Source organism: Phragmites australis, chromosome 16 (genome assembly GCF_958298935.1).
Source record: "Phragmites australis chromosome 16, lpPhrAust1.1, whole genome shotgun sequence".
In the NCBI taxonomy this organism is placed as follows: Eukaryota; Viridiplantae; Streptophyta; class Magnoliopsida; order Poales; family Poaceae; genus Phragmites; species Phragmites australis.
In genome coordinates, this window is record NC_084936.1 from 7,100,056 (window position 1) to 7,170,012 (window position 69,957).

The 69,957-nt window shown below is 50.9% G+C and overlaps 3 protein-coding genes and 2 non-coding genes across 5 annotated transcripts; 1 reads left to right on the forward strand and 4 right to left on the reverse strand.

Moving 5' to 3' along the window:
* Window positions 1–15,029: 15,029 nt before the first annotated feature.
* On the reverse strand, window positions 15,030–15,147 carry LOC133896540 (U5 spliceosomal RNA). The gene has a single exon (XR_009905793.1). It is a non-coding gene; the product is annotated as a U5 spliceosomal RNA (small nuclear RNA).
* Window positions 15,148–17,926: 2,779 nt separating this feature from the next.
* On the reverse strand, window positions 17,927–18,044 carry LOC133896539 (U5 spliceosomal RNA). The gene has a single exon (XR_009905792.1). It is a non-coding gene; the product is annotated as a U5 spliceosomal RNA (small nuclear RNA).
* Window positions 18,045–18,510: 466 nt separating this feature from the next.
* LOC133896180 (AUGMIN subunit 2-like) lies at window positions 18,511–21,668 on the reverse strand. Its single transcript, XM_062336729.1, has 6 exons — window positions 21,445–21,668; window positions 20,695–20,805; window positions 19,827–19,931; window positions 19,571–19,639; window positions 19,328–19,441; window positions 18,511–19,069 (listed from the first exon to the last, which is right to left on the reverse strand). Exons 1-6 carry the CDS (start codon window positions 21,541–21,543, stop codon window positions 18,767–18,769), a joined length of 801 nt encoding a protein of 266 aa, XP_062192713.1. The 5' UTR covers window positions 21,544–21,668; the 3' UTR covers window positions 18,511–18,766.
* Window positions 21,669–31,673: 10,005 nt separating this feature from the next.
* LOC133895484 (protein CYSTEINE-RICH TRANSMEMBRANE MODULE 9-like) lies at window positions 31,674–32,444 on the forward strand. The gene is made up of 2 exons (XM_062335824.1): window positions 31,674–31,833; window positions 32,020–32,444. Exons 1-2 carry the CDS (start codon window positions 31,803–31,805, stop codon window positions 32,223–32,225), a joined length of 237 nt encoding a protein of 78 aa, XP_062191808.1. The 5' UTR covers window positions 31,674–31,802; the 3' UTR covers window positions 32,226–32,444.
* Window positions 32,445–33,173: 729 nt separating this feature from the next.
* Window positions 33,174–39,280, reverse strand: LOC133895483 (probable gamma-aminobutyrate transaminase 3, mitochondrial). Its single transcript, XM_062335822.1, has 19 exons — window positions 39,130–39,280; window positions 38,430–38,551; window positions 38,253–38,337; window positions 38,051–38,123; window positions 37,567–37,664; window positions 37,249–37,341; window positions 36,723–36,796; window positions 36,263–36,301; window positions 36,064–36,152; window positions 35,912–35,988; window positions 35,743–35,817; window positions 35,086–35,133; window positions 34,909–34,992; window positions 34,739–34,826; window positions 34,584–34,662; window positions 34,410–34,500; window positions 34,228–34,306; window positions 33,510–33,625; window positions 33,174–33,418 (listed from the first exon to the last, which is right to left on the reverse strand). The coding sequence occupies exons 1-19, from the start codon at window positions 39,172–39,174 to the stop codon at window positions 33,344–33,346; spliced, it is 1,530 nt and encodes a 509-aa protein (XP_062191806.1). The 5' UTR covers window positions 39,175–39,280; the 3' UTR covers window positions 33,174–33,343.
* Window positions 39,281–69,957: the final 30,677 nt, after the last annotated feature.

Consider the following 69,957-nt stretch of genomic DNA (forward strand, 5'->3'; position numbering starts at 1 on the left):
GGGACGAGTGGAGCTTTTCACCGCCATCCATGAGGCTAGCTACCAGCTGAAGACCTAAGCGGAGGATAGAGAAACAAGGACCCTCCGCTTCAGCAGCGTGAACTTCTATCTCCGATAGGAGTACCACAAAGCGTTCCCGTCGAAGGCCATCAATGAACGGTAATACACCGGGTGGTCGAAGGGGTGCTTCTACTACGATGTAAGTTCTGAGTCCCCATTCACTCTACCAACCGAGACATCCATTATGTCCAGACCCCAGCGGTGGACATTTCTGAGGCTCAGCTGCCCTCAAGGGTAGCGCTCCATCGAAGGGTCACCCGGAAGATGAGCATGCATGATCTCGCGGAGGAGTTCACGATGTTGTGCGTCAGGCCCCTTCGGGCGGATTGGGATCATGCCTTCAAGCAAGGTGAGGAGGGCGAGTTGAGCGCGTACTCCGGGCCCACTATCCACTCTGGAGAGTCCTCTTCGTTGTCTAGCTTTGAATCTATAGATGTGAGATGCCTCTTTATTTTAGGGAATTGTCTCATGTTGGACCAAGCCGCCGAAATCATGGAAAAATTCTTCGGTTAGCCCTCCGTTGCGGAGCCCGACCAACATATGGAGCTAGTGGGGAGCTGAGAGTGGCATAACTGCATCTGCTCCCACCTCGGACTGGCCGCTCCAGCCTGGCCAGACCCAGTGGAGTTTCATGTCACCAGAAGATCAGGGTGCCTGGCTGTTGGCACTGCAGCCTCCACGATTCTTGTGATCCCGCTCCGAACCTGAGCTCCAACCGGTCCCGTGGGCTCATGTGCGAGCTTGACGACTAAGTCATCCAAGGCCGCGTCGCATGGGACAAAGCGTCAGAGGCTTGCAGTGGATGTTGGGTCCGCAAACCACGCAGCCGACAAGGAGGCACAATCCGGTGGTGGTGACACAGGGAGGGCTCTGGCCCCTCCGAACCCGGCCGGCCATGTCCAGGTGGGAGGAGGGGGTGAGGCATTCCTCGATGACTATATGGCATGGGAATTTTCCAATCCCTTCAATGTTGATGATGTCACGGGCCCCGCTAATGTGATGACCGGTGGCACGGGTAAGGCAGAATCCTAATTCGCCCTCTATTTTTATTCCACTGCTCCGATGCTAGAGGATCCTAACTTTCATGTTTCTTCTAGTATTCAAAGGCCGCTGAAATGGTCCTGGCCCCAGCCCCCACTCCCGAGCTTCAGGCAACTTTGGAGAACCTGACGACCACCCCAGAGGTGCTCAGAACAACCACTCCAAAGGAGACGACTTTGACGCCTCGAGGCAGTGCGCTAGACCATGATCTGACCCTTGTGGCAGGCATAGGGGGAGCCGGACTCTCCGTGGCAGCCGCCTCTGCACTCTCAGGGAGGAGCTTAGGCTTTGAGGCCCTGACTCTAGACGATTTCTCTTTCCTCGCAAAGGCATTGAGTGCCTTTGCCTCGGCCTCGTCGCTCCCCAGGAGTTAAGAGATTGAATTATCACTTGCTTGGAGGCCCCTAGAGGAGGTGGGGCGAGCCTAGAAGCGGTGGCCTGGGAGTTAAGTTCTGGAGGTCGGTCTTTTTAGCTCCAAGCCTCGGGCTGCCATCTTATCGATCTTTCTCTGTGTTTTGCAGCAATTGCTACTAGCGAAGGTGTTGGACTGCTCGTAGCGCCAGACCCTTGCGACGGCCCAAGACACTGCTCGGCAGGAAGAGACGGGGCTTCAGCGAGCCCTGGAGGAGGCCACGAAGCGACCGGAATCGATGGAGGGTCGTCTGCAGGAAGAGATGACGCACCGTGAGTGTGGAGAGGCCGCAGCTCGAGAGGCTGCCGAAGCCCACTGGGTTACGACGGAGGCCATTGATAAGGCCAACACGGGTCTCGTGGCTACCAAAGGCGAAGCCCGGGACCTCCAAATCGCGGTGGTTGTGGCTCAACAAGAGCGGAGGGAGGCACATACTGCAGAGGATGCGCTGTGTGTGGAGCGCCAAGGGCTGGCCGAGCGTGCTACAAAGGTGACTCGTGCCATTGAAAGCGCCTTGGGCGGCCTCAAGGCTAAGGGCCCACCATTGCCCTTTGGCTCGGATGTCCTGGTCCTGGCACTCCATTGGCTCTAGTCCGCGGCAGGGGTGGTGACCAGTGATGCCGAGGCCTACACTAGCTCAAGCGTCGGTGTGGCCATGGTGCTCTAGCTAGCGCTTCTGCACTGAGCGGGGGTCCGCCAGTTCGACGCGTTAGAGCAGCCAGACCCAGGCTTCGTGGTTGAGGATGTCCAACCCGAGGCACCTTCAGTGCAGATTTGTGCTACCTTGGACGGCTTACACCGGGGAGTAAGGGCGAGGCACAACCGGCCTGCGACATTGAATTTCATAGCAAAATGCATGAAGTCGGGTGCCCAAGGGACTCCCCATTCGGGAGTTCAGGCTCTGTGTCTAGACACCTCCTTCGACGCACTACAGCCACCTAGACGGCCTCCTTGTTCGGACATTGCTTCGCAAGAACAGTCACCCTAAGTAGGCTTTATCTTTTGTTTCTCTTCTTTTTCTGCGGGGGGTCGGAGGCTTAGCATGTTAATTCTTCATGTATCTTGATTGCGCTCGCCGAACATATGGAGCTATGTCTCCTTCAAGCTTTTATCCGCTTATCTGTATATGGTGCTAGAATGTGCTTGCCATACGGCTAACTTTTGAGTAGGATTTGTGCATTCAAGTTTGACGACCTGAGGCAATGGGAACATTTCCAAGTGCTCGGCTGCGACTTCCAGAGGAGGGCCTAGGGTGCCCGATCCTCCAGGCCTGCACTATCTTCCTTGCGGCAGGAGCGCTTCATCCTTCCTCACAATTCCCAAGGACACAGGGACCCAGAGCTGTTCGCTCATATCTTGGTTAAGGTGGAGCCATAGGGTCCTCCCGCGTCTACTTCGAAGGCTAGCCCAAGTTCCATAGGGGTAGACGAGTGGTGGAGGGTCTTTGAGTCTACCGACCCGCGTGACTCTCAGCATTTTAATCTTCCATGGGGCCTCGACGGATTGGGGCTAGCAGATATCCTTGAGGACGTCATGGCTCGGATCAAGATGGAGGATGCGGAGGCTGCGGAGATGTCACCGTCGTCGTAGGAGCTGGATTTTATGGCCTTCGACTCCTTCGTTGTCAGTCTCCGCACTCCATGCGCCATCACTCCGTGCACCGCTATAGGCGTACGACGGGAGGCTTCGGTGAGCAGAGCCGTACCTCAGCATCCCGTCGCGCTTCAGGGAGGTGTGGTGGCTTAGCGCGCTTGTTAGGCCTAGATTGATTGTAAGGCATATTGCCAAGTACAATGTATGTACCCATCGTATAATAATAAGATTATTTATACTTTAGCTCTGCTGCCCATTCCTCCCTTTAACCTTGCTCGCATCAACGCTCTGGTTGCCTCCCATTTCCCGGCCCCCCCTCGCATGTTGTGGTCGTTAGCTGCCAGAGGGTGCAACTAGAGGTATGCTTAGGTGTCTTAGGTGTGACCAGGGCAGTAGGCCTCACATGAATGATTGAATATGTTTATACCTCGATGAGCCTTGACGCGACCGAGGCGGATGCCTTCGAGAGTTTGGGACCTCAACGCATGTGGCGAAGGGTTTGGACCTCGACGCTTGTGGTGGAGGGTTTAGACCTCGATGCATATGGTGGAGGGTTTGACCTCAACGCGACTGAGGCTAATGCCTTCGAGGCGTGGAGGGTCTTGGACCTCGACGCCTATGGTGGAGGGTTTAGACCTTGACGCATATGGTAGAGGGTTTGACCTTGATGTGACCGAGGTCGATGCCTTCGAGGTGCGAAGGGTTTTGTACCTCGACGCCTATGGTGGAGGGTTTTGACCTCGACGCCTATGGTGGAGGGTTTTGACCTCGACGCATATGGCAGAGAGTTTGACCTTGACACGACTAAGGCTGATGCCTTCGAGGTGTGGAGGTTTTTACCTCGACACGTGTGGTGGAGGGTTTGGACCTCGATGCATATGGAGGAGGGTTTGACCTCAACACAACCGAGGCCGACACCTTCAAGGTGCGGAGGTTTTGGACCTCGATGCCTGTGGCGGAGTGCTTGGACCTTAACGCATATGGTAGAGGGTTTGGACCTCGATGCATATGGCGGACGGTTTGACCTCGACGTGGTTGAGGCTGATGCCTTTGAGGTGCAGAGGGTTTTGCCCCTTGACACCTGTGATGGAGGGTTTGGACCTTGACGCATATGGCGGAGGGTTTGACCTCGATGCGACCGAGGCTTATGCCTTTGATGTGCGGTGGGTTTTGGACCTCGACGCCTATGGTGGAGGGTTTGGACCTCGACACATATGACGAAGGGTTTGGACCTCGACGCGACCAAGGCCGATGCCTTCGAGGTGCGGAGGTTTTGGACCTCGACACCTATGGTGGAGGGTTTGACCTCAACATGACTGAGGCTGATGCCTTCGAGATGCGAAAGGTTTTGGACCTCGATGCCTTTGGCAGAGTGTTTGGACCTCGACGCATATGGCAGAGGGTTTGGACCTCGACGCGATCGAGGCTGATGCCTTCGAGGTGCGGAGGGTTTTGGACCTTGTCGCATGTGGCGGAGGGTTTGTACCTCGACATGATTAGGGCATGTGGCCTTTTCAGTGGCAGAGGGTTTGTAGCTCGACGCAACCGAGGCTTACGGCTTGTGCGCCTTGAACCATGACAGTAGAGATCCTGTGTAGTAGTGAGATATTCTGCTATTTTTCCTGGCATAAGGATATGATGACGCAAAATAATTGCAGCACGACTGACACCAGTGAGATTTGCCCATCGTACTTGCCTCACGATGTGGTCGCTGTTATGTGGGCTGGCTTATCATGAGCCCCGCATGTCAGGGACCGCATCACGGGGTGAGGCTATGTTAGAGGAATCGCTTCCGCCTGACTCCTAGGGCCTTGTGCTTGCACGCGTCAAAAGCAATTTGAACAATAACTGTGACGGGACATGTGTGCAATAAACTAGGTCATGGTCGTAGGATGCAGGCACGTGTATGCGGGGTTGACTGAGGTATTGCCACACGCCCCAGAGTAGTAAATGAAAAAGCCACGGAACTCTCCCAATGTCTAGCCGAGCCGGTGGGCTTTATAACCAGAGGTTTACCTTGGTAGCCATCTAGTTTGAGTAAGAGAGTGATCCTCCTTCATTTGATCATGGCGTCTCCTTCCACTCCACGAGCGGTGATCCGATCGGGGCTGGGTCACCCTTGGCATCGGTGCAGACTCTGTCAGCAGTAGCGCCACCGCGGGAGGGCGCTCCCAAGGGCCCGTGGCCAGGATGTAATCTTGCTCGCCTCTTGGTGCTTCCGTCCTTGCAGAGGGGAGTGCCTCCCACCATTCCACCCCTCCAACCCGAGCGGTCTCTCCAGTCGAAATAATCGACATCTCTGACAATGAAGAGGAGGTTGATTGGGATCTCCTGGAGAAGGAAGCCGACTAGGAGGAGAAGGGGGAGGAGGGGGCCAAGGAAGAGTCCCCCAGTTTGCCTTCATCTTCTGATGGCAACGGTGGCTCAGGGACCGGCTACTACATCAGCCTCTAAGGCGAGACACGTCAGAAGCAGCTAGGTCACCCTTAGGGCCTCATAGTTTTTTTTTTTGAAAGCCAGGAACTCAGAGGGTTGACCTGCTTATGTAAGCATCCTCTAGATGCACAAACCACCATTGTGGTGATTTCTATGAATATTGTGACCATCTCCTTTTGATCATTTCTCTATGGAACACTTGTTTTCTATCGTGTGACGTACATATATCAGTTCCTTAGTGACATACCTTGATCGCTAATCTTAGCACGCCAACCTAGGCTTTTAGTATGCCAAGAAAAGGTCAAAATTAAATAGCGATGTTGAATTGGAGAGGGCAGCGATGGGGCGTACTTTGAGTCATGCCACGCACATTGCATGTCCTGGTTTTTTGGGTGGTGGGGGGTTCGAGCTTGAACGCGACCGAGGCCTGAGGCCTTCAAGGTCAAGGTAGCTAGGAAAGACTTGGGTAATAATGCGGCCAAGGGTTTAGCCCGGATACATTGCTACTTCCACATATCAGCTTCCTTCTTACATATATCAGGGGAGGTTTTCTACACACAGTATTTGCAGAGTGCCTCTGCATTCCAAGTGTGCTCGAGGGGGGGGGGCTTCTATTTTAGCCAAGCAATATGAACCAGGTCTGTTGGATTCAAGGATGAGGTAGGTGCCTTCCCATTAGTTCCACAGTTTGCCCAGAGCCAGCGTGTGCTAGAGGACCAAGTCTCCGGTGTGAAGGTTCGAGGTGCGACCTTGGGATTATACCATGCCTTGGTCTCAACGATGTAGCAGTCGAGGTTCTGGATAGCAGGAGCCTTGTTCCCTCGACGACATCGAGGGAGAGTTCCTTTTCTCCATTGGTCCCCAAGAGTTGTACCAGGAGGGAGCGTCCATTGATTTCTGTTGGAGTCATGGCCTCGTCACCAAACAAGAGGCGAAAGGGGGTGAAGCTCGTGGGACGCGTGACTGTGGTGTGGAGGGACCATAGGAACTTTGGTAGCTCCTCAACCCATAGGCCTTTAGCGAGGCCAACGAGGCATCAGTTAAGGCCCAAGAGGATGTTATCGTTTGTACGCTTAACGACCCTATTGGACTGCAGGTGGCGAACCGATGCGAAGCATAGTTTGATATCGAGTTCCGTACATAACTCCTAGAACGGGCCGGAGTCAAATTGTGTCCCGTTGTCGATAGCGAGTTGACGCGGAACGCTGAAGTGGCGTATGATGTTTTTTCATAAGAATTTTTTGGACTTTTTTTGATGTGATTGTCGTGAAGGGTTCAGCCTTGGTCGATTTCGAGAAGTATTCCAGGGCTACCACGACATATCGCAGGTTTCCCATGGCACTGGGGAATGGGTCGATCAAGTCCATTCCCCAACATGCTAGGGGCTAGACGGGAGCGATTAGCTACAAAGGAGTTCCTCTGCATCTGTCATGATAGTAGGCCAGTATAGCCCCTGGCAGAGTGCCTTACCGGCGATAGCTTGAGGTGCGAGGTGGCTGCCGCAGAGGCCTTCGTGGATTTGACGAAGGAGGTCGGCCCCCTGCTACCTGGCAACACAGAGGAGGAGAGGGTGTAGACTCCAGCCTTGTAGAGGGCTCCATCGATCAAGAGATATCCCCTAGCACGTTGCCTAGTGCGGCGAAGCTCGACGGGGTCGTTGGGCTCCTCTATTTCATTTAGGAAAGAGAGGAGTGTGACCCTCTAGTCTGGGGGTGTAATGAGGAGGACGGTGGCAGTAGCCTCGTCGGGGGTACCCACCGCTGAGTTATGGAGGACATTGAAGAAGGCCCCCTCTGGAAGGGCTCTGCTCCCAGCAGCAGTTTTTGCTAGGGAATTAGCCTCTTGGTTATCCGTGCGTAGTATGCTTCGCATTGAGATGTCACGGAAGGATACATCGGCTTTGCGTATGGCTTCGAGGTACATCACCATGTCCGGATGCCGATCCTAGAAGCTCTTGTCAACATGCACGACGACAATCTAAGAGTCTATCTTGATGGAGAGCATGGCGGCTCCTAAGGCCCATGTCTTCCAGAGGCCCAAGAGGACGGCTTCGTATTCGGCAATATTGTTAGTTGTCTTGAATTCCAAGCGAACAGCAAACGTAGCCCGCTGGTGGGTCGGGGAGATGAGGACTGCTCCGACCCCCGTGCCGGTCGACCCATACGCCTCGTTGGTGTATATCGTCCATATATCTTGGGGAGGGGTTGCTAGAGGCCCTGCGTTAGGGGGAGTCTATTCGGCGAAGAAGTCAGCCAGGATATGTGACTTGATGGCCGTCCGAGCCATAAACTTCAACGTGAAGGGTACTAATTCTACAGCCCACTTACATGTACGTCTCGTAACCTCGCAATTATGGAACATGTCACCGAACAGGGGAGATGGTTTCCCCCTCCCCTTGTAAAACAAGTACGAGGTTGGTATTGTGATGTCATGGGCGAGGAAGTAATGTAAGAGCTTGCATGAGGCATCAGGAGTGCATACGCCATCTTCTTGAGCTCGATGTCGCGTATTTTGGCCCCAGCTAGGGCCTCTGAAATATAGTAGACTGCCCTTTGCCCCAAGCGGCCCTCACTCTCCTCCTTCCGTACTTACAGCGGAGGCAGAGGCGGATAAGTATAAGAGGGGCCATTCATCAGGAAGGGGTATAACCAGTGTCTTGAGGTCGGAGAGGTGAGCCTTGAGGGCCTCGAAGGCGGCCTGGCACTCCACCATCCATCTGAAAGGTTCGAAGCCTCACAATGTTTTGAAGATTGGAAGGTTGTGCTCGGCGGACATGGCGAGAAAACAGCTGAGGGCTGCGAGGCAGCCGGCCAGGCACTAGACCCCCTTCGCATCAGTGAGGGGTGACATTTCCGTGATGGCATGGATTTTACTAGGGTTTGCCTTGATGCCTCTCCTGTAGACTAGGTACCCTAGCAGTCTGCTAGCTTTGGCGCCAAATACACACTTCTCTGGGTTGAGTCACATGACTGCAGCCCAGTGGATGTCAAATGTTTCTTGAAGGTCAGCAATGTGGTCAGCCTCGAGCTTTCTTTTCATGACGATGTCGCCCATGTAGGCCTCCATGTTGCGGACTAATTGTTGCTCCGGGATTTTGTGCACCAGGCGAGAGAAGGTGGCTCCGGCATTTCAGAGACCAAAAAGGCATCTGAACGTAGCAATACACCTCGTAAGGGGTAACGAAGCTAGTCTTGCCCTCGTACTCTGCAGTCATCCACACCTAGTGGTATCCGGAGTATGCATCTAGAAAGCTCAGCAACTCGTAGCCAGCAATGGAGTCCACAAGCTGGTTGATGCGAGGGAGTGGATACTCGTGGGCAGGCTTTGTTGAGTGTTGTGAAGTCGATGCACATGCGCTACTTCCTATTGGGCTTCTTGACTAGGACGGGGTTTGACAACACTTGGAGTGGATGACCTCGCGGATGACGTCGGCTTTTAGCAGTTTTCGAACTACCTCCTTAGCGGCCTCCGCCCATTTAGAGGATAGCTTACGGAGCCCCTGGAGCATAGGCTTGGCATGCGGGTCGACCCAGAGGGCGTGCTCGATAATGCAGCGGTCGACATCAGGAAGGTCCTGCGGAGACCATACGAAGACATCGATGTTGTCCAGTAAGATGGTTAGAAGCCAAGCTTCCTGCTCCGAAGCGAGGTCCGCCCCGATCTGAAAAGTTCGGTTGGGATAGCCCGAACCCTATAGAACTTGCCTGACGTCCCCCTCTAGCCACGGCTTCAGGGCACCTTGGTGCCCGAGGTATGTTCGGACGGCGGGGTCTTTGAGGGGTGTTTGATGAATATTTTTTTTATAAAAAACGAGATTGGAATAACGTGCAGGACAATATTTAGTCGACGCATGTTAATTCAAATCCGCTGACATAATTCACTGTGGCAGATCGATCCCATGGCGTACGAACCCCACATCCTCAAATGTTTCTAGAACGTCCTGAATAAATTGGATACGATTCCCTGAAGAGATCACTAATATTCAATGGTGTCTTAAGTCGAACTCGCAGTTGAAGATATGGCTTCTAGAAGGGTAAATAAAAAAGAAACGGAAAAAACAAGTCACTCAAGCTCACATCGTAACGTCGACAAGCAATACGTGATTATGCGATACTCAGGCTAATCCATGGTGCACTCTGAATTGAATACGTACACCACGAGACTGATATAAAGCCTGGTTGCTGTAACTGCTGGCCCACATGGCATTGTCCTTGCTCAAATCTGTAGGTATATATCAGGCAGTCGTATGCCTCTTGGCTGGATTGTTTTACAGTCTGGTTACTACAGATAAAGCCATGCACGTTGCTGGAGATAGAGCCCAGATCGGTTTAAACATGCAAACGCAGCCCCCAACCAACGCCATCTTCGTCAAGCCACCATCGCCAACGATGATGTCGTACATGAAAACCATGATTTATGGTGAGGAGGGGTCATTGAGATAAAAACAACAATACATGCATGCGCGGTGATGGGATCTACAAATCACCAGAGTCATGTAATTATTAAAAGGATGAGATCCCACTGCCATCCATGTCATACAATTCGGTATTTTTGCCGGTGTAAAGATACAATTTGGCCTCATGCATATGCGTGGGAGCGATATTTCCTATAAAGCAAGCATTATCTATGTGAGAGTATGAGATCCCACTGCCATCCATGTCATACAATCTGGTATTTTTGCCGATGTAAAGATACAGTTTGGTCTCGTCCATACGCGCTGGAGCGATATTTCCTACAAAGCAAGCATCATCTATGTGAGAGTGCTAGCCGCAAGGCTAAGGCATGCAGATTCAAAATATATACATCAACATCATGGCCGGGTGTCAAGGCGATCAAGTAGTCCTAAAACACCATCATCTATACAAGCGTCCGTGACCAAGAGGCCAGACAACACTATGGCTAAATGCCGATAAGGCTGCAGCCACCCTCATTGTTTCACACGTTTATGACCGACTAGACGAAATTATGGCCAAGTGCCGATGAGGCAAGGTCACTATACCAACACGTTCAAAATAGACAGGAACGGATACACCATTGCTGGGCACCAACGAGGCAAAAGCAACCATACATCCATGTCCGATGATGGAGGCATACATTAAAAATCATACCCTTCATCACGACACCCGCTCCATATACCAACATGATGATAGTATACGGTGACCGGGTTTTCGGCGAAACAAAAGACACTCGTACCACATTTGCAAACACTGATTATTGAATCTGCACCAACCACTATGCCTATGGCGAGAGATACGAATTCAAAGACGACGACCCTAGCGCAGCTTAATTGGAGGTTTTCTGCAGGCTTGCTCTACAAATGTAATTAACCGGACGCGCCTAACTAGGCTCTAGGAATCAGCGAACTACGCAATTTCTCCAGTCAGATAATCTCCATAAGCATCGACACAAAAGACAAGATAGGCAAACTGTTGTGGACTCATGTACTTTGTATATTCAAAAAGAATTAATGAAATACATGTTCCGCACATATGTGTGTTCCTTGTCTATATACTTTTTTTGTTTCCACAATCAAGGGGATCCTTGGCTATATTATGAACATGGCGGCTGCTGAGCGGGGTAGGGTGCCCGTACTCGATGTGCCTAGCTAGGTCTTGATCACCATGGACCGAGATCAGTCCCTGAGGACCAAGTATCTTCATGCAGAGGTAGTTGTAATGGGAAATTGCACCGAACTTTTTTAGAGTCCCCCGGCCTAGGATGACATAGTACGCATAGGGCACATTCACATCGTCAAATGTGATTCGAAGTTCTCCACCGAAGGTGATTTGAAGTTCTATCTAGCCCATGGCATCCAGGGGGCCCGTTAAACCCTTGAAGGGGCCTCCGGGCCGGAGTGAGCCAGTCTCACGGGATGTGGAGCTGGTCTAAGGCATGCACAAAGAGAAGATCGGTGGAGCTTCCTCCATCAACCAGTGCCCTCCAGACTTCGACGTCGGTAATGTTGACTGTGACGACAAGGGCATCGGTGTGGGGGAATTTTATCCCATCAACGTTGTCGAGGGTGAAAGCTAGTCATGGGAGCTTCGGCCCATTCGTGGTCTTGATAATGAACACGGGTTGCCCCGACATGGTTGACATCACGCATGTAGTCCCTCCTTTGCTGCTTCGAGGAGCCCCCAAAGGCTCCCCCTCCCGTTATGGGCAAGACTGCGTTTCTAATTCGGTCCCCTCCTTCGACGTGCTACACCATGAGTGGCAGAGGCGAAGGGGGCAAGGCCAGCTGAGGAGGGTTTGGCAAGGCTGGTGACCCACCTGGCGGCTCATTGCAGGCCTACAACCTCCAACCCACTCGTCTCCGGGCCTATCTCCTGCCGCGCGCACTGCCTGCCGCTCGAGGTATTCCCCTTGGAATGTTACGAGGGTTCGGCAGTCCTCCATGTTGTGGGATCACCGAGGCTCCCACGACTACATCCCCTAGCCCGGGGCGGGTGCGAAGCCCCTCGCATGCGGTCAATATTGTGGATGCCATATCATGGGCACTGTCGGGGCATGCACCCTTCGAAGCCCTCAACCTCCTTGGAGCCCTTTTTCGTTGGGGTAAATGGAGGATCCTGGGAGGACACTACTTGCGAAGTTGACATCGCACTGAGGGGTCCGAGATAGCCTCCATGGTATCGTGGTGGAGTCGTTCCTCCTCGACTCGAGCACATTCCTTGAACTTGCACATGAGGGCATTCACTGTGCGCATCGGGCGCCGGTGCAACTGATCGAAGAGTGTTATGGAGGCCAGGTCCTGGGTCACCACATCTATGACCGACGACTCCAATGTGACCTTCATCTGGGCCTTAGTCTGGGCGAACCTCTGGAAGTAATCCTAGAGGGTTTCGTCCAGTTGCTGCATGATAACGAGTAGGCTGCCTGAGGTCACCGGCTCGACAAAGGTCCCTTGAAAATTGTTGCAGAAGGCGTCCTGGACCTAGGACCAGGCGTAAATGGACATGACTCCAATGCCCAAAACCACCGGAGGGCTACTCCCTCTAAGGCGAGGGGGAAGCACTTGGCTATGGTGGTCTGCCCACCTCCGTTGGCCTCAATAGCGAGAGCATACGACCGAACAAACTCTTATGTGTCCAAATCACCCCTAGACTTAGGAAGTTTGGGGGTCCGAAACCCATCTGGGAAGGGCACGACCTGCAGGCCCTCCTATAGGGGTGAATCAAAGTCCAGGAGCAGAGCTTCGCGCTGACGGACCCAGGGCTCAGTCACGTGTGGAGTGTCTGGGGGTGGCGCTCGGGAGCGATAAGGGGCACAGGCGATGCCCTCGTAGGCCCTCGGAGCCCGGAGCTCTACGGTGTTGGCCATCATGGTGGTGACCTCAGCTACGACTGCGGTCTGATGCGCAGCCTAAAGGGCGACCTGCAGCTCTTCCAGTTGGGCCTAAAGGGCCACCACATGTGCCTGCTGGTAAGTGGTGGCAGCTTGTACAGCTGCGGCCTCAGCCGTAGCCCCTTGAGGTGCCGTGATATTATCTCCATGCTGTTGTTGCAGGACCTCTGAGACGGTAGGGTCCGTAGTGTTAACCACAGTAGGGACTGTGGCCACAAAGCGATGGCTGAGGCGCCCTCATTCCGCCCGAGCATGGACTCATCGTCGCCCCCGGTTGGGGTGTCAGCATCGGCGTAGTGCGCGTTTGGCTGTAGCTACCGTGTGGACTTTTGCACAGGTGTGGCCATGGAGCCAGCCACTCGAGCCGCCGCCTAGGTGGTCTTTTTCTTCTGTGCCATCCAACCTCTCCTAGTGCTTCTACGTTCCCCACAGACAACGCTAACGGTTGGTGAAAGAAACTTGTCTTCCATGAACAAGGTGTGGTGTGAATCAATCTCACTAGAGCGACTCAAGCTTGGAGAAGTAGTTGAGAGGAAAAGGATGCCTACGATAGTTCTCAGAAATTTTCGTCCATGGTATCGTGTGCCCATGGTCAGTATTTATATTGCCTTCCTATACTTATGGTTACAGACCTGCCCCTACCAGCGGTAGAGATACGAGCTACTACTTGTACAACCGGGTTACAGGACCAGTTCAATAATACATCGCCCAGGCCAGAGGCCAAAATATCGACATGATGACATCACCCAACCGTGGTAGTCAGTGTGGCGATGAGGGGCCACTGTGCTTGGTCGGCCGCCAAATACAATGCCAGTCTTGTCCGACATGTCAGGGCGGTTGCCACTTAACTGGCATTAAATGCTAATCACATCGTAGCAGATACCACGTGGTCGGTGGGCCTGGCCCTGATGGTCTTATTGGGGGCCCTCGTCCATCCCTAAGCCTTCGGAGGTCCATGGCGGCAAACTATTGTGCAAAGCTATCATCGTGGCCCTGCTCCGATTGTCGCTGCTCATCGTCGTGCCACCGATAAGAGCTATCACTACCTGATTCCTCGCTCTAACATCGTCCTCATGAGGCCACGAAGCCGGCCATGCAACTTTTTGCTGTCGCGACGCACCATGGAAGCCTGCCCACGGCGACCTCCACTGCTTCGGTTGTTCAGGCCACCGTCACCCTACCGTCTCGACACCGCTACATTCGATTCGTTAGCTCCACGAGCTCCGACATCATCCACTGATGGCGTAGTCATCAGCCCCTTCATCTGCGCTAGTCCCGAGCGAGTTGTCTTCATGAGCCCCTTGCTATTGCTTGATCTAGGCGCCGCCTACCGGCGAGCTCCCAGATTGCCTCCCTCAACTATTGCGACGAGCTTCAAGCTCGTGCCTCGCATGGAGGGTGTTCTTGATGCTGCAGTGGCCTTCGACGTCATCAAAATCATTTAACTCTTTGGCTTAGTTAGCAAGTTGAGTTGTCACTACGTAAGACGAAACCACCATCAAAATTAGTTAAGGAGGTAAATTAAACTGGTTTGAATATTTGGAGGAGGTGGAATATTTGGTTTTGCAGTTCGGATGGACAAATAGACTCGAGCAATAGTTGAGAGAGGCAATATGGACTTTTCCCTTTTAGAATTCTACCTTGTTTTCCCCTCAAAGATGTCCAAATCAAAGTTACTCGTCACCCATCAATAATTGATGCAATTTGGGAAAATAAAACTTAAACATAAAGATGGCATAAATCGCAAAAATTTTATATGCATAGTACATATCTTGAGATTTTTTTTTTTGACATTTCCTTTTGATGAGTTCAGTTGTGAAATACGTCAGGTTTAATGATTCCTTATTTCTGATCCTTGATTACTGTGATATGTGTCAGCACACAAAAGTTGAGTTTTGCCAGAAACTATCCACCGTAGTAAGAACACTTATAGATAATTTCCAACGCCATCAAAGGTCATAGGTGATGATTTCTCGTTTCAGCCTAACAAGCCAACTGGAGATTTTGTAAGTGATAGGACATCAACGTACACACCGAAACGAGAGGCAAGAAACCTATTTATTTTTCACCTAGTAGGTTATATTTTCACAAAACTGATAAATTACCCTCCTCGTAAGACTTTGAATTATGTATTGTTGGGATCCTCCTATTAAAAGAGACCCCTCCAAAAATATAGGTATGCTGCTTGATGTGGCGAGCACACGGTATTCTTTAGTAAAAGGCGAAAGAATAGTTCGCTTTGTGCTCACCACGCAGCTCCACGCTCCAACAAGGAACCATGTCCGTCATTATAGTGCTCTTAGTCGCTATGCAGTGTGCAAAGAGGGAGCAGTACGGGACTAACCACTGCTAAAAAGCCTATTCTCCCTCTCTGCTGCTGTGCAAACCAAATCAGGCCGCGCCAGGAGTAATCGCACAATCGCGAGAGCTCGTTCTTCTCTAACGGAGATCAGAGAATTTTCGGACGCTCAACAGTAACTGACGGAGGCAGTTCAGACTCAGTTTCAGATTGGATTTTGCGCTGTGGAATTGATGCAGCTTTTCGTGTGCTTGTCTTCTCCTTTTATTCACCAAAACATAGATCGTGCTTGACCACGTCGGAACGATTCTCGTGGCGTCCCACGAGGTCCGATCGTTTCGTAGCGGACATGCAGTGGCTCGCGCAATTCGTGACCAGAGCTCAAACGCGGTAACTGAAAACAGAATTGACCGACCTGACTAAAAAACTAACTGCAAACCTGACCAACTCGCTAACTGACTCGACTAAGTAAACGACTAAACCTACGACACAGTAGCTGATTACACAACAGCTAAGACTACTTGATTGGCTAATAACTTGCTCAGTGCACGCAGTTAACTGTGAGCGAGAAGATGGTGCTCCTGACTATTTTGGTTGGATTGCCAAACAGAGAAGAGAGCCGGCATAGGAATCACTTGTGTGGATGCTCTATGCTGAAGATGCATCATATCATACATGTATGTATGGCAAGTCCACTCGGTGGTCCATGCATGTATGGCAAGTCTTACCAAAAAGACGTGAAAGGCCAAACCCTCCTCTAAAAGCCATTGCTATTTGCTAAGTAGAGTAGAGTACAGTATAGCTTGTCCAAACTTGAGCAGAGCTACACGTACAGATACTGATTCATATATGGAAAGCACACACAGGACAGTAGGGAGTAGTTTTGTACGTAGCCCGTCGGGCTTATTCTTCTATTTAATACAATAGGCGCCGGGCAGTTCTCCTGCCGGTTTCCTTTAAATAAATGACTGTAGGGAGTAGTGTTTGTACTGTACTGGTACTGCGTATCCGACCAAAACATACCACTTAGGATATCTTTGCGCTTGTACCACGGAATTCCTTTCCTGGATATTACAGTCTTACTGAGCTGCCTCCATCAATTACGTCGAATTAATAGAGTTACTAGTAAATAATTTCAGCTTCAATACATTGACTATCCCTTATAGTTTGTGCTGATTTTTCCTTTAGAATCACTTGTAACTTGTCAGAGGAAGATCCCGAGGTGGCGCTGGACGAAAAACCCGTGGAGGGAGGACCGGCCGCCCGCCGGTCAGAGGAAGCGGCGGAGGAAAGCGGGATCGGCCACGAGGCAACGCCACCGCTTGCACGCGATGACGCAGCGGAAGAGCGACACCATGTCCGCAGGGGTGGATCTAGCCCAATACCAAGGGGGTGTTCGGCCTCTTGCTATTGGACCAAATTCATAGTTTATGGGCTAAAATGATGTATTTTTTTCTGGATTTTTTATTTTTTTTTTCTCTGTGCTTTCTGGGCTTGTGAGCTAAAATGATGTATTTTTTTTTTCTGAATTTTCCTCTACTTCCTCTGAGCTTCCTGGGCTGGGCCCGTGCTGCAGCCCCTCAGCACGGGCCCTGGATCCGCCCCTGCATGTCCGGCACCCGCGCGAGGATCCCAGCAACGACGTCCTCCGGGAGGGCCAGGGCACATTCCGCCTCCCCCACCGCATCCATTTCTGACGTCTCACCACAAGATTCCTGGTATCCCCCACTGCCAGGTCAAGCTGCAAATGACGTCAAGAATGCAGCAGAGTCACCATCAGCGGACGGCGTTGGAGGGGCTCAGGATGGCCGGCAGCGAAAATGCGGCGGAGACTGGGAGGGAAATGGGGTTTTGCGGCAGGGGAGGGTGCAAAATGAAGGAGGCGGCCCAATCTGTATTTTATGGGCCGGGCCGGATTTAAGAATTCTACCTTTTTCCCCTCAAAGATGTCCAAATCAAATTTACTCGTCACCCATCAGTAATTGATGCAATTTTGGAAGATAAAACTTAAACATAAAGATGACATAAATCACAGAAATACGAGTGATGCTATACTTCAGTCATATGAAAATAACATGTATTTATCAAACGACTTTCTTAGCTATATTTCTTCCTCCTCCAACCATCACTCTACCTCTCTCTCTTCCTCGTCATATCTTCCCCCACCCCACCCGCCTCTACCTCCACCCACAGCCTCGCCCGCGTCGTAGCTCGTGTGCTCGTCCCTGTCTACCACCCTCCTCCACCTGTCTCCACTAATGCTCTTGCTGTCGAATCCGCCCACTGCGCTAACCTGGCATCCTTGCCTCCTCGCTCTGGTATTGGCCCACCGGCCATCTTTCGCCGCTAGCAACGCCTCACCCCCACCGGTGTCCTTGCCTCCCCACCCCGGTATTAGCCTACCGGACATCCTCCGCCACCCGATATTGGCCCACCAGCCATCCTCCGCTAGCCGCCTCACCCCTTCCTCCCTCACCCGATATTGGCCCACCAGCCATCCTCCGCTAGCCACCTCACCCCTTCCTCCCTCGACCTCTTCTAAGCTTAGCAACAAAAGAAGCCCCCATTCCCCCATCGATAGCCGCGTATTTCAAGCATATAAAATTTAAGAGACATAAAAAATATTTATATTACATGTCTTAGATTTTGCAAGAATCCTATTTTTCACCTAGTGGGTTATTTTCCACAAAACTAACAAAGTATCATCCTCATAAGACTTTGAATTATGTATTGTTGGGATCCTCCTATTAAAAAAGACCCCTCCAAAAATATAAGTATGCTGCTTGATGTGGCGAGCACACGGTATTCTTTAGTAAAAGGCGAAAGAATAGTTCGCTTTGTGCTCACCACGCAGCTCCACTCCCCAACAAGGAACCATGTCCGTCATTATAGTGCTCTTAGTCGCTATGCAGTGTGCAAAGAGGGAGCAGTACGGGACTAACCACTGCTAAAAAGCCTATTCTCCCTCTCTGCTGCTGTGCAACCCAAATCAGGCCGCGCCAGGAGTTATTGGGCCTAAACATGCATGCCATCTGTATCCCTCTGAGTTCTTTTCTCGCCCATAATCAAACCTGCACCAGGTCATCAGTGTTGTTTGAAAACGAAAAAAGAGTAATTTTTCTTTTGCCTAAAGATGCCCATATCAAATTTATTCTAGCGGCCCTCAAAATTGATGCAGTTTGGCACCAAACGACTTCAACAAACTGATGCTTAGGGACTCTCCGACGGAAAATAACATAAATTACAGAAATTTTGTTATGCATAGTACATATTATGGGTTCTTTTTGTGACAATTCTTCCAGAGATGAACTCAGTTGTCAGATATGGCAAGTGAAACTACTTGTTTCTGATCCTTGAGACTGCGAGTGTATCATTACAATAACATGGAATTTTGCCGGAAAATACCGACTTTAGTTAGGAACTTACAGATCATTTCTAACATCATTTCTCGCTTAAGTGGAACATGCCAAATGGATTCAAGTGATCAGACCGAAAGCGCAAATAATCAAAGACAACTGGACAAGATGGAATCCTATATATATAACACCGGAACACAAGTTTGAAGGGTGATCTGTGACCTAGGGGTCCCTCTTGATGGAGGACGGCCATGACAACCTCCTCTGGTTGATGCCATCGACTCCATCGCTCTCAGGGTTGCTGTCATCCACCTGCTTCCAGGTATCGAGCATCGAGCCGTCTCTCCACTGAGGCTGCGGCGTCAAGTACTTCGAATTGTCGCTGGAGCCGCCTGGTGTCACTGACAAAGAGGAATGGCCGACACGCAGTTTCTGAAGAGTTGAAAAGGACTCCCTCATCGCAGACATGGCCTCAAAGAAGCGGGTGCAGGAAGCAAGTGCAGCAGGTATTGGTCGTAGTATTTCCTTCATGGAAATAAAATAGATATTGAGCTGATCACTAACGACAAAGAGAACACAACAAGAAATTTGAGTTATCATAAGGCTAATCTCGGAATGCACAACAAAGTGCAGTGTTATCCTGAAATGAATGCATGATAGATCATTTTTCATCTCTAAACCTGAGACTGATAGCATGAATATTTTATCCAAGTGGAAGGTATTTCAAAGGATGAATTTGCTATAACTAACTTAATTGATTAGAAGAGATATTTTTCAACTGACCCCCCAGACAGCAGGTGACTCTCTAAAGTTTTGGCTCCACTGGAAATCATCGACTGATGCTGTCAATGCCCCATAGTCACTTGCTGCTTTCAGAAGTAGCTCAGAGAATTGTTTCTGGGAGAAAACAGCAGTGAGCAAGAAAACCACATCTTATTAATGATATCTCTTAAGGTGCAAGCCAAAATTCTCATGGATGGCTTGTTTGCTATAAAAATCACAAGTTGAAAACATTAAAAAAATTACCTGGTACTCAGCTTCAACAGGGATGCAATCAAGGGAGTATGGTTGTTGCAGCCGAGCAATAATGCGATCCTGATAGAAAAGGGCTGGTATTTCAGATGTTTACTTGTTTAGATCTTGTACAATTTGGCTAATGTACATATAGGATATAGCAGTGCAGACGCAATGTAATTCACATATTTGATCTGAAAAACTGGTAATCTCAACTCTCCTGAGAGGAAGAAAACAAGAAAAAGTGCCAAATTCTGACTTCCATTACCTTATTCTGAATAACATCTTTCAAAATAGTAGTGATTCTGGCCAAAGATTCGCACTTCTTTTCCATCTCACTAACATGAGTCAAATGAGCAATGTTTTTATCATCCTGTGGAAATCGAAACTCCATCAATATGGTTAATGATGATACCATAGATCCAAAGGACAAGCTCAGAAAAAGAAGAGAATATGCTATGAATATGCCAGTACTAAGAAATGGCATACAGCAAGCTAGCAAATTTTATGAGTCTTAACATAAATTGTGCGCCATCACTTCTTTTCTTGTTCTGAATCCACATATTAATAGGGCACAAAGATAGTCTTGAGTTTCATACATCATCCAGTTAAAGTCAAAAGCATAAGTCTTAAGATCTTATGGGGAGGTGGGCATTTTTCTCATTCTTCAATAATCACGACTTAGTTCTAGTAAGTGTGAATACCTACCAAATCTATTGTGAGATATAAAATTAGTTTGACACATAAAAGTGAAAAGGACTCATTTAGAACGTGTTATATGCTTTGATCATAAAAACATGCTCATCCTAATAGTCAAAATTTAGATATATGGTATGAATAAATGTATCTTGCTCCAATTTAGTGCAAAGTCTCATCTCTGTCTATAATATTCTTTCATGAGCAGTCAAATGCAAAGTAAAACTTTACAAACAAACAAAAAATCATAATCTGGCAGACACAAGAGAATTAAAAGGGTGTTCAGTATGTCACAGCTGACTGATGAAAGAAGGAAGAAATGATGTAATGTGAAATCAATACCATGCTGTAACAGTAAATGAAAAATTTATGAATGTGTTGGCATGGTGTGGAATTGCTGTAATCACACAAAGCCCAATAACTGGATATCAATCTATCACCTTTCTGCCTTGTAGCTCCACTTGCAAGTTGGCAATGTTCCTCTGCACGACAGTCAGCTCCCTCAAAACCCTCACCAAATCATCACTCTTGTCCGTGCTACTCTGATCCTCCTGCAATGAGAAAGCCAAGGCAAGGAACACTGAAGACTTCCGAAACAAACCTTTTGAAAAATTACACAGTACCTAGTAAAACCCAAAAGGCCATTTGGTCACCACCTCACCGTTGCAATTAGAACAGTATTCACATAAAACACTAAATTTCATGGAACTAAGCGAAGACAACCAAAACTGATATAGCATGACATCGGCACAGCTATCTAAGCACACAATCTTCTATTGTATTCGCATTTTGTTCCAGCCTCGAGAGAGCAGGATTTCATAAGATCAAGAATCCTGTGGTAACGAAATCGTAGAGCATATCCCACAAGTGCTCCCCGGAAGATCACCCAAGCACTCGCTGACCCATATGCTAAACCCACCCAAACACTGGGAACCGCACTGTTCAGGCCTCAATTTCGTCACCAAAGCTACGCTCCAAACCTAAATTTCGCAATCCTGCCACGCTTACGTCGAGCCGGGAGCCACGGCTTCCGCCGAACCAAACCGTACAATTTACACTTTACAATCAACTGGGATTTGATAGGAAGATCGGATCTGGTGGAAGCGCGGGGCGAACGAAGGAAACCGGGTGGGCGGCAGGATCAGGCGGGGAAACAGATCGACGAGGCGCGGTGAGGGGGTCCGACCGACCTGCGGGGGAGGGGCGGGGAAGCCAAGGTCAGCGGCGATGGCGAGCGCCTCCGCCATGCCGCCCAGCCGCTTGCCAGGCTTCTGCTGCGCCGCCGCCATGGCCGGCGCCGAGGTCGAGGGGGACGGATGGGGAGGAGTGGTGGGAGTGGGAGGGGGAGGGTGAGTTGGGGCGAGTCTCGCTTTCGCCTCGACGGTCGAGTTGTCTTGCTCTCCAATTTTTGAACCTCCAAATGCAGCTACCTGCGCTGCTCTATGTATTCCTTTTTTTTCCTCCTATTTTTTTCTTTGAATTTTTCTTTTCTATGTATAAAGTGATAAAAGATAAATTACTAGATTGCTATAATCTATAAGTTAATTGCACAATCTACGTGTTTATTTCAGATAGTAGATTATGATCATAACCCACAATCTGTAAGTTAAAATAAATAAACTCTAAATTACACTGTGCAGGTAACACCACACTCACACATCTATAAGTATGTCACTATCCTATTAATAAATCGCTAAAAGCACTTACATTGTAAACCGATATTTAGATTCTTCCATACTAATGGTCGTGAGTTGACGTGCTTCTATACTTTGATCGAGAAATCTAGTCGCTTGTGTTGTCATAAATACAGAGTGATCGCACACAAGATCCAGTAGTCGGACCCAACAGAGACGGCCCTGCCAATGGCTGTCACGGTGCAGCCGGGGCTGCCGGTCCAGCGACCGACGACCATGGGGGTGTTGCCCGCGAGGAGGGCCGCCAAGACCGCAGCGATGAAGGCGTAAAGCACGGCGTCCGCGCCCTACTGTCTCGGCCTTGGCCTCCATGGAACGCGACCGCGGCAGACTCTTCGCTGCTAGCAGCTCTGCTTCGTTGACCTCCGCTGTATCCTCGGACTCCAGCAGCCCTATGCGCGCTCTGCAGCTGCCGCCGTCAACTCTCGAAGCAGCGACCCACGCGGCGGACACCTCATTGTTGCTGCTTTGGACTCCATGTCGCATGGAAGCCGCTTGGCCACCCATGGGCACGGCGTCACGGGACTCCGACGCCGGCTTCCTCTCCGACTCCGGCTGCGACACGGGCGGCGGGGAGTGCGTGGGCGGGGCATGTGTGCGGCAGGAGGTGGTGGCGACAGGAGCTGGAACTGCGTGTCCTCCTCCCGCCACCGCACGTCGCCCTCTCCCTCCTCCTCGATGATGGCACCTCACCGGAGTGCCCCTTCCTGATGGGCACCTAGACATGGACGCGCCATTGCCACCCTCGCCAAATGGTGAGATCTCCCATGTGTGTTGAATGCAATCTCTGTGGGAAGCTGAGGAAGGAAGAGGACTCTATGCCTGATGAGGGCACTTCTGGCATGGTCCATTAGGATGAACCAAGAGTACCGATCTGCTTCTGCTTCTTTTAGCGGGTAAGACTTTGCTACTTTCCTTGTTCTGCTGCTTTATTTGCCTGTTGATGTTTGTACTGTTTAATGTTTACGGGATTTGCTATATTCACATCCCAAGTTATACTTCTGAAGTAAGCATAAAAATAACGGTGCTCTATCATTTGATTTGATATCTTATACAGTTCAAGATAATGATGTTCAGTCTGCGCATTTGCCGAAATATACGTGATCGTATTTACCGAAATAGACGATATATCGTCGTATTTACAATTTTAGCATTTGTATTCGGCACTTCATTTACCGAAAATTAATTTTCGGTACACCGTACTCTGAAAATATCATATTCGACACACGGTATACCGAATATATCGCTGTAGCACCGTATTCGACACAATGTGTCAAAAATGGCTACAGCGCGCATGAACAGTAACTTTAGCGCATTTGAATTTCGCTTTTCCTCTTCTTCAAAATGGTGATCTTCTGTTACTCCAAAAATTTTAAAACTTCTTTTACGTGTTCCATAATCCATGTGCAACCCATTTTAATTGGATTCACCGAAAAATACTTTGTATATTTTAAACTAAAATTCTCAAAAAGGCTAATTTTATAACTTGTAACAATTGTTAGTGTCTCAAATAAATTCTAAAAATCTAGGAAAATTCATTAATATTCTTCTTATATGATGGAATAATTTTTAAAATTATTCCGAGCCCTAGGTTATATGATAAAAAAAATGAGTTCCTTTATAATACTTTATTTATATGCATTTTTGTCATTTGTTATATAAATGGAGCATTACAAAGGAACTCATGTTTTCATTATATAACCTAGGGTTGAGAATAATTTTAGAAATTAGTCCATCACATAATAAAAATATTAGTGAATTTTTCTAGATTTTTAACAATTTATTTGAGACACTAACAATTGTTACAATTTATAAAAGTAGTTTTTTAAAATTTTAGTTTAAAATATAAAAAGGATTTTTCGGTGAATCCAATTAAAAGTAGCCTTTTTCGAGAATTTTAGTTTCATCGGCAGTGTCAAATATTTGCGGTTGAGAGCTTTGAGCACCTTCCTCCTGCAGCCGCCGCAGCAGTTGGCAGTCGTCACCTTCAGCTCAACTCTCTGCACGCCAGCGCAAAGCTGCAACCACAAGCAAATTGATCAGGAAATGCAGAGTCAGATAGATTTTGCTCTGTAGCACGAGGCCTTCTTCTTCCTTGTCCGATGGATCACAGAGACCAGAGTCAGCCTCGCATATGGATGACTGTTCTCCTTGTGAGACTTGCTATGTGAGACTGTTCTCCTTGTCTTGTTATCCTCTGTGGAAATGCTCTCGGACGGGCATCCGAGGACGCGTTCCCATCGGATGCTTCACTTGCCCTGCATTGAGGTGTATCCGGAGCCAACTCCATCGCCATGGGACTGCATTGAGGTGTCCTGCGGTCGCCTAGGGACCCTTGCCCGGCCAGTTCTGGGCTCACGGTGGTGAGGCGTCGAGCAAACTGGCTCCTCCTTTCCTCCCTCCTGCCTCTCTCCCCTTCTCCACCAAAGAGGGACATCTTCGCTGCAAGTGGCACACGCAATGAGCGGATCCGGCCTCTCTCTCTCTCTCTCTCTCTCTCTCTCTCTCTCTCTCTCTCTCTCTCTCTCTCTCTCTCTCTCATGGGGAGCTGCTCTAGCAGATCCGGCTGATGAGCACACGACGACCACGCGGGGTGTCTTCGTGCTTTGCTCCGGTGAGCTTCGGCCTGGGCACACACCGGCGAGCTCCAGTATGAGTCTACGTGACCTCTATTTGTGCAGCTCAATGGTTACAAGATGAGGGCATCAGGAGAGAAGAAAAGCAAGCTTTCTGTAGGAAAAAAATGTGACATGTTGCATTAGGTGATTCAATTTGTTGCAGTAGATGATTTAGGATGTTGCATGCTTTTAGTTTTACTGTTCACTACCGGAAACCGCTAGTTTGCCGAGTGTTTGTATATTTGCCGAGTGCATTTTCTCGCGCACTCGGCAAACCATCCAATACGCCGAGTGCCGAACGAAAACACTCGGCAAACAAGTAGACACTCGGCAAACCCAGTGAAAAGCACTCGACAAAAAAAAAACACTCGGTAAACTCGAGAAAACACACTCGGCAAAGTCGGGCACTCGGCAAACACCGCGCCATATGTCCCTTCGGACGGAATCTGACGGCGCGTCCCTCCTTTACCGAGTGTCGTCTAACGGACACTCGGCAAAAATTTCTTATTTCATTATTTTAGAACACGAAAATGTTTTAATTTGTTTTTCTCTTTTATTTTCTTTATTTTCTTTTGTTCTCTTTTCTTTTCTTTCCCCCTCTCTTTCCATGTTAAAATTTGGTATTTTTCTGAGTCCGTTTGCTATTTTTAATTCATTAAGTGTATTTCTAGGCTTTTAATGGATATAAGTCAAATTTGTACTGCAAGTGCATGAAATAATGGAAAAAAAATGGGTAGAAAAATCATATTCATGTTTTTGAGTCTATTTTTAGGTCTTACCCAAGAAATGAAAAGAAATTTGAAACATCTGGGTGGCAACACTTGACCACCAACATGTAGCTTATTGGTTTTTTAATTCTAAAAAAAGCAAACGAAGTCTGAAAAACATGAGACTTACCATGGTGTCATGATATGATACGTAGAGGCTATGGTAAAAATTTGAGAAGGTTTTGCAAAAGTTGTCACGTACGATGCTTAGAAACCGAAGCATCTCCGATGAAGGATCGTGGTTTCGAGAGGGAATGGATCAGGTTTGAAGCCGAAGTGACGGTTGAATCGTCGTTTGACCTTAAAACTTTTTCTAAACTCATCATACAACATAGCATATTCCATGTTAAAATTTGGTATTTTTCTGGTTCCGTTTCCTATTTTTAATTCATTAAGTGCATTTCTAGGCTTTTAATGGATATAAGTCAAATTTGTACTGCAAGTGCATGAAATAATGGAAAACAATAGGTAGAAAAATCATATTCATATTGTTGAGTCTATTTTTAGGCCTTACCCAAGAAATGAAAAGAAATTTGAAATATCTGGGTGGCAACACTCGACCACCAACATGTAGCTTATTGGTTTTTTAATTCTAAAAAAAGCAAACGAAGTCTGAAAAACATGAGACTTGCCATGTGTCATGATATAATACGTAGAGGCTGTGGTAAAAATTTGAGAAGGTTTCGCAAAAGTTGTCACGTATGATGCTTAGAAACCGAAGCATCTCTGAGGAAAAATCGTGATTTCGAGAGGGAACGGATCAAGTTTGAAGCCGAAGTGACGGTTGAATCGTCGTTTGACTTTGAAACTTTTTTTAAACTCAACATACAATATAGCATATTCGATGTTAAAATTTGGCATTTTTCTAGGTTCGTTTGCTATTTTTAATTTATTAAGTGCATTTCTAGGCTTTTAATGGATATAAGTCAAATTTGTACTGCAAGTGCATGAAATAATAGGAAAAAATGGGTAAAACAAATCTTATTCATGTTGTTGAGTCTATTTTTAGGTCTTACCCAAGAAATGAAAAGAAATTTGAAACATCTGGGTGGGTTTTTAATTTTAAAAAAATCAGTTGTTTGCCGAGTGTCCTCTATTTGACACTCGGCAAACATGGTGTTTTCAGCGGCGCGCGCGGTGAAACACTCTCGCGCTAAACTTTTCCCTCGCACAGGCAAAACACATCCCCACTCCAAAATTCCCCACGCATCCCGCGCCCGACCGCCCCTCCCCAATCCCTAGTCCCCCGCCGCCAAACCGGAGCCCGTTGCCGCCAATCCGGAGCCCGCCGCTGTCGCGTCTCCTCCTCCGCACGACCATGCTCCACCACGGCGCCGGCCCGTCCCACACTCGAGGCCTGCCGCCCGGCTCCGCCGTCCCTGCCGCCCGCTGTAGCCGCACTGGCCGCCGCCGGCAGGCCGCCCCTCTGCACCTCCGCCACCGCCGGACCCTTCTACCTCCGCTGGGCTGCACCACATCCTCGACGCTGGCGCCGTCGCTCTTGCCCACTGGAGCTCACGGCCCCTACACAGTCGGCCGCCGCCCCTCACGTGCCAAGCTCGGGCGGGCAGCGGCGGGCGCGGCCGTGCGGGCTACGGCTGCGGCGCGTGCCGTGCTTGGTCGAGCGGAGGGCCGGAGCTGTGCCTGGTCGCGTCAGCGGAAGACGCCAGCCATCGGCAAGCCGCAGCCTCTCAGCACGCCAGCAGCTCGGCGCCTCGGCCAGCACGTCGGCGGAAGACACTCGGGCGACCAGCAGGCAGTAGCACGCCAGCTGCAGACCTCTCAGGTGGTGTCCTCCTCCGGGGTGGGCGCACTCGGCCGCGCCTTCTGGCGCACCACCCTTGGCTACTTCGTCTGCTACGATCCGCTGGCGGCCACCGCGGATTTGGTCCCCGCGCCCCAGGAGGTGATGCAGTGGCCGTACTGGGAGCTCGGCGAGATGGAGGGGTTCCTCTGCGTCACGTTCATGGACGAGCTCGTCAACCAGGTGGTGGTGATCCGTCTTCACTTGGAGCACCGCGCCGGCGAGATCTCGTGGACTACTCTGGCAGGCCATTTTGAAGGCGGCTGTCTAAGGAACCGCGACGGGGTGATTCTGCTACGCTCGCAGGGCCCCGCTGAGGTGCTGGTGTGGGATCCTATGGCCGAGCTCGTCGTCGCCATGGACCTCGAAGGACGCACCACTCGCACCATCGGGCCCCTCTCCGGCCTTCAGTACTATGCGGATTTCATCCCTTACGTGAGCTCATCCACTGGGATCTTCGGGTAAAATTATGGCTTCCTGCTTTCTTCTCTTATGTTCGATCATACTGCTTGAGTTGCATTCCTAATTAATACATCTGTTGTGTTATATGCGTTAAATGGCGTCTACAATATGCTTGATCAGTTGATATATAGAAGATCTAGATGCGTGCACAACTGCAGACTAGTTTTGAAAATAGTATGGCATTTTCAGATGTATTGTTTGGTGAATAGAATTGTCTGAATATGTTAGTTTTGCCGGCTGGTTTGATATGGCCGCGCTTCTGAATATTACTGTTAGATAGAAAATTCCAGTCAATGCAAATGAAAGTACGAAACATGCATACTTTTTCTCATGATAGCTGCGTCTCATGAGTAACTACTTAATGCGATATATGTAAAATTTGATGACATTCTGCTTGTTAATAATGTGGTGTACTGTTGCGCACCTGACTACTTGTGACTTGTCGTTAACTGAATCATGTTTCTGCTGGTGTCATTGTTCATTTTTGAATGTTAGGTATGTTGATGTGGATATTGCTGTTGAGCAAAACTGAATGATTTGGTCTCTATTTGACCTTCTGTATTCTGCTAGTTTGGTTTTGTCCATCTGATGTAGGCTAGTGCTGTTGATTTTCATATGCTTATCCGAAATTTGTCTTAATTTTCAATTCGCAAGTAATGATCACCTGATAAGATTTAGAGTGTGAGAACCATGAATAGTCCCTTTTACATGTTCAGTTCTGGTCCTTTTAGAAGGCTGTTAGACCAGTTTCATGCTATGCTAAAAGGAACAGAGCATTGAAATTTAATGTTTTATTAGTTAACCTATTCAGATTTCTTTCAATAAACCTGTGTCTGTAGTGGACCAGTCAAGCTTCACTTGTAGTTGTGCTTTTCATGAAACCGGTTCATCCATGAATTGCAATAGCCGCTTTTGCTGAATGTTAATGAGTTTTGAGCTATCAGAGTTCAGATCTTAGGCTGTACGGGTTGGTGCAGAGCGGCTCTGCATTAGGTGATGTAACTACCAGGTCTCAGAGTTCGTGGAAAAGCCGTACTGTGACAAATTGTGACTTTGCACCATGGATTCAAATATGATTTTAATTTGCGTTGGTGTTAAGTTTGTTCAGAGTACAATTAAATTCTGTCCAGCACTGCAGTCCTAGCAAATTATCGTCTATCTTGATCTAACAAGAGCACGCATTGCTTATGTTCTTTTTCCCTTCCAGCGATGATGAAGCGAATGCTGAATGTACTATTGCAGTGATAAGATTGCTCCTGTGGTGGTTTTTTTTTCCTCTTTTTTTTAATGGTTTGCCGAGTGTATTTTAAGGGCACTCGGTAAACCCTCCACTTTTTGCCGAGTGTATTCCCTCGACACTCGGCAAACCGGCCGTTACGGCCCTGCTACCGTTTAGGCGCTTTTTTTTGCCGAGTGTCGGATTTCACTCTCGGCAAAATAGTTTGCCGAGTGCGCGATAGAAAACACTCGGCAAAAAATTGTTTGCCGGCACGTTGTACGCCGACTGCTGTTTGCCGAGTGTTACACTCGGCAAACCATTTGCCGAGTGTTTTTAAGCCTTCGCCGTGTGCGCTGGGCACACGGCAAAGTCACGAAATCCGGTAGTGGTTGTTGCTTTTTGTTTCATTCTAGGATGTTGAATTTGGATGGTTTAAGATGCTGATTTCAATTCTTGCAGCATGCAAGTTAATTTGTTGCAATGGTTCTTTGTGTGATGTTGCAGTGATTTCATTGGATGTTCCAACAATAAGTTGAATTAGATGCAATTGCTTACTCTGGATGTTGCAATAGCCTTGTTTGCATGTTGCAGAAGTAGAGTTAGTTTGTTGCAACTAAAAAAATTATGATTTTGAGTTTGTTGCAGAAGTAGAGTTAGTTTGTTGCAACTACAAAAATTATGATTTTGAGTTGGACCCGATTTTTATGGATTTGAGACATGTTTCAAGAGATTTTTTTTTGATGTTTTGCAAATTATTTTTTTTAAGCAGTTCTAGTTCCTCTACGATCTCCCAGGCAAGGATGTTGCAGTAAATTTGGTTTGTCGCAAGCATATAAAATCTGATCTCGTGGTGCGGAACTCAATTTTTTTGGTTCATTCAATTTTGTTGTGGATTGGTTAAGGAGTTGAGCTCCTTGATGATCTCTGAGGAGAGATCAAGGGTGAGCGACCACACAAGGAAAACTACAGGTTCAACTAGAGGTGTTGCATGAAACATGGTCGGATGTTGTGGTGAGATTTTTCTAGGTTTGGATTAGGGGACAATAAGGGCCCATGCTTGATAGGATTCTAGATTCTCTTAGAAAAATTTAGGATCGACCATAAGCAAGGACAGCAGGGGTGATAGGCCTAGGGCCCTCGAAAGTTAAGGGGTCCAACCTAAATATGTATGTAGTACATAGCCAGGTGCATGTATAGCCTCAAAGGCCTAAAAGCAACTACATAAAAGAGAGGTTATGGTTCAATCCAAGCCCTCAGTAGAAGAAATTGATGCCCTTGCTTGTCTTCTTCGCTTGTCATGCCGTCGTAACCAACGAACAAGATGGCGGGTAGCCCATGCAATCGTGCCCCAATCCCCTCTAAATTTCTCTTTTCTCTTTCCTAAAATCGAACGCCGCAACAATCACCTCATATTCTCCACCTTATGTCACCGTAATTAATGGAGGGGAAGATTTTGATTTCATGGATTCCCAACCTATTTGACTACAATTATTTCGATTTGCAATGACTCTACTCTATAATCCGTCAATTAGCCGTTGCATATAAGGTGCTACTTCGATTTGCAATGGCTTGATTCGTTGTTAAATAGATCTCTAGTTCACCTCTTCAGTATTCCACCAGCCACCGGAGTTGAGTGTGGAGTGGAGCTAGAACCACTTAGCAAAAAGGGATTGCCGACTGTTGTTGCAACTTGCAATTTGCGGTTTCATGGCAAGTTTTTTCTTAGTTATTTATTTTCATTATCTAAATTACAGCCTCGCACTATTTTTTTAAAGATAATTTGATTTTATTTATTTTTAATTATTTTCCAACTATGACATGTCCCATGGTTGAAGTCTCTATCTTCCGGTCGTTCCATGTGCTTTTATTTCTTATCTAATTCTTGTATGATGAGCATCTTTCATACTTTGGCCGTTGCGATATTCTCTAAAAAGTGTTATCCTTAGCATGTAAATACTATATTTTTTTTTACTTTTTTAATGTATTACTGCTGTCACCAAAGAACATTGTTTTTTGGTATACTTCTAAATATGTCGTATATTTGATTTTCAATTGAAATATAAATATTATTTTTTTATGGGGACCTCCAATTTTTGTTTCGCCCTAGGGCTGGCCCTAAAAATGTTTCGGTTATATTTTCTTTCTGAAAATATTTTTTTATGAATCAGAATAATTTTATGCAATGTTTGCTTAGTTAGATAGATTTTAATTCTGGAGAGGATGATATTTATAAATAAGAAGGAATTGAATCAGAGACAGAAGAAACCACATATTTATCCCTCGTGGTGTAAAAAAAGAAAACATTTTTCACATTTTGAATTCAAATCATTTGATAAAAACACCGTTTAACAGATATTCCAGTGATTCATGTCAGAATTCAAAATGTTTCTCGCTGCCAAACGCAGGCTAAGATTGTCTAGCTCCTACCACGCACGACGATGGAGGCGTCCTACTGTAATTCCGAGCGCTAGCCGCGCCCTTTCTCAACAACCGTGTGCAGGGTCTGCAGAGACATGCCGTCCTGGCAACACCAACCGAGCTACCAGGCCGCTCCACGTGGCCCAATCCCCACCCCTCCAGTCTTTCCCTGCTCCACGTGGCTGCACACGGAGCGCGCCAGCTAGCTTCCAGAGACCAAGGAAGGAACGTTCATGGCACCAGGATAGAGGGAGATGATTAAAAAAAATAAAAATGAAACGCGTCCAATTGCCGGACGACGACGAAGCAGCCGCCGCCCGCTGCCGAGAGCGACCTTTCGCTGCCCCTTCTCCTCATCGAGACGGCGACGCGTCTAAGCAATCCAACGATTAGGAAATCACGCGTCTTTGCGAGCTCTATATAAAGGGGATCGAGCGCTACTCGATGCCATATTGCCATCATCTCTACCCTTCCCAGCTGGCCAGCTTCTTCTTCTGCTGCTGCAGCTTGTGCTGTTCGTGCTTGATACTCCAAAGAGGACCCGTGCCAGCTCCTTGCAACTGACCATGAGCTACCAGGCTCCTCCCCCTGGCACCGGTGCTGCACTCTATCTATGCAAAAAAATCTCTTTCTTTTCGTGCCTTGGATCGATGATTCCGCTAGCTGCTATCCGGAGAAACATCTGAAATTCTTGCAAATTTGTTTGCAGTCTTTGTGTTTTGCTGCTGCTGTCTGCTGATGCGTGCGACTAACGCCTTCGAGTTATATCTGATATATTTTCAGGCTACCCGCCGCCGGGCACCGCGTACCCTCCTCCGGGCCAGCAGGTCTACGTCGCGCCGCCGCCGGCGTACCCGCCGACCCAGGACGGCGGCGCGTACGGCCAGCAGGAGCAGCAGAAGGGGACCACGAGCCGCGGCGGCGACGGCTTCTGGAAAGGATGCTGTGCTGCCATCTGCTGCTGCTGCCTCCTCGACATGTGCTTCTGAGGACGAGGAGCTCGAGCAGCAGCTGCTCGCCATGGCCAGGGCATGCTCTGTCGCTGCTGATGACCATCCCGTGCTATGCTGTGTTACATTACATATTGATAGCGTTAGTCTTTATTGCTGTGGTTACAGTACCCGTGTCGGGTATTTGTTGAGCCATTCGTTTGTGATGGTGATGCTGCTCTTCTTTCTTCTATATGTTATTTGACATTATTTTGGTAACGGCGCTGATTTCGTTTGATGATAATTACTCTCTTCGGTTATAAATACTCGTATGTTCGTCTACCAGCATTAGAGAGGGGCAAAATTTTAGTTAAATCCAACACCACAGGCTGCTATAAAACCTGGAGGGGTTTCCTCCTAAATAACAGGATTCTTAATTTATATTCTCGAGGAGGAAAAAAGTTGGAGTTTACTGATTATTTCGTCGTTGTCAGTGGTGGAAATACATCCATATCAATGGAATCAAGAAATGCATAAGAAACTGACAAATGTCACCTGTCCAAACTCGAAAGAAACAAAAAATTCCATGCACATTTACAGCAGCTTAAATGGATCGATTCCAACTTAGAAAATCAACAAGAGCAAGTCACCTAACGCAGCAAACCTCCAAAGGTTCAAACCAAACCCAAACAGAATGCCAACCTAACCCATCACGGGCAATGAGACAAGCACTACAGGCCTCATAGCATCAGGTATGATCCTGCTGAAAAATAATAGCTATCTACTTCTTAATCATCAGAGTAACCAGGTAACCTATATCGGTAGCAATACAGTGCAAGCATGCGATTCACATTATCTTGGCCATCACATCGATCAGAACATGACATACAATTTGACAGAGAAATGAAACCCCTAATTTGTGTGCTTTGTTAGTTGGCTTAGCTGACAAATTGGCTGGACTGCAGCAGTAGTTGTTTTCGGTAAGGCCACAAATTGTACCAAGCAACATAGCACCACATTATATGCTTATTCCCCATTGCTAAATAGAAAAAAACAATTGTCATTCTGCCTGTCAAGAACGAGGTTCCAGCACATCATTGACATCAAGTGCGAAACTACTCTGTACAATGAACATTGTCGTCACCGTCTCCAGCCATCGCTACAACAAATGGCATTTACTAATTCTTCTTGGATTTGAGCTCTGCAATCCTTTCCTCTGTGGCCTTCAGGGCATCGCCATATTTGCTTATGATCTATAAATTCGGTCAGGATTTAGTTTCTTGTTAGTAACAGGTTGCATCAGTTACACAAAAGAGATTTGATAATGTAAATGTGTGATCTTACTTCTTCAACTTCATCGGGAGTCATTATCAATGGGGGTGACAACATAATGTTATCGCCAGCTACCCTGATGAGCATCCCGCGCTTCTCACACTCAGCTCCAAAGATTGAACCAACACCTGAAATTACCAACCATAAGGAGCTCAATTTACTCTCGCCATGCAAATCATTCTTGGGGGACTTCTTTTAACTCTGAAATATTGATGAAGTTCATGTCCAACATTTTTTGTATCTAATTCATGAAAATTCAGCTTTTCCCCCAAAAGACTTTGAAATTGAATGAAGAAAAGGTTAGACGATTTTTTTTTTGAAATTTCCTGCGTTTTATTTTGGTAACTGGTCAAAGGGCAAGATTTTTACAATGAAATTTGAATCCCTGGATGAGTTCAAATTTAAAAAAAAAAACTGAAAGAAAATCCACATTTGAATTCAAAAGATTCAGCAACCATGGTGAATTTTTTCTCAAACCATTATTAGAATCCTGGGGTAAGTTCAATTTATTAATTGAGTGCAGTGGAAAAAGATAAAATTATCTTGGCTTAGGAAGAAGCCTAGAATATTAGTTTAATGAATTATACTAACTTTAAGTCCTAATCCTCACTGACATGAAAGGATTTCGATGGAAAACTCTGTACATTACTTACCTATTTCAGAGAAAAAATTTGGTAGGCTAAAAGTAGGATTTTGATAAAGAAAATATGCAATCAAGAAAGTTACAAACCCCATTCAGCTGGGAATGGATCATTTGGTGATTTGTTGTCGACAAATTCAGTTCCAAGTATCAGTCCTAGACCACGTATCTGTGTAAAGGAGCACACAAAGTATATGTGTAAACAAGAAAGAAACCTCTGATCAGTCACTAAACAATAAATATGTGTAAGAACATAGAAGACAGACACATACCTCCCCGACAATGGGACTTCCTGAGAAGGCCTTGATTCCCTCCTGGAACCTTGGAGCAATTTCGTTAACATATTTGATAATATTCCTTTCACTAATTGGAATGGAAAGGATCCATCAGACACATAAATCGAGATAATAGGAGTATTGTGCATCGTTATGGAAAGTGTGCTTTACTTATAAATCTTCAGGGCTTCTATGGCGACAGCACAAGAAACTGGATGTCCGGAGTACGTAAAGCCGTGAGCAAAAGAACCTTCAACAAAAAATTATGGCACTTGTCAATATAGTAGCAATAGAAAAAGGAGCTCACACGATGGGAACAGCTTTACCAAGCTTATTGCTCTGCGAATGAATTACATCCGTTATTTCTGGGCTAACAAGAATTGCTCCAATTGGCATGTAGGCAGAAGAAAGAGCCTGTTACACGAAAAAGAGGCATAAAATCTGTCAGTTTCTAAAAAAGCTCTCCTAACTAATAAGCGCCCTATACTGAACAAACCTTGGCAATGGAGACAAGATCTGGTTTAATATTATACATATCACATCCAAACATTGTTCCTAGTCTTCCAAATGCAGTGATGACCTACAAACAAGATGATTTACTAACTTCCGTACCAAGAAAATATTTATTAATCCATAATTTGATTTTCTATTTTATCGGAAAGCCTTATATTACCTCATCTGCTATTAATAAGATGTCGTACTTCTTGAGAACTGCTTGAATCTGTTGGGAGGGAACAAAGTTGCTCGAATTAAAAGATGCAGCACGAGAAAAGGTATTTAATGCGGAACCACCTAAGCTATACAAATTGCAGAGAGCAAAACCATTTTTCGCGGAAAATCAACAAGCTAATGAAGCTGCATAAATGCAAACAATACATTGTCTCAGTAGTTCAGTACAGAGCTACCTTTTCAAAAGTGATCTGAAATAACTCTATTTGTGCCATTTTAGAATAACCATCCCATTTTACTTACCAGAAACCATAACTATATCCTCAACGCACCCTTGAATCCAATCGTTCAGAGTGAAAAATGATAACCATAGAATGCTCTAAGTTTTGTTTCTAGTTAATGGGACATTTTACTATTTAATTTTAACCTAAAGGAATAAAAAAACTATTCAAAGTTTCCACAGTATTGAGAATTGAACCCGATGAATGATTACAAGTCCAAAGGTTTGTAATGTTGAAAAAGTAGTGTCAGAAATTGCTTCTGTACTTTATCGATTAAAACAAAGTTGTAGCCACCAAGAATTTCTAAAAGCGCAGTACCCAAGCTTTTTTTTCCCTCCTTGGGAGCCATGGCAAAAATCAAACACACTGTTATAGTTCACCTTGTCAAAATAGGTCTTTGGAGGAGGGATAACACCACCAGCACCCATCACAGGTTCAGCAATGAAAGCAGCAATCTGAAGAAAAAGGAGAGAATATCAGAAAACCATAAATAAACATATAAGAATGGATCTTCTATGACCTGAAAAGAAAAAAGAAAGAGAAATTTACTGTTTCTGGTCCTTCTTTGAGGATAAGATTTTCCAAGTTGTTGGTAAGTCTAGTTGAAAATTCCTCTTCTGTCTCGTCTATATCACAACCAAATCATTTCGTTAGCATAGTATGTGAGGTGATTGCACATAAAAGCACTGGCATAAGGGTACCAGGAAGATGGAAGCGCCAGTAGTGAGGGCAGTCCGTGTGCAGAACGAAAGGTGCTGGTAGATCAAACTTTTGATGAAGAGCAGGAAGACTATGTAAATGAAGAAGAAATTAGCAAGTGATAATGAATACATCAATAATGGAAGGAACATGTAAGTGACTCAAATGGGAACAGCAGAACATATGGGATAGTTTGGTTACCCTGATAGACTTGCTGATATTAACGTTGATCCATGATATCTGCAAGAACAATGCAGCAGACAGGTTGTAATGCAATTCAAAATACCTCCAGAATTTTTACAATCAAACTAGAAAACTTCAAGAATATTGCAACGCAATGGTATTGCTTGGAGGATACATGAATGTAGATGGATTATGACAATATACTTCCTGGATTATTCTTTTTGTTGCTAATCATGATGCAAAGTTATCACAAAAAAATGTGCATGTTGTGACCCTGTCGTCATCTGAAACTGATATGCATAGAACTTTTACTGGCCTCCAAGTCAACAAGGTATCATCCATCCCAGTGAACAACCATATATTCATACGCAGGACAAATGAAATTGAAGCATCATGTAAAGACGAGTCAACAATAGCAATAACGCATATACTGATTTGAGAACGACAATCTGATAGTGAGGAAAAAAGGGAGTCTCACGATTTTGAGCGTGAAATAAACTTCTTCTTTTCTGGTCTCCCTAATGCATTGTTATAATACCACACTAGTTTAACCTGTAGAGAACAAGCATGCATGTCATCGCATAAGAAATACAATGCCATAAGGAGATTAGCAGGAGTAGAGGAACAGGATTAAACATTATTTGTAGATAGGGATCAGTAGCAGAACACAATTTAGCAAGGTCAGGCCATGCTGCTGTAAAACTGCACTAGCTACGCATACCGTATTACCTATATTCCTCTAGAAGCCACTCAGGCAATGTAATCTGTCGGAATTACCACGACTAACAGGCCAAGTAAAAATAGATGTTGCTACAAAAGATGACAGTCTATACACCGTATAAGATTAGCAATCATTACACTTTTTATGTTTCAGTAAAATAAAAGATAAAAACATAGTAATTTTTTCTGTGCATAGCGTTCATTCTTTCAACTCAGGCCATCCTTTAAGTAGTAATGGTATAAACTCCAATGAATGATAGGTACTCTTTTATTAATGAACGTACCTGAGAATCATTTGCTTCCGAACCACTATTTGTGAAGAATACTTTTCCCATTTCCCTTGCAGTAAACATGCTGAGAATTTGATTTGCAAGATCCTGAAATAATGGCATCGGAACATTTAATGGTTACAGTTTACAAATTTAGCAATTTGTTCAAAAAAACAAGAAAGCCACTAGATGTGCTACGGTCAGCAGTAAGATCCCTTTTTCTTTTCTATTTCAAAGTAAAATTTAGGAATGGAAATCGCATAAGACAAGAAAAAAAAATCCGGCTTTTATCATTCTTGTAAGGAGGGTAATCAAAGATGAAAAAGTATGTACCAATGAGGGTTTGGTAGTACGGTTCCAAAAGGAGTGGTAGAAGGGTAATTTGTTTAATTGCTCTGTTGCAGCTTTGACTAGTCGAGGCTCATTACCACCTGAAAACAATGTGAATAGTATTTTAAGAAAAAAATGAGTTGCAATTGACTTCTATTTCATTAAGTATCGACAGAGCTTTCTCAGGTGTGAGTAGTCTGCAAGGGAGTTTCTTCATAGTTTTGACTTGGTTTCCATCACAGTACAGTGTAGCTCAATTTTGATACTACCTTCTGTTCATGAAGGAGTGTTCAGCAGGAAACTCTTATAGTCCTATACTATCTATTAATGACTTCAGTACAAGGCTAAGAATGAAGCGAGTCTAAAATATATGTATGGCTACATCCATGGAGAAATAATAGATCGCAAAAAATAGTATTCACAAAATAATGCATCAAATTGCTGGTATATCATAAAACCTGACACCACAGCTTGCACTTGCACTTACCTAAAGCTGTACACCAGAGTCCTGCAAGAGCATCTATATACTTCTTCCCATCGATATCGTAAACGTATGCACCCTGTGACATAAGTAACTACCGTGAAGTAAAACTGACAACCACTGTGATGTGAAGAGAAACCAACATGCAATTCATTTTCCAAAATAACAAAAAGGAAAGGATAATTAGCACAATGCCAGAGTGCAGAACCTCAGATCTCTCTATAACCAGCGGATGCAAATCGTTGCTCTGCCATCCAGCTGTGAATGGGGCCAGCATGCTATGCCCCTTAAACCTGACACAAAAAATATTTCAGCATTATTATAAGAAATTGCACACAATTATGCTTGTAGACATCATGTTTCAGCACTTGGAAATTTTACACACCCATTTTCTTCTGTAGCCTGAAGCGAAGGTTCAGAGCTGTAATATCTGGTTGGTGCCTCTGAAAAAGTATGTGTCCCATGCAAGCTTCCAGCACTAGCAACATACTTTACCAGCTTGCTTACCTGCGTGAGGAGAGGAGATGAAAGAAAAAGGACAAGGGATTAGGCACACATATAGCTACAAAAAAATTAACTGAAAGAAAAATGATTTCTAGCGTCAAACTGTCTGAAAGAAAGCTATAATCTTGAACAAAACCATTGCAGTTTGAATTTCCGCAAAGAATTATGTGATAACAAAATGGAGAGTGAAGACTAGTTGCGACAACACAAACGATTGGCTCCCCCGAAAAGCTAAACCAAATAAAAAACGGAAAACTTTGGTGGTTCATAAAAGAATAGAGTTCAAGAAGGTATTCTTCTTCCATGGTTGCTGAACTTTGGTCTATTGGTTTCTCCAAAATTACTCGAAGAAAGAGAAATGCCTAAAATCTGCACTACCGCTCCACTTGTTGGCTCCAAACGATTCTTTTATTTTTTTCGTAAAACAAACACTTCGACGTATATCTCCAAAACAACTCGCTTGCTGAGTTCGATCTTGTCCACACTGCTAAACGCGGATGAGAAAAAACAAGATAAGAAAAAAAAAAGAATCTCTCTCTCCCAATCCCCAGCGGCGATCAACAGGGCAGAGCAGTCATCACCTGGGAGGCGGCGGAATTGGGTCTGAGGAGGCCGCGGGCGATCATCTCACCTCGCCGGGATTCCGTCCACGTTCCTTCACTTCACTTCACGGGTTCTTGGAATTGGCAAGGGAGCGAGAGCGACAAGCGGAGGGAGAGGGATGCAAATGTGTGGGGGACGTGGTGGGATTTATCCGTCCGTTTCTGTCACGTGGGACAGGAGTTAAAGGCTCTTGATACATCCACCCGGAATCGCACACACATCGTGCGTTCAATGAACCTAACCAAAAAATGAGGCTGTGTTCGGTCATGATGGAGTCATTAAAATGGTAAGGTTGGTTAACTTTAAAATTGTGTTTATTTGAGACTGAAATAACTAGATTAGCTAATTTTTATAGGGTATACTAGCTAAATCTAGTTTACTCATGTCTTGAATAAGCAAGCATCAAGGCCAAACTCTAAATATGTTTTTATCATTAGCCATCTAACACGCTAAAGAATGCAAGCATTTTGGACAATTATACTAGTCCCATCAATTTAACCACATAGGAAATGCTTTGACGCTTCAAACCCTTTATTCTATTCTAAAGAGATGCCCTGCCTTAGTGCTTGCAATGACGATAAATTCACACACTATGTCACCCTCACGATAAGCATATTTAACTTTTGCTGCTATGTATTTCTTTTAAATATTTGAAAGTTATAATCCTGTGGATAGAACTTCAACTCTACCTCTAACTTCAATTATTACTAGATTCATTTATGTCACTAATTTACAATATTATCACATAGATATACACAATTATTTATGTGTGCCTCAATCTTATGGTTCACAAAGCTTTTTTTAAAGTAAAAAGGTCCTCAATGACCACCATTGAATATTTTGAACATTCCATGTTGAATCAGAGGCAGTGTTAGAGCCTATATGTCAATAACACAACGAGTGGCACGCAACATTCAGTGTCATATAAGTAATTTCCCATAAAAAGCAATTATACTCTCATAAAACACCGAAATAGAGGTCCAAAAGAAATGCAAGGCCACCTAAATACCCATGAGAAAAGCTAAGGTCTAGGGTTGTCATATATTGTAGTTGTATTCTAATAATAATTATTTTTTTCTTCATAATTGTTGGTGACAACCTTAGACCTTAGCTTTTCTAACCGTGACTATGAGTGCCAACTATTGAGCTACTATTGAGACAAAGAAAAAGAGGAAGGCCAATGCTGGTAGCATGAGGAACCCAGAAAGATAAAGGATGCACAGAAAATGGAGCAGCGGGTTCTCAACAAGCACCACCTAGCTGGTCATTGCTCGATAGAATCTTTTTGATTGGGTACAACGTTTGTGTGAGTCAATCATTTATCATCCATGAACTCCACCAGCACGTCCACCTCAGCGTGACCAAGGATACAACAAACAAGGTGGACGAGGCTCGCCTGACGTCAGTGGCCACCGAGGCATCATCAGCCTATTGGTATTGTCAGGAGCATCACTGATAAAAAATTGTAACTCCTGCATTTTCCGTCAAGTGAAAGTAACTCCTGCTCGTGACGAGGCTCGCTTGACGTAACAGACGCCATTGATCATGTCAGAAGGTAGTAACGTAGAAACTATTTCTGCTCATGATCACGGTTAGAAATATTATCGGTAATCGCTTGTTTACAATAGTTATTGGACAATTCAATTCGCACCGTTTTTATAAACCGAACGGTTACCGACCAAATTTAAATTTAAAATTCAAAAAATAAAAATAAAAATTTAATAAAATTTGACCGGTTTCTACCGAATTTCACTAAATTACTGTACGGTTACCATGTTAACCGATAACCGTTTGCAAAACGGTAACTAAAACCCTACTCATGATGCGCTCTCTCTCTATATCACTGTATAGTCTCCTTTCCTCATTAAAAAATGATGGCACAACAATTTAAGCCTCATCCGGAACGTGTGCCCATTTTTCGAGGTTCTTCGTTAAAGAATTGAATGAAATTTCAGTTTCTGGATTTGTCGGTTGTCGGAGGATTAACTTCTGTCGCAGGGATCCCGAGAGACCTCTTTTTAGAGATTCGGCTAGGGGGATGATCCTAAATAAGTTCGTCGGAGAAATAAATGGAAGTGAATGCAAATGCAACGGCCGGTGGAGGGGGATGATGATCTAGTGCGAGAAGAAATAAATGCACCGGAATTTAGACAGGTTCGGGCCGCACGGGGGCGTAATACCCTACTCCTGTATGGATGCAATAACTGTCCTGAGGAAAACCCTCAAGGATCTTGCTGGCTACAAGGATATTTGTCTCCCTAAGAGCTTGATCCTCCCTTATCTTGGGTAGGGACTGTGCCTTGGGTTGATCTATGGCTCGGTCCTTGGTGTTTCTGTGTTCTCTTTTTTTTCGGGTTGCTCTTGGGTCGGGGTCCTTTTTCATTGGATGCCGGATGTCGGATGTCCGATCCCCGATCTCCTCTGTGCTGCTGACTCTTTTAAGCACTCGCCGGCTGAGATATGCCCTGAACGGGAAGGAGGGGGGCACAAGTTTCGAGGCTTCGTGACTGAGAAAGTCGTCATCATTTCTTCTGGGTGAAGTGACGGGGGGTGGAAAACGCGGCGCATGCCCGGTCACCTGTTACCATAAACGCCCTGGCAACGGGCGCCGCAGAGAGGGCCCACCGGGCAGCCGCAGAGCAACCCGGCGTGCTCACCCTGTCTTGTTACTCTGCCACAGCAGGGCGGCAGACGGAACGCCTTGATCCTGGCGATGTTATCCCGAGACACACCGGAGGATACGGGACGGGACCCGTGCAATTAATAGCCCCACACCTCTCTGCCAAAACATGGCAGGAACTGACACCGCAGCGGGAGCAGTTGGGGATGTCAGGCTACGCACGCCCATTAAAATGCGGCCTCAGACCTCTGACTGATTGACACCTCATCGGTGGGCCCCTCGGGGGCCTTTCTGGGTCGTCGGGGCACCGAGTGCTCGGGGGTACTGTTCACCTCCCCAAGCACTCTCTCCCGAGAATGCCTATCCTTGCCCTTGGGGTATCGGGTGCTCGGGGGTACTGTTCACCTCCCCGAGCACCCTCTCCCGAGCACTCTTGCACGAACCTTTGGGGAACCGAGTGCTCGGGGGCTGCCACGTGCAGCCCCGAGTACTCTCTCCCGAGCACTTTCACACTGACCCTCGGGGAACCGAGCGCTCGGGGGTTGCCGCACGCAGTCCCCGAGCACTCTCTCCCGGAACTTAGCTCTTCTGATTGTCGGGGGACTAGGATGCTCGGGGGTAACCGGGCACCTCCCCGAGCACTTTCTTCCCGGTACTTAGACTCTGCGGATCATCGGGAAACTGGGGTGCTCGGGGACCAGGGACTGTGGCCCCGAGCACCTTCTCCCGGGACTTTGAACTTTCCTCACCCCGCAGGAGGGATCTCGCAGGATGGCGACACGTGGCGGGTGGCTGGCCTGACCTCGGGACTCAGGGACCCCCCGTTCCTGATACCAACAGTAGCCCCCGGGCCCATTGGCAGGCGATGGCACGGAGACTGCGGATGGGCCCTTCATCGCGAACGAGGCCGAGGCTGGCGTGGACGCCACATGGCAAGCCTTCAAGAGGTGGCCCTTTAAATCCAGACCTTTGGTACGGCCCAACGGGGAGACGAGTGGACGCGCGTCCACACAACTCCCGAAGGGCATGACAACGGGACGGGCGGCACGCGCGACTGCCGCGCAGATCGAGGAAAATACGCCTGACAGCCGCTGACACCGCACGATCAGCGGGAGATTCGCCTGGTGGTTGCGTCGACCGAGGAAACCGTGCCGCCGAGAGCACCATTGGCAGGGGACGTTTGAATTCCCTGAGATATAAGAGGGGGAGGGGATCGATCCGCCCCCCTCTTTACGCCATCGTGCGATCTTGATCTCGTTTCCTTCGCGCTCCTGAGCCCTTAGAATTCCTTAGGCGATCAAAGCGCTTCTCCCTCTTCCTCTCCACCACCCAGACAACCTCCCCCTCCGACGAGATGCCGAGAGCCGGGGGAAGCCGCTGTGACAGGACTCCGGACAGCGTACTGCTGGAGTCTCGCTTGAAGAATGAGGAGGCGGCGGAGAAGATCAGGAAGCTGCTGGTCCCCGAGGGCCAGCAGGGGGCCTCGGTGGTGACGCCGGCGAACTTCCCACCGGCGACGACCATCCCCGGGCGCATCATTTTGTTCACGTCCTTCGTGGTGACGGGACTGGTGCCGCCGTTCTCGACATTCTTCCTCCAAGTCCTCGACACCTACGGCGTGCAGCTGGTGCATCTGAGCCCCAACTCCGTCATCGTGCTGGCGGTGTTCGCGCACCTATGCGAGATGTTCGTGGGAGTGGCGCCTTCGGTGACGCTTCTTCGACATTTCTTCGTCCTACGATCGGCCGGGAAGAAGAGGGGGTACTCCACGGCGGACGTCACGGGGTGCTGCAACCTTCGGCTGCGGGACGACATGGGGGAGCGGTACATCCCCCAGGTGCTGTGAAGCAAATGGGAGGAGTGGCGGCGGGACTGGTTCTACGTCGACGTCGACCCCCATGACCGTCTTGCCCTACCGGAGGTGGCGGCGGAGCCCCAGAAGTCGACATGGGAGGCACCGCCGCCGGAGGACGCGAGGTTGGAGCCGGTGTTCGAGCGCATCAGATTCCTGCGCGACGCCGGGCTGACCTCGGTGATGGTGGTGGTGGACTTCCTACGCCGCCGCCTGGCACCCCTATGTGAGCGGGCCCGGCCATGCTGGTTCTACACCGGGCCCGAAGACATCACTAGGACCCAAATCGGCGCAAGCTGGGACCTAGGCTCAGTGGAGCTGAGGGGCTTGATTCGGGTGGTGAACGGCGTGGAGGATACGAGCCGGGCGGAGCTCTCGTGGCCAGAAATGGCGCTCTGCGCCAACCCCGAACGCATGATGATCCAGGCGAAGCTCCCGGAGTTCGACGCCCAGGGGCCCATCGACCGGCCGAGGAGCCGGAGCCCTGAGGCCCCCGAGCTCCCTGGATTGGACGAGGCGGCCAGTGAGGGGGCCGCGAGCAGTCCGGTGCGGGCCGGAGGCCCGGGGGCCGCGAGCTGTGAGCCGCAGGCCAGTGGTGGAACCGCTGCGGGCAGCAGCCGCTGCACCGGAGAAGAGGGCACCGCCGACAGCGCAGTGACGGCGACGCCAGAGGACAGGGGGAAGCGCCCCCGTCTATACATTCCCGTGCCGGAGTCCTCGCCGTCGCCATCGGCAGCGGCGGCGTTCCCGGTCTTGGAGCCACACCTCGTTTGGATGGGGCCTGACCCGGCGCCCGAAGACCGCGCGGTGGCCCCGCCGAGCCCCCGGTGGAAGAGGAGAAGGGAGGACTCCAGACCGGCACTGTCGGGCCCGGAGTTCAGGCTCCCGGCGGCCAAATGGCAGTACCAGGGGACTACGACCGAGTAAGTCTCATCCTTCGTTCTTTCTTGGGCGCGCTTCGCCCGAACTAAGCTTCGGTTTTAATCTTCGTCTTTCTCCTGCAGGCCACCCACGGGCGCCGCCGAGGTTCAAGGAGCGTCGGCACTGGCGCCAGCACCCGAGCCAAGCCGGCTGGCGGAGCCGAGGCAGGCAGACGTGGCGATGGCAGCGGGGCCAGCGGACGTGACGGCAGAGGTGGGGACGGCGGACGCGGCGGCCGAGGCGAGGATGGCGGACGCGGCGGCCTCGCCTCGGCCGCCGCGGCTGAGGCAGGGACGGCGGACGCGGTGGACGAGGCGAGAACGGCGGACGCGGCGGCCGTGGCAGAGCCAGCGGATGCGGTGGCCGAGGCGGGGACGCAGCCATCGCCCGAGCCCTCGACGCCGGTCGAACCTACCCCGGGCGTGCCGAGCCCGGGGCGGATGATGGTCGCGATTGAGTGCGTCCAGGTGGCGGTCGAGCGGCTGGGCACGACGGTGGACGCGAAGGAGGATCAGCTTACGACGGAGCGCGCTAGGCTGGACTCGGCGAGGGCACAGCTTACGATCGCCCGGCACGCCTTCAAATCCCGCCTCGCCGCGCAGCGCATCGCCAACGAGGAGGAGCGAAGCGCTATGGAGGAGGCCCGCGCGACGGCCGCGCGGGAGCAAAAAATTTTGGAGGATACCCACGCGGAGATCGCGCGGGAGCGGGAGGTTTTGGGGAGCGATCGCGCAGAAGCTGCGCGGGAGCGAGAAGACACCGCCCGCCTGGCGGAGGCATCACGGCAGAAAGCTGCCGAGGCCCTTGCCAGGGAGAGGCAGGTGCAGGAGCGGGAGGAGGCGGTCGCGAGCCGCGAGTGGGCGGCGGAGGCCCATGAAGCTGACCTGACCCTTCGGGAGAGCGAGGTCGACCGGGCGCATGCCGACTTCCAGCGCTGGGCCGCGGAGCTCCAGAACACCGAGGGGGACCTCCGACGCTGGGAGGAGGATGTCGCCATCCGGGAGTTCGATGCCAAGATTACGGAGGCGGACCTGGGAGCCCGGGAGGACTTGCTAACCCGCCGGGAGCTGAGGCTGCCGAGGCGGTGGCGGCCGTCGCTGCCAGGGAGGAGCAGAACGCTAAGCACGAGGCGGAGCTGACCACCCGCGAGCGGGCTCTGTCCGAACTAGTGGCGCAGGCGAAGCAAGCTGCTGGCCCTGCACCCGATGTCGGCTCTTCTGGCGCGGCCGGGGGCCAGGGTCTCGAGCAGCAGCTGCGGACCGCGAAGGAGAAGCTTGAGGCGGCCTTTGTCGCGCGGGTCAACCTGCAGCAGATGTTGGAGGACGTACTCCGGCGGATGCGGCGGGCCGTGGTGAGGGCCGACCTTGGGCGACTCGTCGTGGATGAGAAAGGCGACGCCCCCGGACGACACGTCCTGGGACTCCAGCAAGTCTGCGAGCGCCTCGAGGCGCTGCCTTGGGCCGTCCAGGAGCTTGCCGCCCGGGAAGGACGCGGCTTGGCCCAAGCGGTGGCCGAGCATGTTCTGGCCTGCTACCAGAGCAGAGACTCGAACTTCCCGCTGGAGCCAGCGCGGGAAGGAGTAGTCAACGCTGAGGGAGAGGCCGCCCGGGAAGCGGTTCGGAGCACCGCTGCCGAGGTGGCAGCCGGCTTCAGGCGGGAAGCGCTGCCGCCGCCCGCCCCTAGGGATGGTCAAGACGACTCCGACGCTGACTCTGCCTCCGATTAGGCTTTTGTAGTAGTTTCCTCTTCTTTTATTTTTGTCTTGATGTAAATACGGGAGTGATCCCTCAGAAATGCTTGTATTCCCCTTGTAAATATAATGGAAGCTTTTCTTCGGGCTTGCGACCCCGATATTCTTGAGTACTTAGCATTTCTTCTGAGTGTTTGATGTTGTTTCTGATGTTCTGCCTTGATGTCCCGAGGAGTACTTAGTCGGTTTGATCCGACCTTTGCATCCCCGAGAACGAAGTCGTCCCGATCATCCTTCTCGGCGCGTTCAGCCCCCGAGCCCTCGCGAGTTCGCGTTGGCTAAGTCAAAAGACAAAGACACGAACTTCCTTGCTCGGGAGATAGGTCAATCCAGCACGGAGCATGCCATGGCCGGTGAACACTTTTTCACCTTGCGACCACTCAGTCAGCAGACCGGAGACACGTGCGGGCAGAAATGCGACCAAAAGTCCCCATGGTTCGGTGGTGCCGGGCTTAAGATGGACCGAACCGAGCACCGACAGCCCGCCCCTGAGGCCTAGGCTCCGAACTACTCGAGTGGCTCGAGCGATAGGATTACTTAGGGCGCCTAGGGACTCGGTAGTGCTCAGGGCCCTTAAAAGCGGACCGAACACCACGACCACCATGAAAGACTTCGGTCAGACATTACCGCACGTACGGTACACCTTTCTATGGATCGTTCTGTCATTCTAGGAAAAAGTGGACACACAGTAGGGTTTTGTGCGCGAGGAGACCATCTCACCGGGCAGATTAGAACGCGAGGGCCCCTGAGGACGACTCGGGAACAAAATATTATTGAATGTAAATTCGTCTGAATTTAACCACTCACCGGACAGCTATCGGCCTTTCGGCCAAACTGATCCAGGAGGGGCGTGCGCTACGAGCTCGGGGTGCCCGGGGACTTGGTTCCCTCAGCCGGGGCCCCGAGCATCAAGGGGCGCGCGAGGAGCCCGGGGTCGGGTGATCTCGACCGCTCATGCTTAAGCGGTAGGACCACCCGGAGACCCTTGGGGCCAAGCAGCGACCTAGGCGTCAAGGCCCTCACGGTCGAGGTGCCTTTTTGTTTTGATTGTCGATCTGTGACTTAAGAGAAAGTGGAGAAGATCATTGTTTGGTGCGCTCTGTTAGTGCGGTACTCACTATAGACTACTCTCATTTTCGACCCGAGACCTCTCGAATACCCAGACCGGCGGACAAGAGCAGGCAGAGGCATAACCCAGAGGTCCTATGGTTCAGTGGCGCCCAGGTATGACAGACCAGACCGAGCACCGACAGCCCGCCCCTGGGGCCTAGGCTCCGGACTACTCGAGCAGCTCGAGCGATAGGATTACCCAGAGCGCCCAAGGACTCGGTAGTGCTCGGGAGATCTGCCACGACACCGAACACCACAGCCTACCACATCAGACATAAGTCAGCGGCAACCGCCCGCACGCATACCAATCGGGATTCTTTTATCAGCGGGGAAAATGAGAGAGCGAACTTTTCTCGCACAATCGAGCATCTCACCAAACAGATTAAACATATGGAATCCAGAGAAATGAAGTTGACACACAATTGCACATTAATATTCATACTGAATTGACAATTTTTTACAAGGTTGGGTGACTTACCCAGCTAGTGGTAGCCCCCGGTCAACTTGGACGGGGGGGGGGGGGGGGAGAAGCCCCCGGCCTGGTTGACCTGAGCCGTGAGCATGGCCATCTACAAGTAGAACTTGCACAGATGCTCGATGTTTCACAGGTTGGGAAGCGGCTGCCCATCCTCTGCCGCCAACCTGAAAGAACCTTCTCGCGGGACCCCGATCATGGTGAAGGGACCTTCCCACATAGGGGACAGCTTATTCTTTCCTTCGCGCGACTGGACGTGTTGGAGAACTAGGTCCCCCACCTCGAAGGACCGTGCCCGGACGTGGCGCTGGTGATAGCGCCGCAGGCTTTTCTAGTAGCGGGCTGCTCGGACGACGGCGCGCCACCGGCGCTCTTCCAGGTAGTCGACGTCGTCGCGCCTCTGCTGCTCTTGCTCACCCTCAGAGTATGCATGCACCCGAGGAGAGCCTAGAGTGAGCTCAGAGGGGAGGATCGCCTCAGCGCCATATACGAGGAAGAAAGGAGTCTCCCCGATAGCGCGGCTTGGCGTGGTCCGGTTGGCTCATAGCACGGTGGGTAACTTGTCCACCCATCCCTTCCCATGCTTTGCGAGCACGTCATAGGTCCGGGTTTTGAGGCCCTTCAGTATCTCCGCGTTGGCACGCTCAACTTGCCCGTTACTCCGAGGATGAGCGACAGAGGCGAAGCAGAGCTTGATGCCGAGGTCTTCGCAGTAGTCCCGGAATAGGGCACTTGTGAATTGAGTGCCGTTGTCGGTGATGATCCGGTTTGGGACACCAAAGCGACTGGTGATGCTGCGGATAAACTGGAGCGCCGTGTTCTTGGTCACCTTGATGACTGGAACCGCCTCCGGCCACTTGGTGAATTTATCGATGGCGACGTAGAGGTACTCATAGCCTCCGATTGCTCGGGGGAATGGACCCAGAATGTCCAGCCCCCAGACCGCGAAAGGCCATGACAGGGGGATGGTGTGAAGAGCCTGAGCTGGCTCGTGAATCTGCTTTGCGTGGAACTGGCACGCTCTGCAGCGCCGAACCAGCTCAGAAGCATCCTGGAGGGCTGTAGGCCAGTAGAAACCTTGCCGGAAGGCCTTCCTGACCAGTGTGCGGAACGATGCATGGCCACCGCACTCGCCCTCGTGGACCTCAGCGAGGAGCTCGCCGCCTTCTTCCCGGGAGATGCATTTCAGGAGAATTCCGCCTGCGCTACGCCGGTAGAGATCCCCATCTACTATGCCATAGCGTTTGGACTGCCGAGCAACTCTTTCAGCAGACGCCTCATCCCCGGGAAGGGACTTTTTCTTCAAGTACCCTTGGATGTCGTCCATCCACGAGGCATCTTGAGAACATTCAGCAAGTGCAGCGCACTCGTCGGACGGCGGGGCCCTGACGGGGCTTCCCACTGAGGGCATCACCGGGGTCCCCTGAATTGAGTTCGAGGTTTCCCCTTCGTCCTGTTCGGCAGGCAGGACGGAAGGCCGTGTGAGTCTTTCTTCAAAGACTCCGGCAGGGACGCGCGCACGGGAGGAGGCCAGGCGGGAGAGCTCGTCGGCCAGAGCATTGTCGCGGCGAGGGATGTACCGCAACAATAAGTCCCCACCGAGGTGGTAAAAGTAGTTTTTTCTTCATCCTCTACGGCCATGCGGATCTGGTGATACCCAGAGTTTGCATCTAAAAAACATAAAAGATCATATCCCGCAGTTACATCTACAATTTGATCTATGCGGGGCAAGGGAAAAGGATCTTTAGGGCAAGCCTTATTTAGGTCGGTGTAATCCACACACATGCGGAGCTTGCCGTTGGCCTTCGGGACGATAACTGGATTCGCCAGCCACTCGGGGTGGAGGACCTCTCGGATGAATCCAGTGGCGAGGAGCTTGCTGACCTGCTCTCGGATGAATTCCTAGCGCTCGGGCGCCTGCCGCCAGACTTTCTGCTTCACCGGGCGCGCGTCCGGGCGCACATCCAAGTGGTGCTCAATCACCTCCCTAGGAATCCCGGGCATGTCGGACGGTTGCCAAAAAAACACGTCGGCGTTAGCTCGGAGGAAGGTGACGAGCGTGCTTTCCTATTTGCAGCCCAGGTCACCGCCGATTCGGACGACCTGGGAAGCGTCTTCGCCCACCACGACCTCCTTCGTAGGAACAGAGGCATCGGCGGCGAGTCGGGGTTTGGATGAAGAGGGTCCCGGGCCCCCTGGGCAGCCTTCGACCTCAGCCTAGGCTGAGACCAAAGCCATGTACGACTGCTCGGTGCAAGAAACGGCGTCGTCAGAGTCGGCAGTCACGGAGATGGGGCCTGCTGGGCCCAGCATCTTAACCGTGAGATACGCATAATGCGTGGCCAACATGAATTTGGCGAGCGCCGAGCGCCTGAGAATGGCGTTGTAGGGGAGGGGGAGCTCCGCGACGTCGAAGAGGACGTTTTCCGTGCGGAAGTTATCCCGACTCCCGAAGGTCACGGGTAACTCGACCTGCCCGAGGGGCAGGGAGTGCCCGGGTGTCACTCCGCAGAATGAAAGCGACGACTTTAGGCACCTGGAGGGCACCTGCAGCTTTTCGAAGGCCTACTTGAAGAGGAGGTTGAGGCCTGTGCCCCCATCGATTAGCACCCTGCCGACCTTGACATTGCAGATGGTGGGGGACACTACCAAAGGCAGTCGCCCCACGCCTGCAGTACTGGAGGGGTGGTCGGCTATACTGAACGTGATCAGAGCGTCCGACCACCTCAGGGGCCTGGCGGCCTCTTCGCTCGGGGTTGCCGAGCACACCTCGCGTCGCATGGTCTTGATGCCACGCCACGAGGAAGGCGTGTAGGCATCTCCGTCGATGAAGGCGACGGTATGCTCGGGTTCCTAGAAGCTGAGCTCGGCATTGCCGGGGGCGGCCTTAACATCGTCTCCCCCGCGGGACTTGTCGCGCTCCCGTTGGCGCTGCTCGACGAGGCCTTGACCGTACGACACTCCGTGAGATCGTGCCATCTGGTCTGGTGGATCGGACACCATTTGCCTTGCTCGGGCCCCGCGGGAGCGGGAGCCCTCGCTGGAGCGGGAACTCGGGCGGGGGCCGGAGCCCTTGCCGGAGCCGGGGCCCTCGCGGGGGCCGGGGCCCTAGGAGGGGCCCTGGCTGGGGCCCTTGCGGGCATGGGCCGTCTGTCGGCGGCCGCCCGGCGTTCTTGCCGGCGGTCGGGTTCTTGGGCCAGCCTATGGGCGGGGCCCTGGGCCGGCTCGGTAAGAGCGGCCTCGCGCTTTCTTCTCTTTTTCTTTTCCCGCCTGTCGGAGCGGGAAAAACTTGGTTGGTCGGTGGCGGGGCACTCAGGGCGCGGAGCATGCCAAGCCCGGGCCTCCGCCGCCTTGGTGCACTTGTCGGCCAGTGCCAAGAGCTCCAAAGTGGTCTCGATTTCGTGCGTACCGAGCTTTTCGAGCATCCGCTCGTCGCGGACACCCTGCAGGAAGGCGACGATGACAGCGTGGGGGGCTATCCGCGCGATGGTGTTGCAGACCTGGCTGAAGCGCTGAATAAAGCATCGTAGCGTCTCCCCCTCCTGCTGCTTGATGGCATGGAGGTCGCACTCCAAGCCAGGGCGCGTGAACGTGCCCTGAAGATTAGCCACAAACTGGTGGCAGAGGTCATCCCAGGAGCTAATAGATCCTGGGGGTAAGTTCATGAGCCAAGAACGGGCGGAGCCCCTCAAGGCAACATGGAAATAATTTGCCATCACCTTTTCACTGCCTCCAGCCGCCTGGACGGCCGTAGTGTAGATTTGGAGGAACTCGACGGGGTCGATGGACCCGTCGTACTTCTCCGGCAGCTCAGGACGGAACTTGGAGGGCCATTTGACCCGACGGAGCTCAGTAGTGAAGGCACGGCAACCGGTGCCGTACCCCGTGGCGCGGGCGGCGCTCCTTGGCGGAGAACGCCAGCGAGCCGAGGAATCCTCGCGGTCGTGGGCCGGAAAAGAGGAAGCTTGGTCCTCAGCCTCGGCCTCCTGCCGGGTCTCCCGCTGGCGCTCGAGGGTGACGCGCGCATCTTCGTGACCCCTCCGCTCGTTGAGGCGCAAGCGGAGGTCCTGAGCTTCGGACGCGGCCAGGGGGTGGCGCTCCGCCTGGAGGCCCCCCGGCCCGTGCGAACGTTGCCCGTTGATGGACCGGTTCTGGCGACGCCACGCTGGGTGGTGGCGCGAGAAGTCTCGGCCAGGACCTGGCGGCGAGCGGTGCCGACCAGGGCAGCAACTTCTTGGATCTAGCGACCCTCCGGGGTTTCCGGAGTCGCCTGAACAGGTGGATGCCTGAGGAGAGCGTGCGCTCCGAGCAGCGCGCTCCCGGGGCCGGCCTCGCTGAAAGCGAGCCTACGCCGGACAGGCACCCGACGCTGTCCGGAGGTGGACCTAGCGGCCGGGGTTTCTGCCATCAGCTGGGGGCCGGATGGTGCACCAGCGGCGGCGGTGGGGGCCCTGCTGGGCCCAGCACCTTGGTCCCCTTGTGAGGGGACCGCCGCGTGGGCAGAACGCGGCTGCTGTTGGGACGCAGCAGCGGCTGGGTCCTCCTTTGCGAGGGGCTGCATTTCCTCGCTGGAACTGGAGCCGGAACGCTGGAGGCGGTGTCCACCGACCATTTTTTCATGTGGAAGAAAACAAACAAACAGATTCAGGGATGTTCCCCCCTACCTGGCGTGCCAGCTATCGGAGGATTAACTCCTGTCGCAGGGATCCCGAGAGACCCCTTTTTAGAGATTCGGCCGGGGGGATGATCCTGAATAAGTTCGTTGAAGAAATAAATGGAAGTGAATGCAAATGCAACGACCGGTGGAGGGGGATGAGGACCTAGTGTGAGAAGAAGTAAATGCACCGGAATTTAGACAGGTTCGGGCCGCATAGGGGCGTAATACCCTACTCCTGTATGGATGCAATAACTGTCCTGAGGAAAACCCCCAAGGATCTTGCTGGCTACAAGGATATTTGTCTCGCTAAGAGCTTGATCCTCCCTTATCTTGGGTAGGGACTGTGCCTTGGGTTGATCTATGGTTCGGTCCTTGGTGTTTCTGTGTTCTCCTTTTTTTTGGGTTGCTCTTGGGTCGGGGTCCTTTTTTGTTGGATGCCAGATGTCGGATGTCTGATCCCCGATCTCCTCTGTGCTGCCGACTCTTTTAAGCACTCGCCGACTGAGATATGCCCCAAACGGGAAGGAGGGGGCACAAGTTTCGAGGCACCGTGACTGAGAAAGTCGTCATCATTTCTTCTGGGTGAAGTGACCGGGGGGTGGAAAACGCGGCGCATGCCCGGTCACCTGTTACCATAAACGCCCTGGCAACGGGCGCCGCAGAGAGGGCCCACCGGGCAACCGCAGAGCAACCCGGCGTGCCCGCCCTATCTTGTTCCTCTTCCACAGCAGGGCGGCAGACGGAACGCCTTGATCCTGGCGATGTTATCCCGAGACACACCGGAGGATACGGGATGGGACCCGTGCAATTAATAGCCCACGCCTCTCTGCCAAAACATGGCAGGAACTGACACCGCGATGGGAGCAGTTGGGGATGTCAGGCCACGCACACCCATTAAATGCGGCCTCAGACCTCTGACTGATTGACGCCTCATCGGTGGGCCCCTCGGGGGCTTTTCTGGGTCATCGGGGCACCGAGTGCTCGGGGGTACTGTTCACCTCCCTGAGCACCCTCTCCCGAGCACTCTTGCACGAACCTTCGGGGAACCGAGTGCTCCGGGGCTGCCACGTGCAGCCCCGAGCACTCTCTCCCGAGCACTCTTGCACGAACCTTCGGGGAACCGAGTGCTCGAGGGCTGCCACGTGCAGCCCCGAGCACTCTCTCCCGAGCACTTTCACACTGACCCTCGAGGAACCGAGCGCTCGGGGGTTGCCGCACGCAGTCCCCGAGCACTCTCTCCCGGAACTTAGCTCTTCTGATAGTCGGGGGACTAGGATGCTCGGGGGTAACCGGGCACCTCCCCGAGCACTTTCTTCCCGGTACTTAGACTCTGCGGATCATCGGGGAACTGGGGTGCTCAGGGACCAGGTACGGTGGCGCCGAGCACCTTCTCCCGGGACTTTGAACTTTCCTCACCCCGCAGGAGGGATCTCGCAGGATGGCGACACGTGGCGGGTGGCTGGCCTGGCCTCGGGACTCAGGGACCCCCGGTTCCTGATACACCGACATCGGTGAATCAGGAACCGGGGGTCCCCGAATCCCAAGGCCAGGCCAGCAATCCGCCACATGGTGGCATCCCGCGGAGTCTCCTCCGCAAGGTAAAAAAGATTAAGTCTCGGGAGAGAGCGCTCGGGGCCACAGTCAGCGGTCCCCGAGTACCCGAGTTCCTCGATGATCTGCGAAGCGTAAGTACCGGGAAGAAAGTGCTCGGGGAGGCATACTGTGGCCCCCAAGCACCCGAGTCCCCCGGCGGTCAGGAAAGCCTAGTACCGGGAGAAACGTGCCCGGGGCCGCGAGCGGTGGCCCCTTGGGCGCCCAAGTATCCCCAGGACCCACTGAAGGAAGTTCTGGGAGAGAGTGCTCAGGGCTGCGCGCAGCGGCCCCTGAGCACTCGGTCCCCCGAGGATCCATACAAGCGTGCCCGGGAGAGAGTGCTCGGGGAGGTGAACAGTACCCCCAAGCACTCGGTTCCCTGACGGCGCAGAGAGCCCCCTGTCAGTGGCCCCCGAGGGGCCCACTGATAAGGTGTCAGCCAGTCAAAGGCCCAAGGCCGTATTTAAAGAGCGCGCGTGGCCTGTCACCTCCAACTGCTCCCGCCACGCTCGGGGTCAATTCCTGCCACATTCTGGCAGAAGGGCGTGGGGTCATTGAATGCACGGGTCCCATCCCGTGCCATCCGGCCCGTCTCAAAATAACGTCGTAAGGGCCGAGGCGTTCCGTCTACCACGCTACTGTGGCAGGGGAACAAGACAGGATGGGCACGCCGGGCCGCTCTGCGGCTGCCCGGTGGGCCCTCTCCATGGCGCCCGTTGCCAGTGCATTTATGGTGACGGACGACCGGGCGTTGGACGTATTTTTCACCTCCGGTCACTTCGCCCAGAGGTAATGATGATGCCCTTTCCATTTATGGTGTCTCAGAACTCGTTCCCCCCCTCCCGTTCGGGGCACGCTACTACCGGCGGGTATTTAAAGCCGGCAGAATGGACGAAAAAGAAAGGAGGAAACAATTGCTCACAAGCAGAGAAGAGAAGATCGAGAGCACCCAAAGCCGGCGGCTACACCCAAACCGAAGAACAGGGAGCCCCAGGCTCTAAGATAGATAAACATTCTTGTAACTAGCAACATCCTTGAGGGACTTTCTCAGGGCATTTGTAGTATCCATACAGGAGTAGGGTGTTACGCCTCCGTGCGGCCCGAACCTGTCTAAACGCCGGTGCATTTACTCCGTTCCGCACTAGGTCACTCCACCCCACCGGCCATCGCATTCATACCCATTTATTTCTCCAGCGAACATATTCAGGATCATCCCCCCCGGCCGAATCTCTAAAAAGGGGTCCCTCGAGATCCCTGCGATAGGAGTTAATCCTCTGACAGCTGGCGCGCCAGGTAGCCAGGAAGCATCCCTGAATTTGTTTGTTTGTTTTCTTCTGCAAAAAAAATAGCCGGTGGTCACCGCCTCCAGCACTCCGACTCCAGCTCCAGTGGGGAAATGGAGCCCCTCGCTCAGGAGGCCCCAGTCGCTGCTGTGTCCCAGCAGCAGCCGTGGTCTGCACGCACGGCGTTCCCCTCCCAAGGGGACTAGGGCGCTGGGCCCAGCAGGGCCGCTGCCGCCATCGCCGGTGCACCATCCGACCCCAAGCCGGTGGCCGAAACTCCTGCCGCCAGGTCCGCGTTGGGACAGCGCTGGGCGTTGCTCCGGTGTAGGCTCGCCTTCGACGAGGCCAGCCCCTGGAGCGCGCTGCTTGCGGCGCACGCTCTCCTCAGGCATCCACCAGTCCAGGCAGCGGGGGAAATCCCGGAGGGCCGCTGGCTCCAGGAAGTCGCCGCCCTGGTCGGCACTGCCCGACGCCAGGTGCTGGCCGAGAGTTCCCGCGCCACCACCCAGCGTGGCGCCGCTAGGACTGGCCCATCATCGGGTGGCGTTCGCGCTGGCCGGGGGGCCTCCAGGCGGAGCGCTGCCCCCCTGGCCACTTCCGGAACCCAGGACCTCCGCTTATACCTCAATGAGCGGAGGGGCATCGAAGACGCGCGCATCACTCTTGAGCGCCATCGGGAGACCAGGCAGGAGGCTGAAGCTGAGGACCAGGCTTCCTCTTTGCCGGCCCATGATCGCCAGGGCTCCCCGGCTCGTCGGTGTTCACCGCCCAAGGGCGCTGCCTGCGCCGCAGGGTACGGCACCGGGTGCCGTGCCTTCGCCAGTGAGCTCCGCTGGGTCAAATGGCCCACCAAGTTCCGCCCCGAGCTACCAGAGAAGTACAACGGGTCCATCGACCCCGTCGAGTTCCTCCAGATATTCACCACCGCTGTCCAGGCGGCTGGTGGCAGCAAAAATGTGATGGCTAACTACTTTCATGTTGCCTTGAGGGGCTCTGCCTGCTCTTGGCTGACGAACTTACCCACAGGATCTATCAGCTCCTGGGATGATCTTTGCCACCAGTTCGTGGCTAATTTTCAGGGCACATTCACGTGCCCCGCCCTGGACTGCGACCTCCATGCCGTCAAGCAGCAGGAGAGGGAGACGCTGCGGCGCTTTATTCAGCGCTTTAGCCATGTCCGCAACACCATCCCGCGGATAACCCCCCATGCTGTCATTGTCGCTTTCCGGCAGGGCGTCCGCGACGAGCTGATGCTCGAGAAGCTATGCACGCACGAGGTTGAGACCACTGCGGAACTTTTCGCGCTGGCTGACAAGTGCGCTAAGGCGGCGGAAGCTTGGGCTTGGCACGTTTCGCGCCCTGAGCACCCCGCCGCCGATCAACCAGGTCCTTCCCGCTCCGACAGGCGGGAAAAGAAAAAGAGAAGGAGGCGCGAGGCTATCCCCGTCGAGCCAGCCCAGGGCCTCGCCCGTGGGCCGGCCCAGGAGCCCGACCGCCGGCAAGCACGCCGGGCGGCCGCCGATAGACGGCCTGCGCCCGCGAAGCCCTGGCCCGAGCCCCTCCTAGGGCTCCGGCTCCCGCCAGGGCTCCTACTCCCACCAGGGCTCCCGCTCCGGCAAGGGCCCCCGCTCCTGCGGGGCCTGAGCCGGGGAAGTGGTGCCCGATCCACCAGACCAGATAGCATGATCTCACGGAGTGCCGCGCGGTCAAGGGCCTCGTCGAGCAGCGCCAAAGGGACCGCGACGAGCCCCACGGGGGTGGCGACGAAGAAGCCGCCCCCAACAACATAGAGCTCGGCTTCCAGGAGCCTGAGCACACTGTCGCCTTCATCGACGGAGGCGCATACACACCCTCCTCCCGCCGCAGTGTCAAAACCATGCGGCGCGAGGTGTGCTCGGCGACCCCGAGTGAAGAGGCCGCAAGGCCCCTGAAGTGGTCAGACGCACCGATCACATTCAGCTTGGCCGACCACCCTGCCAGTACTGCAGGCGAGGAGCGACTACCCCTGGTAGTGTCCCTCACCATCTGCAATGTGAAGGTCAGCAGGGTGCTGATCGACGGGGGAGCATGCCTTAACCTCCTCTCTAAGGAGGCTTTCGAGAAGCTGCAGGTGCCCTCCAGGCGCCTAAAGCCGTTGCTCCTGTTTTACGGGGTGACACCCGGGCACTCCCTGCCCCTCGGGCAGGTCGAGTTGCCCGTGACATTCGGGAGCCAGGACAACTTCCGGACGGAGAACGTCATCTTCGACATCGTGGAGCTCCCCCTCCCCTACAATACTATCCTCGGGCACCCGGCGCTCGCTCGATTCATGGCGGTCACGCACTATGCGTACCTCATGGTTAAGATGCCGGGCCCAGCAGGCCCCATCTCCGTGTCCGCCGAGACCAGCGGCGCCGCCTCCTGCGCCGAGCAGTTATACTCGGCCTTGGTCTCAGCCCGAGCCGAGGTCGAAGGTCATCCAGGGGGCCCGGGACCCTCTTCATCCAAACCCCGACTCGTTGCCAACGCCTTCGTTCCTACGAAGGAGGTCGTGGTGGGCGAAGACGCCTCCCAGGTCGTCCGAATCGGCGGTGACCTGGGCGGCAAATAGGAAAGCACCTGGCTGTGCACCCGGACGCACGCTCGGTGAAGCAGAAGGTCCGGCGGCAGGCGCCCGAGCGCCAGTAGTTCATCCAGGAGCAAGTCAGCAAGCTCCTTGATGCCGGATTTATCCGAGAGGTCCTCCACCCCGAGTGGCTGGCAAACCTAGTTATCGTACCGAAGGCCAACGGCAAGCTCCGCATGTGCGTGGACTACACCGATCTAAACAAGGCTTGCCCCAAAGATCCTTTTCCTTTGCCCCGCATATATCAAATTGTAGATGCAACCATGGGATGTGATCTTTTGTGTTTTTTAGATGCAAACTCTGGTTATCACCAGATTCGTATGGCCATAGAGGATGAAGAAAAAACTGCTTTTACCACTCCGGTGGGGACTTATTGCTATGTATCGATGCCTTTTGGTTTGCGCAACGCTGAGTCTTCTTTCCAGCGTGCTATCTGCATCACCCTTGATTCGCAGGTTGGACACAACGTCGAGGCCTACATCGACGATCTCGTGGTCAAATCCCGAGACCGCGCCACCCTGCTCGAAGATCTTGCTGAGACTTTCAACAGTCTCCGCACTACCCGCCTCAACCCCGAGAAATGCATCTTTGGGGTGCCTGCGGGCAAGCTCCTCGGTTTCTTTGTTTCCAGCCGAGGGATCGAGGCCAATCCAGAGAAGATCTGGGCCATCGAGCAAATGCGACCCCTGGCTCGACTCAAGGAGGTTCAGCGTCTCGCCGGCTGCATGACGGCCCTCGGGTGCTTCATCTCCAAACTCGGGGAGAGAGGACTCCCCCTTTTCAAGCTTCTGAAGAAGACCGGTCGTTTTGACTGGATGCCGGAGGCCAAGCAGGCCTTCCACGATCTGAAGAAGTATCTCACCTCACCACCCGTGCTGGTGGCCCCGTCCGAAGGCAAGCCACTACTGCTGTATGTGTCGTTCGCTCCTCAGGTCGTGAGCATGGTGCTGGTGGTGGAGCGCGATGAGTGCACGGGGTCAGGTCCTGGGTCCTAGCTCCCGGCCACCCCCGAGCACTCCTCCGTCCTCGTGGCTCCCCCCGAGCAGGGGGTCGAGCCCGAGCACTTGGCTCGTCCCGAGCAGGGGTCGAGCCCGAGCACTTGAATCCCCCCGAGCAGGGGGTCGAGCCCGAGCACTTGGCTCCTCCTGACCAGGGAGTCGAGCCCAAGCACCCGGTCAGCCTCGACCACGTCGCCGAGCTCGGGGGCTGTAGCAGGCCCTCGGGTGAAGCCGCAGTCCGAGCCCGCCGGGTACATCGACCAGTGTACTTCATCAGTGAAGTCCTCCGGGAGGCCAAGACAAGGTACCCCCAGGCTCAGAAGCTGCTCTACGCCGTGCTCATCGCTTCCCGAAAGCTGCGCCACTACTTCCAGGCGTACAAGGTCTCGGTGGTTACCACGTACCCACTGGGGCCCATCCTCTGGAACCGAGAAGGCACCGGGCGTGTAGTCAAGTGGGCGGTAGAACTAGTAGAGTTCGACCTACACTTTGTCAGCCGCCAGGCGATCAAAAGCCAGGCGCTCTCTAACTTCGTGGCAGAGTGGACACCCGTCCCTAAGGTCGTTCAAGAAGAAATCTACACATATCCCGGGCACGATGCGCTCGGGTACTGGATTATGCATTTTGACGATTCCCTCACGCTGAAAGGCACGGGGGCCAGAGTGGTTCTCACCTCCCTAACGGGTGAAGAACTTCGGTACGTCGTGCAGCTGCAGTTCCGTGCATCCAACAACATGGCGGAATATGAGGGCCTCATCGCCGGCCTCCGAGCCATGGTGGGCCTCGGAATTCATCGCCTCCTGGTCAAGGGAGACTCCCAGCTGGTGGTCAACCAGGTATCGAAAGAGTACAGTGCACGTATCCTTAAATGGCGGCGTACGTGGCAGCAGTCAGGAAGCTGGAGAAGCGCTACGACGGCCTGGAGCTGCCGTACATCCCTCGCCACGATAACGCTCTGGCCGATGACCTCTCCCGCCTGGCCTCCTCTCGTGCGCGCGTCCCTGCCAGAGTCTTTGAAGAAAGACTCACACGGCCTTCCGTCCTGCCTGCCGAACAGGACGAAGGGGAAACCTCGAGCTCAATTCAGGGGACCCCGGTGGAGCCCTCAGTGGGAAGCCCCGACAGGGTGCCACCGTCCGGCGAGTGCATTGCACTTGCTAACTGTTCTCACAATGCCTCATGGATGGACGAGATCCGAGGGTACTTGAAGGAAAAGTTCCTCCCCGGGGATGAGGCTTCTGCCGAAAGAGTTGCTCGGCAGTCCAAACGCTATGCCATAGTAGATGGGGATCTCTACCGGTGTAGCGCAGGCGGCATCCTCCTGAAATACATCACCCGGGCAGAAGGCGGCGAGCTTCTCGCTGAGGTCCACAAGGGCGAGTGCAGTGGCCATGCATCGTTCCGCACGTTGGTCGGGAAGGCCTTCCGGCAAGGTTTCTACTAGCCTACAGCCCTCCAGGATGCTTCCGAGCTGGTTCTGCGCTGCAGGGCGTGCCAGTTCCACGCAAAGCAGATTCACCAACCAGCTCAGGCTCTTCAAACCATCCCCCTATCATGGCCTTTTGTGGTCTGGGGGCTGGACATTCTGGGTCTGTTCCCCCGAGCAATCGGGGGCTATGAGTACCTCTACATCGCCATCGACAAATTCACCAAGTGGCCGGAGGCGGTTCCAGTCGTCAAGGTGGCCAAGAACATGGTGCTCCAGTTTATCCACGGCTTCACCAGTCGCTTTGGTGTCCCAAACCAGATCATCACCGACAATGGCACTCAGTTCACAAGTGCCCTGTTCGGGGACTACTGCGAAGACCTCGGCATCAAGCTCTGCTTCACCTCTGTCATTCATCCTCGGAGCAATGGGTAGGTCGAGCGCGCCAACGCGCAGATATTGAAGGGGCTCAAAACCCGGACCTAAAACGTGCTCGCAAAGCACGGGAAAGAGTGGATCGACGAGCTGCCTGCCGTGCTATGGGCCAACCGGACCACGCTAAGTCGCGCTACCGGGGAGACTCCTTTATTCCTTGTGTACGGCGTTGAGGCGGTCCTCCCCTCCGAGCTCACTCTAGGCTCCCCTCGGGTGCATGCCTACTCTGAAGGCGAATAGGAGCGGCAAAGGCGCGACGACGTCGACTATTTGGAAGAGCGCCGGCGGCATGCCGCCGTCCGAGCAGCCCGCTACCAGCAAAGCCTGCGGCACTACCATCAGCGTCACGTCCAGGCCCGGTCTCTCGAGGTGGGGGATCTAGTTTTCCGACGCATCCAATCGCGCGAAAGAAGGAATAAACTGTCCCCTATGTGGGAATACCCCTTTACTGTGATCGGTGTCCCGTGAGAAGGCTCCTTCCGGTTGGCTGCAGAAGATGGGCAGCCGCTCCCCAACTCATGGAATATCGAGCACCTATGCAAGTTCTTCCCATAGATGGCCATGTTTGCAGGCTCAGGTCAACCAGGCCTGGGGCTTCCCCTCGCCCAAGTTGACTGGGAGCTACCACTAACTGGGTAAGTCACCCAACCTTGTAAAAAAATTGTCAATACAATATGTATATCAATGTGCAATCCTTATGTCAAATTTCATTTTTCTGGATTCCATATGTTTAATCTGTCTGGTAAGATGCTCGATCGTGCAAGAAAAGTTTGCTCTCTCTTTTTTCCCGTTGATAAAAGAATCCCGATCGGTATGCGCGCGGGCAGTTGCCGCTGACTTACGTCTGTTGTGGTAGGCTGTGGTGTTCGGTGTCATGGCAGGCTCCCGAGCACTACCGAGTCCCTGGGGTTCTCGGGTAATCCTATCGCTCGAGCCGCTCGAGTAGTCCGGAGCCTAGGCCCCAGGGGCGGGCTGTCGGTGCTCGGTCTGGTTTGTCATACCCGGGAGCCACCGAACCATAGGACCTCTGGGTTATGCCTCTACCTGCTCTTGTCCGCCGGTCTGGGCATTCGAGAGGTCTCGGGTCGAAAACGAGAGCAGTCTATAATGAGTACCGCACTAACAGAGCACACCAAGCAAAGAATTTCTCTATTTTTCTCAAGTCACAGATAGACAATCAAAAGCAAAAGTAGCTCGACCGCGAGGGCCTCGGTGCCCGGGTCGCTGCTCGGCCCTAAGGGTCCTCGGGTGGTCCTACTGCTCAGGCGTGAGTAGTTGGGATCGCCTGATCCGGGCCCCCTCGCGCCCCCCACTGCTCGGGCGCCCCAGCCGTGGGAACCAAGTTCCCGGGCACCCCGAGCTCGGAGCGCATGCCTCTCCTGGATCGGTTGACCGAAAAGCTGACAGCTGTCCGGTGAGTGGTTAAATTCAGACGAATTTACATTCAGTAATATATTATTACCGAGTTATCCTCGAGGGCCCTCGTACTCTAATCTGTTCGGCGAGATGGTCAGAACGGTCAGTAGAAAGGTGTACCGTACGTATGGCAATGTCTGACCGAAGTCTTTCATGGTGGTCGTGGTGTTCGGTCCACTTAAAGGGCCCTAAGCACTACCGAGTCCCTGGGGTTCTCGGGTAATCCTATCGCTCGAGCCGCTCGAGTAGTCCGGAGCCTAGGCCCCAGGGGCGGGCTATCGGTGCTCGGTCCGATCCGTCCTAAGCCCGGGCACCACCAAACCGTGGGGACTCTTGGTCGCATTCCCGCCCACACATGTCTCCAGTCTACTTGCTGAGTGGTCGCAGAGTGGGAAAGTATTTACTGGTCATGGCGTGCTCCGTGCTGGATCGATCTATCTCCCGAGCAAGGAAGTTCGTGCCTTTGTCTTTTGACTTAGCCGTTGCGGAATTGCGAGGGCTCGGGGGCTGAACGCGCCGAGAAGGCCTCACTGCTCGGGTGACGAGTGGTCGGGGCGACTTCGTTCTCGGGGAAGGAAAGGTCGGGCTCGGTCCAACTGAGTACTCCTCAGGGTATCAAGTGAAAACAGCAGAAACTTCATCAAGCACTCAGAAGAATACTGGAGTTGTGACCCCAAAGAAAGGCTTCCATTATATTAAAAAAAGGACAGCTATTCTGAGGGATCACTCCCATATTTACATCAAGACAAAGAAAAAGAAAAACTACAAAAGCCTACTCTAAGTCGGAGCCCTCGCCGCTGCTCCCCGGGTCTGGAGTCGGCGGCGCCTCTCGCGCAAAGCAGGCCGCCACCTTGGCGGCGACGTCCCGAATTGCCTCCCGGGCGGCCTCCTCCTCGGCTTCGACCACCCCTTCCCGAGCTGGTTCCAGCGGGAAGTTCGGGTCCCGGCTTCGGTAGCAGGCCAGGACATGCTCGGCCACTGCCTGGGCCAAGCCACGCCCTTCCCAGGCGGTGAAGGAAGTTCCGGGAGAGAGTGCTCGGTGCTACGCGCAGCGGCCCCCGAGCACTCGGTCCCCCGAGGATCCATACAAGCGTGCTCGGGAGAGAGTGCTCGGGGAGGTGAACAGTACCCCCGAGCACTCGGTTCCCCAAGGACAAGAAAGGGCATTCTCGGGAGAGAGTGCTCAGGGAGGTGAACAGTACCCCTGAGCATTCGGTTCCTCGACGATGCAGAGAGCCCCCTGTCAGTGGCCCCCGAGGGGCCCACTGATGAGGTGTTAGCCAGTCAAAGGCTCAAGGCCACATTTAAAGAGCGTGCGTGGCCTGTCACCTCCAACTGCTCCCGCCATGCTCGGTGTCAGTTCCTGCCACATTCTGGCAGAAGGGCGTGGGGTCATTGAATGCACGGGTCCCATCCCGTGCCATCCGGCCGGTCTCGGGATAACGTCGTAAGGGCCGAGGTGTTCTGTCTGCCGCACTGCTGTGGCAGGGGAACAAGACAGGGCGGGCACGCCGGGCCGCTCTACGGCTGCCCGGTGGGCCCTCTCCACGGCGCCCGTCGCCAATGCATTTATGGTGACGGACGACCGGACGTGGGATGCATTTTCCACCCCCGGTCACTTCGCCCAGAGGTAATGATGACGCCCTTTTCATTTATAGTGTCTCAGAACTCGTGCCCCCCTCCCGTTCGGGGCACGCTACTGCTGGTGGGTATTTAAAGCCGGCAGAACGGACGAAAAAGAAAGGAGGAAACAATTGCTCACAAGCAGAGAAGAGAAGATCGAGAGCACCCAAAGCCGGCGGCTACACCCAGACCGAAGAACAGGGAGCCCCAGGCTCTAAGATAGATAAACATTCTTGTAACTAGCAACATCCTTGAGGGACTTTTTCAGGGCATTTATAGTATCCATACAGGAGTATGGTGTTACGCCCCCGTGCGGCCCGAACCTGTTTAAACGCCAGTGCATTTACTCCGTTCCGCACTAGGTCACTCCACCGCACCGGCCATCGCATTCATACCTATTTATTTCTCCGGTGAATATATTCAGGATCATCCCCCGACCGAATCTCTAAAAAGGGGTCCCTCAGGATCCCTGCGACAGGAGTTAATCCTCCGACAGGATTCCAAACAGGACCTATCTTTCCGTTGTCGGTGGATGCCAAACTATCATACTGAATAGTATCAAATGAAATTATCTATGGGAAATCACACGAAAAAGATGAACATTATTTGGCGATGTTAGCGAGTAGATGGGTATTGCATTGCATTTGCCTGGAGCAGTACAGATAACAATGCAAGTTGCACCTGCTTTTGTCTCATCTCAGTACCCCTTAGATTCCAAAACTTCTTTTTTTTAATAAAAATATCCCCTGCCTAATGGCCACTGATTCTTTCTTGCCGTTTGTTTATCTTAATGAATAACACTTTAGTAGGTGTGCTATTGCGCATCCCAACTTGATTCCACCACCAGTTGCAATTTTTTTATGGAAGACATGTTGCATATTTTTACATGGTGAATAATTGATTGGGACTCAGATTTCAAATTATTCCCTCCACAAATATCTGCTATGTTTTTGTCCATACTGTCAGAGCAAATTGCAGTTTTTGACAGACATCACAGCAGCCATCAAGTCCACAAGTATTGTTCAGGCAAAATGGAATCTTGGAAGTTATCAACACTTATCTGAGATAATACATTTTCTTCCTAATGGCAAAAACAAAAGAGCTTCAATCAATGAGTTTTATAATGGTTTACTTGACCTTCAGTCAATCAATAGTTCCCTCATTAATCTGACCCAAAAATCAATAATCCAGTGAACATCAATGATTATAGTCCCATATCTCTGCCTAATACTGTTCTAAAGATGGTCACCAAGCTTTTGGTCAATAGGCTTCAATTAGTTATTCTTGGAATTATTTATAAAAATCAATATGATTTTATCAAAAACAAAACTATCCAGGATTGTCTTGGTTGGGCTTATAAATATCTTCATCAATGCCATCATTCAAAGCAAGAAATTGTCACCCGGAAGCTTGATTTTGAAAAGACCTTTGACACGATTGAACATCAAGATATCCTCTAGATGTTGAAACAATTAGGTTTCAATGAGAGATGGATTGGATGGGTTAAGTCTATTCTAGACTCGGGCTCCTCTTCTATTCTTCTTAATGGTGTCCCTAGAAAATCTTTTTATTAGTGTAAGAGAGGGGTTAAACAAGGTGATCCTCTTTCACCTCTTCTGTTTTGTCATTGCTCCTGGCCTTTTGCAACACATAATAAATAAGGCCAGGAAGAGAGATTTGATCAGCTACCCTCTGAATCAACCACAAACAGAGGGCTTCCTAATTGTACAATATGCTGATGATACTATTCTGATCATAAAAGCCTCTCAGAGAGAACTGTTTTGCTTCAAAGTTTCTCACAATCTAGTGGGCTCAAGGTTAACAACTCCAAGTCTTGTATGGCTCCCATTAATGTTTTGTCTGAAAAAATTATTCAGTTAGCTGGAGTGTTTGGTTGCAAAATTGGGTCTTTTCCTTTAACCTATCTTGGCTTGCCTTTGGGAATCACAAAGTCAAAAGTGGAAGATCATACACCTGTGATGAACAAGATTGAAAGGAGACTTACTGCTAGTTTTCTCTTTTGGGTTTGGATGGTGGTAGACTAACTTTGATTAATTCTGCTCTCTCCTCTCTTCCCACTTACACTATGTGTACTCTAAAATTACCGAAAAAAGTTATTGACAACATCAATAGAACCTGTTTATGGAGGGGGTCAGATGTTAATGCAAAAGGAAAATCATTACTGGCTTGGAGAAAAGTGTGCACTCTGAAGAATAAAGGTGGTTTAGGTATGATCAATTTGCAAATCAAGAATGAGGCCCTTCTAGTTAAACACCTGCACAAATTTTACAACAAAATGGATATCCCTTAGGCTAGTCTCATATATATGGAACACACATTTTATGCTGAAGGACAAATTCCTCCTATCCCAATTGATAGGGCCTCTTTTTGGTGGAAGGATATTATAAAATTTTGTGATCATTTTAAGAGAATTGCTTCAGATACCCATGAAATAGGTCCTCTATTATTCTCTTGTATGATATGTGGAATGGAAACTACCTCAGAGATTAGCTGCCTAGATTATTCTCTTTTGCAAAGAATAAGAACATCTCTTTAGCTCAGTATCTGGCGGATACCTCTCCTCAAATTCACTTTCACACACCGTTAACACAACAAGTTTTGATGACCTGCAAGTGCTGCAGGAAAAGACTGAGCAAATTCAACAATCCACAAGCCAGATGGATTCTTGGCGTTATTGTTGGGAAAACAATACGTACTCTTCAAGGAAGTTTTATGCAATTCCTTTCAAGTCCATAACGCCTCCTCCTGACCTATTCCTATGGATTTGGAAATCAAAATGTTCCATGAAACTTAAAGTCCTTACATGGTGGTTCTTTCATGATAGACATCTTTACATGGTTGCTCTTTCATATAACCTTAATTCTAGAAGTTTGCTAAGGAGAAAGAACTTCAAAATCGAGGGTGATGACTACAATTGTGTTATTTGCAACCATAACATAGAAGAGACCACTTATCATCTATTCTTGAAATGCCCTTTTAGTGTCAAATGTTGGTCTTTTATTGGCATTAGCTAGAATCACTCGATCAATTTCTTCAGCATGCTTCATGAAGCAAGGCACAATTTTCAATATTATTTCTTCGTGGAAGTCTTCGCAATTGCGGCTTGAAATTTGAAGTAGCAAAACATGAAGATTATTTAGAGAGCAATCTCTTCTTTCAGCAGCTAGATATCATGTTTTACAGATACTATGTTTCTTCATCTGCACAAAATGAATAGCTCTTTTAGCCTTTCGGTTTCCACTTGGATCTATAGCGTTGTATAGGCTTTTTTTTTTCTTACCCCTCTTTTGGGGCTTTTTGTTAGCGATATATTAGGGATAACCTTCCTGTTATACCTTGATTGTATAGCTATATGTTTCCGTATTTAGGCAGCCATATTAGGAAGCTTTGTATACGTTTGATATCTGTACAACTTAGCCTATTGGCCTATATATCCAACGCCCCTGGCCTTGTGCCGTGTGTGGCTTCTCCAAATATCTCTCTCTGATATACTTCTGCATGGTATCAGTTAGAGTTCTCTCCGAGGCCTATAATCCTAGCCGCCGCCTCCGGCATCTCCATCGCCGGCCTCCTCCTTCCGCTGCCAACCATGAGGTCTGAATCCACCCTATCCTCCTCCTCCTCCGGCGCTCTCAGCTCTGGCTTCCCCTCGACCCTCGTTCCAGGCGCCTCGACTGCCATGGCGCCCCTCTCTGGCGCCGCAGGCCTCATTGGCTCGAGCTGTGCGTCCCTACCGGTCTTCCTCGACCTCGACACCGGCAACTTCACCAAGTGGAACATTTTTCTTTGCGCTCTTCTCGGTCGCCATGAGCGGCTCACCCATATCGATGGCACTGCCGCCCAGCCTGCCGATCCTGTATGGCTCCAAAATGACTGCGCCGTTCTCTCCACCATGTACGGTTGCATATCTCAAGAAGTGCTGGACATCATTCTCGACAAGAACATGACTGCCCGTGCACTTTGGGCCGCGGGCTAGGAGCTCTTCCTCGACAACAGGGAGAGCCGCTCCATAGTTCTACTCAATGACTTCCACGCGCTACAGCAAGGTGATCTCACCATCACCGCCTACTGCAAGGAGCAAAAATGGCTCGTCGACGCCCTTCGAGATGCCGACTCCCCCGCCGAGGAAAGTCGGGAAATTCACTGGATTATTACTAAAATTCATGACTTTAAAAATATACGCAATCCACATACTAGAAAATTAGAGCTAGATTTTAGGGACATTTTGCAAATACCTCCTTGATTTTTTATTATTTGGATGCCACTCGAATGACAGTTCTAACGGTATTTTTGCAATTTTTGAATGGCAATAACGGTTCAACAAGTGGCAAATTTGCAATTATCCATAGATTTTAATGTAGGCACCCAACTCTATTTACATGTGACTTTTAATCTACTCGTTAAATCATCTACAATGATAAAATTGCGACATTTCTCTAATTTATATGGATATTTGAGCTCTTGCTCATTCCAAATTTCAACACCAACTAACAACCACCTAAATTCAAACTTAGAGAAATCTAGCAATTAAAATCCAACTAAGAATCAAATGTAGATCATCTCTATACATCTAACAATGACAAAGTTGCAAACTTTACCTAAATTAGATCTCAACTACATCTCTAAATCCATAACCATGGAACAAGCACCATCCATCATCAACCCTAGAGCAATCTACCAAGTAATCTATCCAAAAATGAAATATAGATCTCACTAACCTTAAAACAGTTGACTCCTCCAAATTTTGAAGGCTCCCACGCAAAAAAAAAAAACCCTTGAATCGCCAAAAAAATGGCAAGGAGGCGCTGTAACACTGGGCTGCAGTGGCGGCGGCTCTGTTCTCGGTCGAGACGGGGAAGAAGATGGGCTATATATACTGTAGCAGGCTATCAGTGCCGGTTTCAAAAGGAACCAGCACTGAAACACCACTATCAATGCCGGTTCTTAACTCCAGACCCTCGATCGCGGGCGGGAGTTTTAGAACCGGCACTGATACTACTTTCAGTACCGGTTCCTTTGAACCGGCACTAAAGGTGATGGCTATTATGTGAGATTTTGTAGTAGTGAATTACGAAGAGAACTAATCTGCAAGGGGTTTTCATTTAGGTGCTGCGAGAAGACGGGAAATATGAATTGCAGTGAGCGAGATTTTCCATATAAAATCCCGGTGGGTAACGTGTGCTACCCGGTTAGTGGTCTTATCAAATCATTTAATTACCTTACTTCACTCAAATCAACGGTCCTAGTACGATAAGAGGAGAGAAAATTCTATGGAGCAGTGCTCCACCCCGGCCCCTTCCGCAGCACCGCTCGGATTCACGACACATGTCCGACTATGTGGATCTCAAAGCCATATGCGAGCTGAGGTGAAGAACTAGTGAACAGAACCGAGCCTCAAAGAGCAGATTCCATCAGCCTTCACGGAAGAGCCCGCACGTCGTTCCGAGCCGCAATCAGCCTGGCGGGATCACATGCATGTTCGAAGTACTGCAGACCTAGCCGCGATCCCATCATCAAGCAAGCAAGTGTGACCATCAGCCTGGTGGCGATTCCTTCCAAGCTTGCCGACGTGCCCAATGATCCCGTCATCAAACAAGCAAGCACGATTGAAGTGCTGAAGACCTGGTCGCGATCCCGCCATCAAGAAAGCACATGCAATCAAAGTGCTGCAGACCTAGCCGCGATCCTGTCATCAAACAAGCAAGCGCAATTGGCGTTCGACGTGATGCGATCCCGCAATCCTGTTTGATCTGAGGCAAGATCGATGCGCGCGTGCAGGCAACAACGGCTTAGAGGGGTTGCCGTCATCAAGGTGCATGTCGATGTTGCCTCAGATCAAACAGTATCCTAGGATCGCATCACGTTGAACGTCGATAGTGCGCTTGCTTGATGACGAGATCGCGGCCAGGTCTGTGGCACTTTGATCGCACGCTTGCTTGATGACAAGATCGCGGCCATGTCTGTAGTACTTTGATTGCGCTTGCTTGCTTGATGATGTGATCATGGGCACGTCAGCAGGCT

Bases quoted from the DNA above. Each gene is read 5' to 3' on its own strand.
- LOC133895483 (XM_062335822.1), bottom strand. From the start codon at position 39,174: ATGATCGCCCGCGGCCTCCTCAGACCCAATTCCGCCGCCTCCCAG. The intron at 37,665-38,050 runs GTAAGTGCAAGT...CATTGTTTTCAG, and splicing joins ACTCTGGTGTACAGCTTTAG to GTGGTAATGAGCCTCGACTA. The intron at 34,663-34,738 runs GTAAAGCTGTTC...TTTTTGTTGAAG, and splicing joins TTCGCAGAGCAATAAGCTTG to GTTCTTTTGCTCACGGCTTT.
- LOC133896180 (XM_062336729.1), bottom strand. From the start codon at position 21,543: ATGGCGGCGGCGCAGCAGAAGCCTGGCAAGCGGCTGGGCGGCATGGCG. The intron at 19,442-19,570 runs GTAATTTTTTTA...GTTTTCTCCCAG, and splicing joins CTGTTGAAGCTGAGTACCAG to AAACAATTCTCTGAGCTACT. The intron at 19,070-19,327 runs GTCAGTTGAAAA...ATTTCCATGAAG, and splicing joins AGTCACCTGCTGTCTGGGGG to GAAATACTACGACCAATACC.
- LOC133895484 (XM_062335824.1), top strand. From the start codon at position 31,803: ATGAGCTACCAGGCTCCTCCCCCTGGCACCG. The intron at 31,834-32,019 runs GTGCTGCACTCT...ATATATTTTCAG, and splicing joins GGCTCCTCCCCCTGGCACCG to GCTACCCGCCGCCGGGCACC.